Below are 62,666 nucleotides of genomic sequence, written 5' to 3'. Positions count from 1 at the left end.
AAGAAAACAAGATCCTAGAGTGCATGCATTTGCTGTGTCAACGTCGCAAACTAAGGCCAACCTACCAAAGCTACGTACAACTTTGACCCTTTTTCCTAATTTCTGGCACATTGTAAGTTTTTCCACCAACGGAAAATTAGGAGAAATGGCACTTTTCTTTGAATTTCTGTCTGTTTTTTTTTAAAAAATGAGTATAATATATTTTTTTTACTTGTTGTTCTTTGATTAAGACACTTTGTTAAATGTGGAAACAAAAACAAAAAAAAAAGGAAAAATGAGAGAAATTAAGAAGTAAAATCTAACGATCATGTAAAATTGGTATCTTCCAACTCCATAATTGTATACAATTAATAAAGTAAATGAATCTCAACGCATATGAAAATTTTATTTTTTAATAGCGGAATGTGCTCGACTGTATCTAATATTACTTTTAAATATAATTAAGTAGTTCTAGTTAAATACTAATCACAAAAATATTAAGGGAATAAAATTTCCCAAATCATCTGTCTTAAAAATTATGTAAAAGTTAATAAAAAACAATTTTGTTAAAAAATGACACCAACAATTTGTTATTTTTATTTTTATTTTACACCATTTCCACTCTCTCTTGAGATTTGTCTCCTTATTCCCTTTGTTTTTCCTTCTTCTAAGCACTTCATATTTTTTCAAAGAAAGAAAAAAAAAAAAGTGATTATATAAATATTAACAGTCACGTGAATGCATGTGCCACCACATTTGGGTGGGGTGGCTTTGAATCATTGGTGATTTTATAAAATTAAATTAAATTAAAATTTATATTATACTCCTAATATATATATATATTATATTTACAATCTCACCTACCTTTCTTTATCCGTTTCTCTTGTTCCGGTAACTACCCTTCATCCTTTTCCATATGCCACGTAATTATATGCTAAACTTAGTCAAATAATATATTTTTTTTAATAAAAAATTTTCAAGTCTATCCAAATTTTGACTTGTAAAAATAGAAAGAATAAAAAAAAAAAAAAAAATGTTGGAAACCTCCATTCTACTTGGAGTTTGGTATTGGTTCCTCCTCTTCATCTTCATGCTTTACAATATATTGTGCTTTCTAATAAAAAGAAAATTGAAAAAAAAAAAAATTAGGTACAACGAGGTTTAAATTTTAAAGACCAGATCCAAATCATTCTCTCTTAAATTCAGTCATCTAAACACACCATTTATATCTGTGGTATAATAAAAATGGAGGCCATTAATTTGAACGAGAGTTTTGCTGCACATAAGTCGATATATTAACGTACCTCTTATAGTGAGATCCATTATAATTTAAAAAAAATAAAAAATCAAAATATCGATTATTTTTAAAAAATTATATGCATCACTTCTATACCACACACTTCCTTTTATTTTTTTTATATATATTATTTTATTTTTTTATCCCTTAACAAGTATATAGTGTATGGATGATGAGTAGAAGAATTCAATTACTTTAACAGAAAAAAAAAATTAAAACAGGTGTGGTATGCAGTGTAAGTAGCTGGATAGCAAAGCTCATTACTTTTTAGCATAGTTGATATAGAAAGTTTCCACATCAGCGATGTGAGAGGCTTATAAACAATAAAACTTTTAAATAGATTTTCACTTTAATAATCTTCATTTTTTTTTCTTCTTCTTTTTCTCCTTGGAGTCTTAGATCCAAACTTGACATTTCAGTTTAATCCTTAAGATTCAAGAATTCAAATCTATAATCTTGTTTTAGAGCCCAAAATCTCAAACTGAAACTCCAAAAAAGTCAAACCGATCGAGTTCCGGCATGCAACCAAACTTTGACCATCTTGAGCCTAATAATTTGTTATTAGTCTTATAACTATGATTATGTTTGCCAATTTATACACTTCATCCAACTTTGTATTTCTTTAACTTTTTACAATTCAACTGCACACATTCGTTGACAAAAAGGGTAAGCTCGAACTGTTTCACTTGTATTCTTCTCTTCAATTCACATGATTAAACATTAATGCATATAATTTCTCGTACTTTTTTTTAAAATGAATATACGAAATTTACACATTTAAAAATTATACAAATCATTTTCTTCTGTAACCTACATAAAAAAATCGAGTGATGCTAGGCTACTATCCCAACAGTGACCGCCGGACGTGCCGCCTACGCAAAATTCATCTTTTTTATTTTTTTCATTTTTTCTTTTCACATTTTTTAACATTTTTAAAAAATAAAAAAAATATCAATACACTAATAGTCACTTTTTAAAATCAAAATAATTTAAATACATGAGAAGTCAAAATGAAGAGGTAAAATGAGTAGGCATACTAGCATTATTATAAAAAAAATCACTTTTTAATAATAGATCAAACTATTTTTTAAAAAGTTTGCGAGACTAGTACACGTTAAAATTGGAATTAACATTATTATTATTATTACATATATATATATATATATATAATATTTGGCATTAAGTCTGGATAATTAAAATGCAAAAAATTTATATCCATCTCTAGGCATCAGTTGGAATATTGCAATGATGGAGTCTTGAAAATGAATGATTCCAGTTGGACATTTTTAGTAGATAGAGGATGCAGGTTGCAAGATTCATGTCAATGAACTTTTATGGAAATAAAGGACTTATTATCCTTTCTATACTTTCTTTTTATCTTTTCCCTTTTTTGACAATTTATTTGGTAAATATATTAATATATATAATAGAGAGTTTGGTAGGCAAGATAAGGGGTAGTACTGGATTATTTTAATGTAATTAACAGTCAAAATATGCCCAATTTTGTAATCATCAAATAAATATTCTGAGAACTTTTATACAAACAAAATAAAATAGTTGTAATTATCTTTTTTTTTAATTATCTTCAAATAGTAAAAGAAATATATAAAAAATAATATATATATATTAATTTAAAAAACATTTGAGCATGTGAAAGTGGGTAGGTACGTGTTGTTTGACCGATCCCCAATTCACCCTCCGCCACTTTAGCTAATGATTACCTACTGAAAGCCATCAGGTGTGGATATAAAAGTCCTTATTTTAATTTATCTAATTTAATTATTATAATTTTTTAAAATTTTAAGATAAAATATAATAAATAATTTAATTTTTTCAAATTTTAAAATAATAATATTAAAAAAATAATATTTTTATAATATTTTATTTAATTTTCAACTTTTATCTCAATTTATCTCATCTCAACTCAACTTACTATCTAAACCTCATTGAGTTCCAGCCTCATTTATTTTTACAAATGAGATGAAATGATAGTTGAAAATTAAATAAAATGTTGTTAGAATATATTTTTTTAATATTATTTTTATTTTGAGATTTGAAAAAATTAAATTATTTATTTTATTTTGTATGAAAATTTCAAAAAATTATAATGATTAAATAAGATGCTGAGATGAGTTGAGAAGTTTTGAAAAAACAAACGAGACCGTAGAATATTTAGAAAAAACAAATCATATTTAATTTTCTTAAGTCCGTACAATTTTTAAAATTTTTTTTAATATTAATATAATGGAATACGAAAGGTTAAAAGATAAATTAAAGACTGTTTAAAAGCTAAAATTTTAAATAATTTAATTACTCGAACTAATTATAAAGTACTGGGATTCTAATTCCGCACTCATTTTTTTTATTTAAAATCTCTCTCTCTCTCTCTGATTCATTGTCACGTAAAAGCACAGGTAACTGTCTTTCAACTACTACTTCCATTGTGCTGAGGAAAAAAAAAAAACTACTATTTCCATGTCTGTTTTGGTTCCACGTCCCTGAATATGTCATTCATTTATTCCTTATTACAGCTTTTCATTGACCTTCTAGAAGACTTGAACAGCACTCTAGTGCATGCTTTATATATATATATATATATATACACTCTTATTTGTTAAATTTAATTTAGCAGCTGGCATATGTGAATTTACTCCTGTAGTCCTTTTATATTAGTGCATACTGAGTTAGTTTTGATTGTCTTTCTTTTCGTTTTTTTATTTTCTTTACGTAGTAGCTGAGTTTTATAGTCAAAGGTTCAAATACAGAAGCCCATATGATGATATACACGTTTAAAATCTGTTGCTTCTAGCTACAAGTCAAAGCCGGAGGGCCGTCAACAGCTTGCAAGTTGCAACCCATAAACATATAACAAAATAAGAGAATTACAGATTTCCCAGTCTTTGACCCGTTGCATTGAATCTCCAGATATAAACTGGGATTCATGCTGGATTTTTATCAGAAGCTTGAAATTCAAGGATCTTTGATTCTGGGTATGTCACATCCAAGACAGATACATTTTCGCTCCATCATTTTTTTTTTTTTTTTTTGTTACGAAATTTAGTTATATGTTTTTTTCTTGGTTCATCCTCGTCTTTTTGGATTTGGTAGCTGAAATTTCTCCGTTTCTTTCTACAGTTTGTCTTTTGTCTAAGTTTCTGGGTGCTGAACTCTAAAAGCGGGTACCTTTTTGGATTTGTTCTTGCAAAGCTGGTCTTTAATCTTCAGGAATCTGACTCTACAATCGATCAAGTCTCAGCAATTATATTTTTGTTGGTGTGGCAAAGTTGTTCTCTTTAGTGGGTCTGTATGATTTTGGAGAATTTGAGTTAGAGGTGTAAGTTGCAGAAAATGGCTGGTGGGAGAAGAAGGAAGCATCATTTTGGCAGAATCCATGACTCCTCACGTGGGAAGGCTTCAGAAAGAGGGGAACACTCACTGATTGGTAGTCCTGGCTTCTCAAGGATAGTATATAGCAACCACCCTGAATGCATTGAGGCCAGTGCCATCAATTATGGCAGCAATTATGTCAGTACTACCAAATATACGCTTGCCACGTTCTTCCCCAAATCATTGTTTGAGCAATTCAGGCGAGTTGCAAATCTGTATTTTCTCATCTGTGCAATACTGTCTTTCACACCACTGTCTCCATATACGGCTCTTAGTAGTGTTCTTCCTCTTGTTGTGGTGATTGGAGTTACAATGGGAAAAGAGGTGCTTGAAGATTGGAGGCGAAAAAAGCAGGTAAATTTTTTTTTTTGATAAGTAAAGCAGGTAAATTTAGAACATCAATGCTATCTTGGACGCAACTTTCTGTTCTTTACTGCTCCCCTCCCCCCTCTTATATTTCAAAATCCAACAAAATGAATTCATTATATTCAGAACATGGTGAATATGGGATGTTTTGATATTTTTGGTCCTGCAATTTTGGTAATGCCTTTAGAAATAAGCTGTTTAAGAGGTGTTACTTTGGCCGTTATCGAGTACGATTTTGAAAGAACATTTATAAAAATTGTTAAGTCAAGCCTTTTCTTTCATGGAAATTCATTGCCTCTTAACTTGTTATTTGATAATTTAGCTCATACAAAATGGAATTTGGAGACGGTTTCTATTCTTGCTGTCTGTACTTGCTGCAGATCTGATGCCAAAATGTTATAATTTTCTTTTTTGCAATTAATTGTAAAGTATACATTCTGTCTTCACATCAAGGTTTGGAGATGGTCCTAGAAATCCCATCCATTCTCCTCCCTTTTTTAGAATCTTCAGTAACATGATTTTGTTATGATATTTGTGGTCCATAATCTAGTCTACAAAATTTAAATCAGGATATTGAGATGAACAACAGAAAGGTTCAAGTGCATCATGGCGATGGCATATTTGATAACGCTAAGTGGATGGATTTGAAAGTTGGAGATATAGTGAAGGTGCAAAAGGATGAATTTTTTCCTGCTGATCTCATCTTGCTTTCTTCAAGTTATGAGGAAGCAATTTGCTATGTTGAGACCATGAACCTCGATGGAGAAACCAATTTGAAACTGAAACAAGCCTTAGATGCAACTTCAAACTTTCATGAAGACTTGAGCTTCCAAAATTTCAAGGCTATAATAAAATGCGAAGACCCAAATGCAAATTTGTACTCTTTTGTAGGTGGTTTGCAGCTTGAGGAAGAACAGTATCCTCTTACACCTCAGCAGCTTCTGCTTAGGGACTCAAAACTTCGAAACACAGATTTTATTTATGGGGTGGTTATCTTTACAGGTCACGATACAAAGGTTATGCAAAATTCAACAGCTCCTCCTTCCAAGAGAAGCAAAATTGAGAAAAGGATGGATAAGATTGTCTACTTCTTGTTTTTTGTCCTAGTGGTGATGTCCTTTATTGGGTCGATTTTCTTTGGGATTTCAACTAGAGAGGACCTCGAAAATGGAAGGATGACAAGATGGTACCTTAGACCAGATGACACTACAATATACTATGACCCAAAGAGAGCACCAGTTGCAGCAATTTTGCACTTTTTGACTGCCCTTATGTTATATAGTTATTTGATTCCTATCTCCTTATATGTTTCAATAGAAATAGTCAAAGTTCTTCAAACTGTCTTTATCAATCAAGATCTGCACATGTACTATGAGGAAGCCGACAAGCCAGCACATGCACGTACCTCAAATTTGAATGAAGAACTTGGCCAAGTTGACACTATATTTTCTGATAAGACTGGAACTCTGACATGCAACTCAATGGAATTCATCAAGTGTTCTGTGGCTGGGACTGCTTATGGGCGTGGAGTTACAGAAGTTGAGAGAGCTCTGTCTGGTAGTAAAGGGTTACCTTTAGCTCAAGAGGTGACAGATGAAGAGGGCCGGGTTGAGGATTCCAGTGAAGAAAGGACATCCATTAAAGGGTATAACTTTGTTGATGAAAGAGTCACAAATGGCAATTGGGTCAATGAACCTCGTGCAGATGTAATTCAGAAATTTTTAAGGCTACTCGCCATCTGCCATACTGCCATACCTGATGTTGATGAAGAAACAGGAAGAATTTCTTATGAGGCCGAATCACCAGATGAGGCTGCTTTTGTGATCGCAGCAAGAGAACTGGGGTTTGAATTTTATGAGAGGACTCAAACAAGCATCTCACTTCATGAATTTGATCCCATCTCTGGCACGAAAGTTGAAAGGTCAGTCTCTTTCACCTTGACGTCATCTGGTGTTCGCATTGTATGCTAGTCTTAAATCACTTTGTCCTAAGTTTCTAGGGCACAGATTTTGGTTCACCCATTCAGTTTCTGCTATTAGCAGGGTGATATGCCTCATCTTTTCTGCTCAAGTTAGTAATGCAATTTTTGAGAGATATATGGCTTAAAGAGCATATTTCATTTTCACAGATCTTATGAACTTTTGAATATCCTGGAGTTTAGCAGCTCAAGAAAGCGAATGTCTGTGATTGTAAGAAACAAGGATGGAAAGCTACTACTACTTTGTAAAGGTGCTGACAGGTTTGTAAAAATAAACACCACTTGAACAGTCTTTAAATAATTTAGATTACATTATTGATCTAACAAACACTGTTATAAAGAGCGATCAATCCTGCTAGCTTGCAAGAGGTATCTCAATGCTGTGATTCTTGCATGTAAGTTGTGCCTTTGTAACTTGCAGAATAGGCTCTCTCTTTTTAACAGTGGCATAGATGCTAAACTACAACACCCCCACCCAACCCCACCCCGCCAAAAAAAAAAAAAAAAAAAAAAAAAAAAAAGGACAGACTAGCGGAAACCTCTCTTCATCCCTTCACTCAAACAGGGAAGCAGTTAATGGAAACAGTGTGAAGTTAATTTCATTTTAGTTGGTGCTTCTTTCCAAAAACTTCAATATATTGTAATACTTTAATTTACTTCCTGAGCAGTGTCATTTTTGAAAGACTTGCAAAGAATGGAAGTGAATTTGAAGAGAAGACTAAAGAGCACATTAATGAGTATGCTGATGCTGGTTTGAGGACACTGGTACTTGCATACCGTGAACTGGATGAAGAAGAATACAAGGAGTTCAACAGGGAACTTACTGAGGCCAAGAACTCAGTGAGTGCAGATCGTGAGGAAATGATCGAGGAAGTGGGAGAAAAGATTGAGAGGGATTTGATTCTTCTCGGTGCTACTGCTGTTGAAGACAAACTTCAAAATGGGGTATGTTTAAAACATTAAAGCAATGAAGAGACTTGAAACCAGTGGAATTAAATCATCCCTACATAGTGCTAAGAAGTCAAGATATTCACTTAGTTAAAACTCCTAAGCTCATTTTTCAAATCCTAAAAATTACTAAATATGTGCTTTGAAATAAAATATTTTCATGAACTCATTACAATTGCTATTTTCAATGAAACAAGTTAATTCAGTTTCGAAATATGTTCAGGTGTTCATGCATTGACATTGAACTTTTCTTTCTTTGTTCTGGATAGGTTCCTGAATGCATTGACAAGCTTGCACAGGCTGGAATCAAGATATGGGTTTTGACTGGAGATAAAATGGAGACTGCAATCAATATTGGGTATGATTGGTTAATGACTTTGAGTTTCAGTAGATGCTGACTCCAATAAGCAAACATTTTATGAATTTATGTTAATTTTTTTTTTGTTCTTTTATTTTGCAGCTTTGCCTGTAGTTTGCTTAGACAAGGAATGAGGCAAATTGTAATCAGCTCAGAGACACCAGAAATCAAAGCACTGGAGAAAGCTGGGGACAGCTCTGCTGTTGCTACGGTAAACCCCGTCTATATTCTACTGTCTTTTTCTTTCTCTCTTTTTTGAGTAATCACTTCACCCTTGAAACTACCTCCTTTTTGAATAAGATTTCCTTTCTAAAAAAAACTACCTCCTGTTTTACAATATGGACCTGAACTGTAAAAACTTGCAATGTGTACCCTAAGCTACCAAAAGGTTGTAATGTGCATCCTTTATCTTAACAGCCAGATTTTAAATGAGGTTGTATGTTACAACTTCATGGTAACTTCGCGTTCATATTCCAACTTTTAGTTTGAAGTGCACATTGTGAAAAGGGTGGTAATTTCAGATTGCAAGTGTACTTTACCTTTTTTTATAATTAAGTTTTTTATGTTAATAAATAATTAACTAAAAAGGGATAGCCTACGACAATAATGAATGTCTAAGAATGTAGTAGTTATGGAATGATAGTTAAAGCTGCATTATTTAGTGCTTGCCATTATTAACTCCAAGAATGGGCACAAACTACAGATTAGTTGCACGGAGCATCTATCATAAACTCTGTGCTTCTAGGTGGAATGAACTTGTTTCCCAGGAAACCTTCTTCATAAATGGCGTATCTTTAATCATTCTCAGAAAACCTATTTCTTTTGAGCATATTATATAATCTAAAAATGCAGAAATACATATGCAAAGTGTTCTGATATCTGAGAAGTAGGTCCAATGAATTCATGATCTTTCAGTGGAATTTCTTGTATCAATTTACTTTGAGAAATGTTTGGTTCACAGATAGATCTCACAAAAATAAAGTTCACAAACTGATGTGACTTGTTGTGGTCCATCAGATTGCAAAGCTCTAAAGTAGATCTAACATATCACATCTAGCCAGATTAGTTTGTGAGCTTTACTTTTGTGAGACCTCTTTGTAAATCTAGCGCTTTTCATTTCTTTTGATAACTGATAAAAAGGAAAAACAAAATGAAGTATGGGAATCTTATGGAAAATTGATTTGGAGCAGTCATTGTAAGATGCTGAATTTTATTTTCTTATCAATTCTAAAAAAGATCAGATAGCGATACTTCTCTAGCACTGAAAACAAAAGAGTCTATTATATCATTCTTGATACTCAATATCCATGCTCATATGCCAAATTACTAGATTTGGTTCTTAGGTTTTTTAAACTTCCAGCAAATTTCAACACTACGGTCTGTTCAAGCATGTCTAATCCCCGCAACCAAGGAACTAAAAGCTCCTATTCCTAAAAGCTCCTATGAAACCGGGATACTTATACTGGTGCTTGCCTGAAATCGATACAGAATGTTCAGAAACAGTAGCTGAAAACAGTGTCTGAAACACCATCTTTGTACATCCAAAATCAGTTCTCAACTGAATTCTTGCTTCATAGTTAACAAACCTTGCATATAAATATAGGAAGTTGTAATCTATTTGCATATTTAAAATCCCTGTATGACTAGTACTTTTGAATTGATTGGATCTTGCTGATTCTTAGGAATTTAAGGCAAAAGTTCTACACCAGATTAGTGGGGGACTGGAACTGCTTGCCACGTCAAGTGAAAACTCAGAAGCATTGGCTTTGATCATTGATGGGAAGTCACTCACCTGTGCTTTAGATGATGATGTCAAGGACATGTTTTTAGAGCTTGCCCTTGGCTGTGCATCGGTTATCTGCTGTCGTTCTTCTCCCAAACAAAAAGCACTTGTAAGTCTTCATTCTTTTTATTGTTTTTAGTATTTTCATACCAGATGTGTGCAGTGGTGGAACCAAAATTTTGGGTAAGGGGGCAAGATTATAAGATGAGTTAAAATAATTTGATGAAAAATATTAAAGAATATAAACAATGAAATAAATAAACAATTTAACAAAGTTTAATTATCATTTAAAACATCTAAATGCAACTTTAGTATGTTTTCTTACCCATAGCGTTAACATATTTGCTAAATCTATCTTGACAAGAGCTCATACAGGATTTGATTAAGGCTCATTATAGTCATTAATCTCCATAATCTTGGGCAATTACAATTATGTATTTCAAATAAAATATATATGAAAGAAATTATACATTTATCAACAAACTATTGAAAGCAACAATCTAGGTAGAAAAGTATACATGAATAATTTTTTACAGTGGTAAATTGGAAAATAAATCAGTAGAAAAATCTGATTACATATATCGAAACCTTCTGGAAAGAAGAAAACTATTTGTAGAAAGGCAAAGCTTGTGACTTTCAGAACAGACTCTATTTTCAAGGGGAGGGTGTGCTTGTTGCCAGGTGAGAAGGGGAAAAGGGTTTTCTCTTAAGTGAAAGAAGGGGCTGAGAGCATGTGTTAGACATGGAAGGAAGGACGAAAAATGTGATGGGGAGAGAGATAGATGTGTCACAGTGTAAGGGTGATTCAACATGTATCAAAGTGTGGGGTACTTCCTTTCAGATGAAAATGGTTGATGTTTGTGCATTAGGTAACATGTGTTTTATAATATTTTTATTTAGTAGCGTGAATTTATTACAACTTATAAGTCAGTGATGCTTGCAAGGGAAAAACTTTGGTAAGGTGTTTTTTCATCAGTTGTAAAGGGATGGGCTGTTTTATTTCTTCCCCGGATGGGCAAGGGCTGCAACCATTAACCCAAGCAATCTAAATGTAGAAAAAGAAAAAAATTTAGAAAATCCATTTATCCCAACCATATCTTGTTCATTTTCTAATTCTAAAAATAATGAAAGTAAAAATATTGTTAAAAATTAAATGAAAAAGTCTATCCCTTTTCTTAAGTGGGTTGGGGGGTCATTTACCCCTTTCTTGTCTCTCCACTATTGGTTTTATGTTTGTGCACCCATCACGTACTCTCTTTATATATACATTTCTTTCTACACAAGCCCAGATATGTGTGTGTGTGTGTGTGTGTATCATGTTTTATATGGGTTAATTCCTCCCTCTCCCGCAATAAACTACCACCCTATTGTCATACTGAACTTTGATTCAATACAATTCAGAAACACGTGACTAGAGTGTGCCACGTGTGAGAGTAGTAGTACATGCATTTGATTTCTACTGAGTAAAAGTTTAGGTTGGGGGGGGGGGGGGGGGGTTCCAAGTGACAATAAATGATAGGTTGTGGGTCAAATTGTATCAAGTCAAAGTTGGGGTGTGAGTGACAATGGGGTGGCATATACTTGACTTCTGCTATGGTTTATGCAAGAAAGTGTAACCAAAATATTAGTCCACCCAAATGAGTTAAGAATCACGGCTCATAAACATTTACCATGATATCCCACAGGCTAATTAATAGTCTGCCCATCATTTTTAGTGTTTTGGTTTTCCTCATTCATCTGACAAAAGAGGAGTCAATGATGAAAAAACTTTTGTACAACTCTTCTTATAAGGACCTTGTTTCTTATTCTAGATCTACAGATCTATATATGCAATAGCAGAAAAATATTCCTGTAGTTTCAGGTTTCTAGCATTGTTCAGTGAAATTTAGTCTGACAATTGGTGCTACTTGGTAATGCAGGTTACTAGACTGGTCAAAATTAGAACAGGCAGCACGACTCTGGCAATTGGTGATGGAGCAAATGATGTTGGAATGCTTCAAGAAGCAGATATTGGAATTGGTATCAGTGGCGTTGAGGGAATGCAGGTAAATGCAGAATAACTTGCCCAAAGGTTTCTGTTTGTATTTTGTTAGGTTCATCTGGAAATTAATTTCACTTCAATGCATTTTCAGTTGCTCTCTTTTACTAATACTTGCAAAATTTCAGGCCGTCATGTCAAGTGACATTGCAATTGCTCAGTTCCGATATTTGGAGCGCTTGCTTCTTGTGCATGGACATTGGTGTTACAGAAGAATCTCATCAATGGTATTATCTTGGAAATGGCAGATGATATGCTTTTAAATTTTAGCTCTATGTTATTAATCTCCAATACAATTCAAAACTTTTTCAAATGGGAGTGAGCCCAGATCTGTAATCTTGGCACCACCATGAACTTCGCACTTGGTTTTAAATGAAACAGAGACATAGAATTGAAAAGCTTGAAGATTTCATTTTCAAGGGAATTTTTTGGGGTCCAGCTCTCCTCCCATTCAAATGTTTCTCTCAAATTGAAAGAAATCCATAGGTAAATATGTTGCCATGTCGTTCACGGAAGCACTCATTTAACCAGAGAACTTCATTGCATTTTATTGTATTAGAAGGTTTGGGACTAAGAAGGAAGATGAGATTTCCGGTGTTAGAGAAGGATTGAAGAAAAAAAAATCGAACTTATTTTTCCACCAACAGTCTCCTGGTTCTAATCTTTCTCTTCATTCTCTTTTTCTACTTTAGAACCCCTGAAAATACTCACTGAGACCCCCTCTCTACAACCCTTAGCTCCAATTTTCTTGCCTTCAATTTTTTTCCTTTCTTCCTTGTCTGCAAATTCCTCTAAGAAAACCAGACGTCACCTCTCTTAAAAAACTCCCACTTTCTTCCATTTTCTTCTATTCTCTGTTATCCTTCTAAAATTCCACCTCAAAATCCCCTCCCTGGAACCTTCAACTCTGCCATCTCTCTACTTTCCAATCTCTCTTTTGGTCTCTGATGGTTTTCGTATTTCATCTTTCTTCTCTGCTCCCATTGGTATTTAACAGGAGACAGACACTAAGAATGGGTGGAGCTGTTGTGTAATGGGTCTGCAATTGACTTCTCTGTCTCTCCAGATGATCGATGTGGCAGCATATTACCTTTATTTTATGCCCTGTAACACTAACATTAACTCAAACAAATTGATGGCTAATTGGCAATTGTTTCTCTGTTTGGCAGATATGCTATTTCTTTTACAAGAACATTGCTTTTGGCTTCACTCTCTTCTTTTTTGAGGCATATGCATCATTCTCGGGCCAAACTGTATACAATGACTGGTATCTGTCACTATATAATGTCTTCTTCACATCACTTCCTGTGATAGCCTTGGGAGTGTTTGACCAGGATGTCTCCTCACGGCTTTGTCTCAAGGTAAATCCAATGTAGAGGTGCTTTTCTTATGTCATTTTGAATTGATACAAATGTATAGACACATAATGGAAGATTTGAAATTTCTTCAAAAATTAGAATCCTAGTAGTAAAGGGCATTGGGATGATATCTCCTTTCTAATCCTTGCAGTTCCCTCTGTTGTACCAAGAAGGTGTACAAAACGTCCTATTTAGCTGGTCTCGAATCCTTGGCTGGGCATTTAATGGGGTGCTGAGTGCTACTTTGATCTTCTTCTTTTGTATCCGCGCAATGGAGCATCAAGCCTTCCGTAAAGGTGGTGAAGTTGTTGGATTGGAAATCCTTGGAACGACTATGTACACATGCGTCGTGTGGGTGGTGAACTGTCAGATGGCACTATCCATCAGCTATTTCACATATATACAACATATCTTAATTTGGGGTGGCTCTATATTCTGGTATTTATTCCTTTTGGCGTATGGAGCAATGGACCCCAACATATCAACAACTGCCTACAAGGTCTTTATTGAAGCCTGTGCACCAGCCCCCCTTTACTGGCTCCTCACACTGTTTGTGCTACTCTCTTCTCTCGTCCCATATATCACTTATGCTGCCATCCAACTGCGGTTTTTCCCCATGTATCATCAGATGATACAGTGGATAAGAACAGATGGGCAATCAGATGACCCTGAATACTGTCATATGGTGCGGCAGAGATCGTTAAGGACAACAACGGTAGGGTATACAGCCCGTATCGAGGCAACATCCAAACGCTTTCAAGAGAAGCCTGAGGGCCATTGATGAGGTATTTTTGTGAAGGTTCTTAGCAAAGATAGGTGTAGACTTGTTGCGAAGACGGATTTCTTTTCAATGTATATAACTAAACGTGAGATGGGTCTTTAAGTTGCATTACTTGACAGGAAACGAGTCATAGGTGATATTTAAGTGAAGTCATGCACACATGTCCACAAGTTTTTTGGTTAGGACAATTTTCTATTTCTTTAAGCTCAGAAACTTAAATTTACGATGTTTTGGGAGCTTTCAGACTATATGTAATCTTATGTCATTCCTGTATCATGCAATAGATGGATCACAATACAGAAAACTAAGGCCTTGTTTGGTTATAAGACTCAGCTGAGATCAATTCAGTTCAGTCTAATTTTAAGCTGAGTCTAACATCTAAACACCAAAATCTCAAATTACTAAATTCATCTCAATTTAAAACCTCCTTACACGTAGGATTTACAACTTTTTTCAACTCAACATAGTTTTATACGTGGGACTCACAACTTTTTTCAATTTCTTATAAATAGTATTAAATTCATCTTAACATTCAAACACATCTAAACTCATTTTAGATGGATTCCACATAACTGACTCCATATACTCAATTCATTACTATTCATAAAGAACTCAGCTCAGCTCAACATCTAAACGCAGCTTTAAGTAAGGAAAGACACTATTATTATTGATTCAAATAATAGTGCATTTGCCACTTTCCTTGATGAACTTTCACTACCAGATGTTTAATAGTGAAAGCTGAGGTAGGGATTTTACAAAAGCTGTTCATCTTGCCTTGTCATTTCTCTTTAGAAAAATGCTATCTTTTGCAAATGTCATTTTGCGTTGCACACACTAGGACCATATCTAGTATTATTCTTTTCAAAATCTAAACACTTTTTCTTAGGCACTGGAGAGTTCTTGGCTGAACCTTGGGCGTCTAGATTTCTTCATTCTTTGGTTTTGCAAGTGATCATGGACGGAAGAGGTTTAACAGGCTCAAGAAGTACCAGCAACAATATTCTTGATACCTGCTTCCCTGCAACTTTTTTGTGTCCAAGTGGTTTTTTTTTTTTTAAGAAAGTGTTGTGGTTTCTTGGAACCAGTAACATTGGGCCATGGACAGTACAAATCTGAAGGACGTTTCTAATCCCATCTCAAATCTTTGTCACTGATCAAGCCGTTGAATATTACTTTTGGAGCATGCCAAGTCTGTGGGAATGGTTCAGCATAATTGGTTAGGTGTAAAAAAGGATCAGCCATTTGGATGTTGATTTGTGTTAGTATTTTTTTAATAAGGAAATGATATTTGCAGTTATAGGATTGCAAGTCTCACACATTTCTTTTTTTAAAAATGGATAAATCTGGAACTCAAATGAAAGAAAATATTTTTTTAAAAATTTTTCTACTCTTCATCCTCACATATCACACTTATTTTTATTTTTTATTCTTTTTAAACTAAATGAGTTATTCTTTTCATCATCTATATACTACACATTTGATAAGAGAAAAAAAATTAAAAATTAAAAAATTATGTATGGTGTGTGGTGTGCAAAGAAGATGAGTAAAATTTTTTTTATTTTAATAGTAAACTCTATTCTTTTTAAAGAGAGTAGGCGGAGCTCATGTTATATTTTATAACATTCTTTTCAATATCCAATAACGGTGGAATTTGAAATTCATTTAGACGTTAAGATTGGGCATTAAGATGGATTTACTGTTGGTCATTGATGCTTGTTAAGTTGTTTCAGTTTTTTTTTTTTTTTTTTAATTATGTTTGATGATCCGAGAGTAGGGCTTGTTTGGATACATAAATCATTTCACCTCATCTCATCTCATCATTATAACTTTTTCAAATTTTCACACAAAATATAATAAACAATTCAACTTTTTCAAATTCCAAAACAATAATAATATTTTAATAATATTTTATTTAACTCATCTAAAATCATCTTATCTCATCTCACTATCCAAATCAAACGTACTTCTTTAGTCTACGGACTTTATTTTTTCTTTTTAGAATATGTACGTTTTAGGTCCTCTAGCTATTAAATACTTATAATAGCTAGAATATATACGGTCTTTTTTCCCTTTGAGGAAATTGAGAAGATCCCGATTGCAAAAATTTTTCAGTATACAAAAGGGAAAAAATGCAACATCTGAAAAAAGTAAATAAAAAAACCAAGATTTTCTCCATATCAAAGGGAAACACGGCACTTGGGTAACATGTCTCAGACTCAAACCTTGAATTTATTTTCATTGGAATCTGAAGCCAATGTGGTAGGGCCAATACTACCACCAGATGAAAAATGAGGATCATGCGTTGGAATTACATGGGCCTTGCCCATCCCCGTGCAATTAGAAGCTTAAGGGAAAATATCAGGTCTCTAAAACCTGATATCGTCTTCCTATCGGAGACAATTTTGAATGTTGTGAATACTATTACTATTGTGAATAGATTAGGTTTCAACTTGTATGTAAATATCCCTCCAGGCAGTAAATGGGGTGGACTTTTGTGTATGTGGAAAAATGGCATGGATGTAGAACCTGTTTATATGAATAGTAATGTAATGACTATGTTTGTGTACTCGAATCCTGTTCATTCCCCGTGGCTGTTAAATCTTGTTTATTGTCCTGCGAATTATAGTAAAAAATGGATTTTTGGAACAATCTTGAGAGAATTACTAATAGTTTTAATGGTCCTATCCTTAGTATTGGTGATTTTAATGATGTCCTTAACCAGTCTGAAAAATAAGGAGGTCGACCATTTGCTTGCTCTTCTAACTTAAATGGACTTAGAGCCTACATGAAAACAAATGGGATGGTTGATATTGGTTTTCATGGACCAAAATACACTTGGACCAACAACAGGCAAGGTTTTGGAAACATTAGAGAAAGGCTTGATAAAGGGATTGCTAATTCTTCTTGGCTTAACCTGTTTCCAATGCTACCCTTCAACACCTCTCCATTAGCTCTTCTGATCATTCTCCAATTATTTTGGACACCATAGGAAGCAATCATCATAGATATCCCTTCAAATTTGAAGAATTTTGGATAAGGGACCCAACCTGTCAGATGGTGATACAAAGAGCTTGAAATACCTCTCATGTTGGAACACCTGGTTTTATTTTATCCAAAAAACTGAAAGAGGTAAAAAAAGCTTTAAAAACTTGGAATAAAAATCACTTTGGAAACATCCAGAATTCCATAAAAATTTTGAAACAAACTCTTTCAAACATTCAAAGCAATGATCTTACCTCTCAAGACATGGAATTTGAAGCTGAAATCAAGGCACTCCTTGATGAATAGCTTAAAAGGGAGGAAATCCTTTGGAAACAAAAGTCAAGAGTTCAATGGTTGACAACGACTGTTTTCAACACAAAATTCTTTCACTTGTCCACAACAATCAAGAGGAGCAAATTCCATTGAGAGTTTAAAGCTGAATCATAATCACTGGACAACTGATCAAAATGTCATTCAAAACACCTTTCTGGATAATTTCAAATGCATATACACTTCTTCCAATCCCAATCCAAACATGGACTTAGAAGGTTTGTTCTCTGAAAAAAATCTCAAACATGGAAAATAACTTTCTTCGTGAAATTCCTACTGATGATGAAATCATTAGTGCCATTAAACAAATACCTTCAACGAAAGCTCCTGGCCCTGATGGTTTCACTGGCTTGTTTTACAAGCAGTATTGGGACATCATAAAAACTGACTTCATATTGCCCTCATTCCAAAAACAAATTGTCCGAACACTGTTCATCAATACAGACCAATCAGCCTCTCAAATGTTTGCTACAAAATTGTAGCAAAGATCCTTGCAAATAGGCTAAAGAAGATTCTTCCAAGAATTATCTCTCCTCATCAAACAACGTTTGTCCCGAGTAGAGTCATCCAAGAAAATACCATTCTTGCCCAAGAGATCTTTTATCATCTTAAAAGGAAAAAAGGGAGGGAGGGTATTATGGCAGTTAAGATAGACATGGAAAAGGCCTTTGATATGATGGAATGGAATTTCATTTTGAACATTATGATTGTCTTAGGCTTCAGCAGGATTTGGATTAACTGGATTAAAGAGTGCATTACCACTGTTTCATATTCAATAATTATCAATGGGAACCCCTGTGGATATTTCCATCCTTCCCGAGGACTTAGGCAAGGAGACCCTCTTTCTCCTTTTCTTTTCATCTTAGGTACAGAAGTTTTAACGAGACTCATTACTAGGGACGAAAATTTGGGGCTTCTAAAAGGAGTAAAAATTTGCAGAAATAGCCTGCCAATTTCTCACTTGCTTTTTGTTGATGATCTCATTATTTTTTGTAAAGCCACTCAACAAAATGCTCAAATGTTCAAAAACTGTTTGGAAAAATACTCTTCTTGGTCGGGCCAAAAAACCATTCCAACAAATCAACCATTCAATTCAGCAAGAATACCCATCTTCAAAAGAAAATAGAGGTTAAGAATCTCTTCGGTTATTCAAATGACTCTTCAAAACTAAAATACCTGGGACTTCCTCTCTCTTTTAAAGCTTCAAAAAAATCCATTTTGAAGATCAACAATAAAGAATTTTTGAAAAACTAGCAGGGTGGAAGGAAAAAGTTCTCTCTCAAGCCAGTAGAATAACTTTAATTCGATCTATTGCTAGCTCAATCCCTTCTTATGTCATGTCCACTCTCTTGATCCCAAAATCAGTCACAAAAAAAATTGACAAAGCCTTCTCAAAGTTCTGGTGGGGATTCCCAATTGAAAAATAAAAAAATTTCACACCCAAATCTTGGAAGTCAATATGCAAACCCAAATTCATTGGAGGTCTTGGTTTAAGATTGACTTCAAATTTCAATAAAGCCCTCTTGTGTAAAATTGGTTGGAACATTTCAAATGAAAGCAATGTCACTTGGAAAACTGTCTTGTCTGGAAAATACTTAGAAAACTCAAATTTCTTTGACATTCTTCCAAAAGCTTCAGATTCTTGGATCTGGAAATGCATTTTAAAGCAAAGTGATTTCTTGAAATAGAGTGTGTTATCAAATCAATAATGGCATAAGCACAAAGGTGTGGTCTGATCCATGGATCCTAACTCAGCTAAATTTCAAGCCAATTCCAAAGAACAGCTCCATCACCTTAGATAGGAACCTAGTTATCTCTGAACTTACAATGGAAGAACCTAGAAGATGGAACATCCTACTGTTACAAGCCCTTTTCCATCCTGATACTGTGACTGAAATTCTGAAAATTCCTCTAGCTCAAACAGATTTTCACAAACAGGAGGATAAACTCAAACGGATGCATCATTCTTCTGGAAAATTCACAGTGAAATCTGCCTATGCTGCCATCACTATGAATTCCAATCCACCACAAGTTCAAACAAACATCTGGAAAAATCTTTGGAAGATAAAAATTCAAGACAGTTTAAATTGTTTTGCTGGAAAATTCTGAATAACATAATTCCAACAAAATCCTTGGTAAAAGGGTTTGCACCACTAACAGAGGAGGAAGCTCAGTGTCCCATATGGAACAATGAGGAAGAGACCCAAGCTCATTTGTTCTTTACTTGTCCTTTTACCAGAATTCTTTGGAGGCAATCACATTGGCCCTTAGATATTACATGTTTTGCTAATCATGAAATTTGTGATTGGATTGAATGCATCATTTCCCCTCAAAGAAAAGTTGAACATTTTGGATAGAGAGGAGCAAGACTTTCAAATATTTGCTATCAATGCTATGGACATTATTTGGTTTTTAAGAAATAAAATTGTTCATGAGTCTCTAATTTCAAATCTTGATAATTTTATTTCTAGCACTTTGAGAACTTATAAGGAACACTGTAATGCGTGGGACATTAAAAAAGTAAATGACAGCCATGACTGGAGAGCTACACCAAACGGGCATTACACTCTATTCTTTGATGTAGCAGTTAGACAAACAGGTAGCACAGCAGCAGCGCTATGCAGATCAGATGAGGGCTACCCAATTTTCGTCATAACAAAGCATATTGATAATCATAACCCAAATCTAGGAGAAGCCACTGCGATGAACATTGGATTAGAGGAGGCTAGACGTAGCAATATAAAAAAACTAGTCATTGCAGGGGATTCACTAGTGGTTCTGCAAGGGGCAAATCATCCTAAAAAAGTAGCCGATTGGACCATCCAGCTTGTAGTCAATGACATCAAATCTTTGCTAAACTCTTTCGACAGCTGGCACACTAGAAAGATACATTGAGATCAGAATCGATGCGCGCATTCCATTGCGCAGTGAGCAGCTTCCAAGAATTTATATGGATGCGCATGCATACCCATTTCTTTTATTCCACCTTGTATGTTGGATTTCCATATCGGAAAAGACCCTCCTTTTAGTTTACACTAGTTGATGATGTACAGTTTAATTTAGTTTTTGTAGTTGTAAGAATGGTTTTAATTATGAATCAATCTATCTTGTTGAGAAAAAAAAAAAAGAAATAGGAAAAAGCCATGGTGGGTGGTAAAGTCTACGGAATTATTTCAAACGTGAGGTGCTTCAGCTTCTTTGTATTCTCAGTTCTAATCTCCGTTTGCATGAATGGTGGTAGTCTGCCTATTTTTACCTATGAGATAAGTTTATAAAAAAGAAAAAGCAAAGTGCTTAGATATTCTTGACAAGAGATGTGTTTTTTCTGGTAGAACTTGGTCTCAATCATTTGTATAAAGTTGGTTTGAACTATACGACGATTAGTTAGGCTGCTGTATCCTTGAGGAGACGAGTCAAGAGGAAGCATGCTGATTCATTTGAAATTTTGTCTACCGCAGACGGCTTATATCTTTAAAGATAGCGAAATTTTCTTCCCTCAACCTAAAACCAATTTCATTTTAATAGAATTGTTCAAATAGAATTGTTCAAAGGACATGAATTTCTTCATGAGCATAATTTACAGTACTAATTAAATCTCTGTGGCTGTAACCATCTAAAATTAGTCAAACAGAGATGATAAATTCTGATCATATCAACAAGAATGATCATCATCTTGAAAATGAATAATAAATAAATAAATAAATCAGTCAGGAAAAAGCGAGGCCTAGAAAACCAGAAGCAGACTTTGCCATTACAGCAGCAAATTCATGAAAGCTAATGACACCATCGCCATTAACATCAGCTTCCTGGATCATCTCCGTGAGCTCTCTGTACGTTAATGGCTGACCCATTTTGGCCATAGATCCTGCCAGCTCAGCCGCAGTTATGTAGCCATTGCCATCCCTATCGAACGATCGGAAAACCTCCAAAAGCTGCTCCTGATTTATCAGTACTTCTTCGTTCATGTCGGGCAAAATGGCGTTGACCAATTCGTCAAACTCGACGAAGCCATTGCCGTTGGAGTCAATGTTGGCTAAAAGGACGTGGATTTGGTCGCCGGAGGGCTTGAGTCCGATGGACCTAAGGAGTGCAGCAAGCTCTAGGATGGTCAAGCTGCCGTCTGAGTCCATGTCAAATCTTGCGAAGATGTCCTTCAATTGCTTGAGTTGATCATGATCATGATCATCCACCTTGAGTGAAGCCATTTTTGTAATGCAAACATAAAAAATAATAAATAATAAATAAAAGCATAAAAATGGAGACGAATGATCAGATCAAGAGATGAGAATGAATGTATGGGTGGTGGAGGAGGAGAAGGTGGTGCATGCTGTTTTATGAGTTGTTATGGGTGTGAGGTTTGGATTTTGTTTCCGAGTCATATTAGGAAGCACCACGACCATATTTTGACAATCATTAAAAAAAATAATAAATGATTTTTTTTTAAGAATTTTAATTTTTTTTAGTACGAGTAGTACTACGTGTACTTATATTTTTACTTATACACTTTTACTTACAAGACTTATTCTATTAGTTTTCTTATGAAATTTTTAAAATTTCATGATTTTTAATATATTAATAACTGACATGTGGAGAATTAATTTTTTTGTGAATTTTTCTTAAATACATTTAACATTTTCCTTTTCCTTTTTAGTATATATAAGTTTGGTTAAAAATAGGAAAGTTGGTTTTTATAATCGATGGTTATTAAATATAATTTCCTTGATAATATATATATATATATATATATATATATATATAATTGCCAAGAAAGGTATTAATTATTATTCTCTTATTTATCATCCTCTCGTCTGATCTCAAAGAAAATAAATTAATCTAATTATCATCATTTAATAGATTATATATAACATTATTTATACATACAATGATTAAAAAGATGATCAATAATATTTTTTTTTAATTGACAAAAATAAAGGCTCATTAATAAAATCACGGGATGCGTCCTCTTGTGTAAAAAAAGAATTGCCAAATGAGGTGTTAAGCATAATTTTCATGGACAATGAGCGGTGGCTCTAATATGTGTTTTTTTGTGTTTTTTTCTAAATTATTTTTTATATAGATTTTTTTAATATTTTTAAATATTTTAAAAAAATAAAATAAATTTAGAAGTCATTAAAAAACACTTTTTTAATCAGAAAGTAAAAGACAAATTATTAAAAAATACTTACTTAATAATTTTTTATTTTACTTTATGATTCTGAAAGTATTTTTTAATAATTTTTTTATTTTTTTTAAAATATTTAAAATTACTAAAAAATTCTATATAAAAAAATTTAAAAAAGTACATACTAGAACCAGCCAGAGCACATCGATGACTCTAGCATTATTCAATTTTCTTTATTTGTATGTGAAGCAGCCAGCAAGGGTGTCGGTGCATGTATTTTGTCGCTTTCATGCAAAGACACGTGATAAGATTCTATGGGCTGTTCATGTTTTTCTTCGTGCTTTCATGGAAGCTTGCTATTACCTTTTCGATCTAAAAGAAAAATAATATTTATAGTTTTAAAATATAAAAATATTAAGTAAATTTTTTATTTTATTTCTCAATTTGATTGTTTATGTGTTTTAATTTTTAATTTTAATTTTTCTTAACCATCAAGAAAGTGACTAGTATTATTAAATGTGTATTTTTTAAAAATATTTAAAAAATATTTAAAAGAAAAATGGAGAAAAATTAGAAATATACTAGGAGCATGCCCAACGATACATACTGGGCGGCCCCGCCTAGCATTTTTCGGGTGCTACTTCTCAATCCCATAATTTTGCTCCATCAAAGTTACCACTAGTGCAATTGCATCCTTTTTTTTTTTCTTTTAAATATTTTTTAAAAATTTTAAAAAATAAAAAATATGCAATTTACTAGTAGTCACTTTCCTTAGCTATTAATAAAAAAAAAATATAAAAATAAAATACACAAACAGTCAAAGTGAGGTGGCAAAACTAATAAGTAGACTCGACACGTGAAATATTTAACTAATGAGTTAAATATAGAGTTAGAGTTTAAACTCAGATCTTTGCTATGATAACATGTGAAATCATCAATTGTCTTAAAAATTTAAAATAATAAAAAAATGTAGGGTTTTATTATTTATTATATCCTTAACAATAAGGCATTTGAAATTCAGAATCATGAGAGCTGAGGGTTTAATTTCAATCAACATTCTGGCAAATGAAGAAGAAAAAATCTATTCATTATTATTTTTTTCATTATCCTCTCACCATCCCATGATGTGACATTAGATGTTAGATTCACAAATAAAATATAATAAATAGTATTTAATCATCTAATGCTACATCATAAAATTATGAGAAGATGATAAAAATCAGGATGATAAATAGCATTCCTCATACATTATTCAATTCCTTTTATTGCAAAACAATCAAGGTAATAAATGGTCTTGCTTTTATATAACGGAAACGCTTCTGAACGGTGTTTTGTATAAAGTGGCTTTATCGGAGACCAATAAAAAGCTGCCACGTAAACCTTCCTCAATTCTCACTTTGGAGACGCATAGCAGGGGATTACATCTTCTCATTCCCACTCAAAGTTCTCTCTCTCCCGAAATCCTCCCGCTGTCACTCGAAGCACTCTCTCTTCTTCGATCTGGAAATCCAAATCCCTAATCTCTCTCACTCCTTCCCTCTATCTCTCCTTCGATCTTCAAGAAAGCAAACTGAGGCCAAAAAGCAAACAGTGGCCAAGAAAATATAACCATGTGACCTGCAATTTCTAATATCTGTCATGGAAGACATCCCCTTGCTCTCGCCGTTCAGTCCCGCTCCCACGTCCTTTCGGTCTTTACCTTATATTTTTTCTCTCTCCTTTTCTTTTTTCAACAAGCAATCCAAACACATTTTCAGTTTTTCACTACCTTTTTATTTTTTAAAAGTAAAAAAACAAAAACAAAGAGGAATTTTCTTTATTAGAGGTATGCTGCATCTATATCTATATTTGTGTCCACTTTGCCCTTTTGTTTTAGCCTTTGCGTGTTTGGTTCTATCCGCGTGAGTCGTTTTCATTGATCTTTAATTTGTTTTTGTCAAAAAAATAATAATAATGGTATAGGAGTCACAGAGTCGATCTTGTTTTAGGCCAGGAAGCAAATATTCCATGCAAGATTAAATGTATTATTTTCTGCTTTGTTGTTGATATGTTTATGGTTGTGTCTTGTCTTTCCATATTGAAGTGTATCTTCTGCTTGCACTATCCCTAGTCATTAGAACTCATGATTTTTTGTCACAGTAAATTGAGATTTTTGAAGTCCATATGGTGGATCAAAGGTGCTCCTTCGAATTTGGGATGGTCTACTTTCTAGTAAGTTTGGTGTTGAGTTCAAGACTCTGGATGTTCTAGTTGCATGCCGTTTGTTTTTTATTCATTTAAATTTTGCGCTCCTTAAGCACTCTGATTTATCATAGGCTGCCTTCAACACTTGAAGAATCACTAGAGTTTTTTTATGCATTTGCAGTTTTCTCGACTCAGCACTCACATGTGTAGAGAACAACTGCATACTCACATGGTCTCCATCTTTCGGATCGAGAGACAGAGAAAGTGAGCGAGGTAGTGTGAGGGTTTGGATTTTCTCGAGAGGCTCAGGAGAAAGAGAGAGTTAGAGAGCAAAAAGAGAGAGAGACAGAGAGAGTGAGAGAGTTATTCTCTGTTTATGCGGTCAACATTTCACTCATGATCTCCTGACGTGGCAAGCTGGCATTGGTCTTTGATATATAAGTTTGATAGGAGACACCGGTTATAAGTTATTCTTTTTATATAAAAAGCTTGTAAATTAAGAAGTAATCCATCCAGAAGTACTCCATCCATATTGAATGGGCATGCATGGCTCCATCATGCCAAAGAATAATACACATTGAAAAAAAGTAAAATTAATACTGTCAGCCAGGTTCCATTCATACATACAGCTCATGTGGGGCTGGATCCATCTCCAAACAGTCAGCAAAGGGTCCCACCTAAATTTTTAATTTTTCTCAACTCATGCGGCTAAATAACAAAATTTACAAAATTTCTATATCCAATCAGTTTGCGTATTCTTGCAATACGCAATCCATTGTGGTTGGTTACGTTATTTTTTAATATAAAATAATTAATTTGACTAATTATTTATAAAATATATAAAAATAATTGTATATTACAGAATTCATTAAATAATGCAGACTCCAAAATCTTCAATTATGTTATAGCCTTTTTTTGACCAGCTTTTTTTTTTATAAAAATATACTATTTATCACGTCAAATTTTGTTAATTTATAAATTTATTTTTATAAAATTTATGCAAAGTTAATTAAAACATTTCTCATTAAATAAACATTAATTGGTGGTATCTTTTTTTCTTTGTTCTTCTCTTTATGATTTACGAAATCTCTTTTGAGAGTGACATGCATGCATGCATACATATGCAAAAATATATTCAAATATATGAATCAAGGTACAAATTAAACAAAACCAAAAAGTCTGATCTTACAACTCCCTTAAAAAAAAAAAATTAAATAATAAAAAAAAAGGGAATGTTACAGCAGCTTGAATATGAAATTATTTCCACGCATGCAGATTGCATAAACCCACCATCAATAATCAAGCCTATAGGGGAGGTAATTGATTCTCACCATCTTTAACGTTGACACCATTTTTCTCTTTGCCAAATCCCATAATCTTTGCTCCAATTTCAACATCGCCGGATATACACCGCGGCCTGCACTTCCGCTTCACCCACCCAAAGAAATCTCTGTCTCCGATACTCTCCATGGGAGAAGCTGCCCTTTTTGTACACCTCTTTCCCAGCAAGCACGAAATAATAGCAAGAACTGTTAGAACTGACATCACTACAAAGAATGGGCCAAGAGACCCAGAAGAATGCCAAGCACTGCTACTGCTGCTGCTGCTTGATGCAACTTCAGGAGTCATCAGGGTTTCCCCAGCTGGCTGTTGCTGCTCAGGCAGTGATGCTGATGTTGTTGCCATTCTCGTGCTGAGTTGAAGTAGAAACAGCTCTGTTTGATGGAAATACATTCATATATATATATATATATATATATATATATATATATATATATTGAGAAGTACTTCTCTGTGATAAAGTGGTTTTTGCTTCTTTACCATGTCCATAAGTGCATGAATGCATGAGTGGAAGACAACATGTAAAGCAAGGGCTATATATTAAGGGAGAGACTTTTTATCCGTTTTTGCTTTTGAGATGGTTTGCATGCTTGCAATTGCATGGCCTTTGACAGAAAGTGGTCTTTCCCTTTGTTAAGAAAAATAAAAGAAGAGTGAGATTCCTTTGTTAAAGTGAATTCCACGTGAAAGTTTGGTCCTTGTTTCTTTCTTAATACCTCTTTCCCCATAAGTTAAGCTTTAAAAAGGAAAAAGAAACATTTGCCATTGTAAGTTATCAAGATCAGAAACAAGTCATGATCAGGCTGAGCGCATACCTCCCTAAATAATTACAACTAAGGCTAATCTCTAGGCCGAATACTGAGTGGTAAGAGTTTTGATCTTAGGAGTATGGTCGCTCTAACGGAAGAAATTCATGAACCTAATTCATCTTATAAAATCGGTTCTACAAGAGAGGATTAATCATTCTTTATAATCATATCCAAAACCTTCCACAAGCAATATGTTAAACTCATAAATTTCTTCATGACTAACATTCGAATCATCTTGAGTGTAAATAAATTTTAGGAATGATCGCAAATTTTTTATTGAATTAACTGATGTTCATTTGTGGGAATTATCAAAATTAGTTGAAACTCGAAACTTTATTCTGATATATCCAATGCCAATAAAAAAATTTTAAAACTTTCAGGCTGCAAAAATTAGGTAAGTAACGATATAATGTAAATTAAGATTAACTTAGCTACTTAAGTGCAACTAATTAATGACGTTTTGTTATCCTTAGTATAAACTTGGAATCAGATCATCGTGTAAAAGAAAGGCAGGCTGCTTGACGACAGATGCTCACAAAGGGCTGGTTTGGTTATACAAAATCAAAATATCTCATATAATCTCATATCATATAATCATTATAATTTTATTAAATTCACCCACAAATATAATAAACAATTCAACTTTTTCAAATTTTAAAATAAAAATAATATTATATTAATATTTTATTTAATTTTCAATGAAATATATTATTTTATCTCATCTCATTTAAACTGCGTAACCAATCGAGACCTAAAACTTGGTATATCTCTAGCCATGTACACTATTTATTTGATCCAAAAAGGATCTACCCACTAAAAGGTTGGGCCTAGTGATCTCTCTTGGATAGACAATTGCTTGATTGTTTTCTCAAAGTTAACGATTTTTTTATAAGCAAATATGGGTCTACGCTACAAAGTTCTATATAGCTAGGGCTCTAATAAGCTATGTACGTGAGAGATTATAGGAAATTAAAGTGTTATGTATTATGTTGCATATAAAAATCACCATCTTAATAGGCCCAACTAAGGGCCCAAGGCATGTTGTAAGCCCATATTAATAGAAGAAGGAAAACAGAAAGGAAAAGACAAAAGGCCTGAATTTCAGTTGTGAAATGACATAATTAATATAAGAGTGGTGATACTCTACCACTTGCACGTGCCTATTTTGTGTGTCATCTAGTATAAATTATATATATTTTTTAAATATGTTTTAAACATTTTAAAAAATAAAAAAATATATAAATATACTAATAGTCACTTCCTTAACTATTAAAAAATAAATGAATGAACTATTAAAATGAGAAAACAAATTAAAGAAGTATAGTAACATTATTCTTAATATAAAGCTGACTCAAGGATTAACTGAGGCTTCATTTGGATATGGGAACAGACCCTAAGGAAGTGGTATAAAGTAATGAGACGGTTGTAGAAAAGGAAAATGCACGACGAAGGCATGGGTACTTCACACACCAAGATCTCATCTCCTTCAACCTCTCATTCATTCCACCTTCATTACAATTGAATTAACCCGCCAAGGTGTGATTATATTATAAGAGCTTGTAAAATCATTAAATATAGTGTATTTCTCCCCCCAAAAACCCATGAACCTAGACCTTAGTACTCGACTACATAAATCTTTAGGAAAAAGCTACTATGTCCACCAAACTTGACCGTTTGGTAAAAAATAAATTTTTTTAATTTTTTTTATTTAATGATTAAGGAAGTAATTTTAAGTGTATTGATGTATTTTTTTTATCTTTTAAAAATATTTAAATATATTAAAAAAATATAAATAGAAAAATAAAAAAAAATTATAAAAGTAACTAGTGGAATGAGCGGTGCTACTCAGACAGCAGAGTAGCACTGCTCAAATCTTTATACATGTCTTCCTCTTTTTTTTTTTTTTTTTATACACTTTTTATTGTGGATCAATAGTTAAGTAAAATTAAATGACCTTATTTCAACTTTTAAAATGTAAAAAAAAAAAAAAAAAAAAAAAAAATAAGACGGTGGACTAACCATTAGAGCTATTTAATACCATATACATCAAAATAATTCTAGTTAATATTGTAACTATCACCTTTTTGAATAATGACTCCATAATAGATTTGTTAAACTTATAGGGGTGCTACCCGCCCTACCACCCATCCCACACCCCATCCCTGTTTGGGTGGAGTGACCAAATCGACCCCTGCACCCTGTTCTCAATTGGGTGGGGTGATTGTCCGCATCTGCTTGTGTTGGTGGTGGATTGATGCCATCACCATTCGGCCACATCAACTGAAAATAAAATTTTCATAAAAAATTCAACAAAATTGCATATACATAAAAAAAATCGCAACCACCCAATAAATTGCACAGACCTCCAAATCTGTGCACAGACCGACAAGCCACAGCTACAACCATGGGTCAAAAAACTTATAGACTCATGATCAGAGTCGTGAGTCTTTAATTTATAGATCTTTGGTGGCAACCATTGTCTTAACATCGTATATTGTAGTTTGACCATGACCCATGACAACAGAGAAAGAAACTAGGCTAAGAGAAGGGAGGAGAGGAAGATGAGAAGAGAAATGAGAGAGAAGAGAGGATGGTAAACTATGAGGCCAGAAAGGCGTGAAAGGAAGGGAGAGAAGAAAAGAGGAGAGAGGAAGGGAGAGGGGAGAGGAAGGGAGGACAGCGAGGAGAATGAGAGAAATGAGAGAGAGAGAGAGAGATTACCCTATTTATAGTTAGGGATTTTTTTTATTATATATGATATATATATATATATAGATGGAAAAGTCTTCTTGTAAACTACTTCGCGCATCAAACTGCCTACCGATGTTAAATGTAAGGCATCCGTTTAATGAAACAGTGTAAATTGAAGACAAAAATGATTTTTGTGAGATAGAGGACATTCTTTTTCTCTCAAAATTTTTTTTCTTTTATTTTTTTCAATAAAAAAAGCTATGTGAGTGTTGGTACGCAGTTTGATGTGTCAAACTGCTTTATATAGATATATAAATGGGCGAGCGGGTGGGCAAGTAAAACTCAAGCGGGGGCAGCGCCCTACTCAGCACCTACCCCTGTCTTATTTATCGGGTGGGCGCCTTCCCGTCCACTTGCCCGATGCTGGCGGACTGGGTATGGGTACCCATCCCGCATCCTTATTAAATTCTCACTCTTAATTCTCATTTAATTTACTTTAATAATTGATCGATAATGGGATTAATTGTGTTATTAACTCTAAGAGCTCGAACGAGCCCTATTTATGCACAAGCTTATGCCATTACCCAAATATATCAAACATGAGAATATTAAAATCTGGTTTACATTTGGAAAATAGAAAAGAATAACATTATTTACACTATTTATTTTGGGACCCATTATATTCATAGAAAAGTTAAAGTGCAAATATTTTTATGTAAACTAATGTGACAGTCCCTACATTAGTAATGTAGTTGGTATGTTAATAAAAGGATTTGTAAATAAATTTATTCAAAAAAATTATTAGATGCGACAAAATCGATTGTAAAAATTAAATGAGTAGATCTTGTTCATTTGTTTTTTTAAGACAATCCATCTAATAATTTTTCACAATATAAGTCTAACTCAAAATATTACAAATAAGTACAAGTCTAACTCAAAATATTACAAATAAGAGTAATGCTTGGTACATTGTTAGAATATGCAACATTTGTGCCGTTCCTTTAAATAGTGTGGCCACTCATGAAAAAGTGAATATTTTTGTATGAGGTGTGGCCTACATTTTTTCAAATAGATTATGCGGAACTTGGATCCCATAAAACTTTAAAATCATTTCCCATTACTCTTGCAATAACTCACAAACACACTTGATAGACATTTGTAGGGAAATTTCAGGCTAGATAAAAGTGTTCTTTTTTTCTTTGGACAAAATATAATACAATACAAGCAAAAATAACTAGATTCACAGTGGTTTAAAAATAAAGTTCGGGTCAAGGGAGCTGGATGAATGGCATGGGGATGCTACCAATAATACTATTGGAAGCTGCCCATTTTGCAATATTGTGCGCAACATAATTGTCATTTCTATAAATTTTTCTAGCTGTCAATTCTTTTGAATTGTTGATGATCATCATGAGATCCTTGATTATAGGAGCAATCTTCCAATCTAAGGTGATTTGTTGGATGTTTTTCACAAAACTAATGACAATCTCATTAGAGTGTTTGTCCCAAAAGTTGGTGTTTGACAAAGAAATTGGAAATTCTTTGATTGTGCACCCTTGATCCCTATTTAGAGACCACAAACACTAGTTGGAAAGGGCAAAATCTATTTGACTCAATCAAACAGTTGCATATCTGGACATTTCCTGAACCAACACCTCATTGGGAAACATCATTAAGGGGAGGATGCAAATTCAATGGGGTGCACCGTTTGGTGTGGTTACCCCCGTGAGACAACATTTCCCACTTGAACACACAACAAATGTGACTTATATAGTTGAGTATTTTTATCTTGGTATTAATATAAATTTTTCACAACTCAACTCCTATTTGCAACTCCTACAGATCGGCATCAGAGCATGACAAATATTTACGTGCACACACTTTTGTCATTATCTTATCTTACCACACCATTTATTATATGTTCTTCCACTAATCACATATTAGGGGTGACTTCTGTTCAATATATCCTTAGCGAACGATATCAATTATCTGTGACTAAATAAATATTCTTGTCACAATTGATGACTTACATTGAATACATAAAACATATATCGATTTGCATAGAACTTTTATTTAAGTATTTCCTCTAAAGGCCATTCTTAAGGCTTTCTTTAATTACCTTATCAGTTACTTTACAAATAACTAACCATTTATTTAGGTAATTCCTCATAACTTCATTTATCTAGGCATTCCCAAAATTTTCTAGGTTATGTATGTTAATCATATGATTACTTTACTCAGGTATTTTCAGCCTAATTTTAGCCACATATTCTCTGAATTTCTTCAAAAACAATCTCTTTGTCATTGAATACATTCCCAACTCAATTAAGGAAACAAAATTAATTTTAACCTTACATCTTTCCACTATATCTAAAATATAGTGATAATGCACATCAATATGTTTTCCTTTAGAACTCTGTGCTCTACTTTTTATTAATGAGATGACAGACTAGTTATCTCAAAACACATTGTCTAGTTCAATGGATGTATCCAAATTTAAGATTTTTCATCCAATATGTCCATTTGTAGATTTTTCATCATTTACATCACTTCTAAAATCAGCTTCACTATAGCCAATCAATTCTAGATCACTTATTCCAAAGTACAATTTCATATTTTTGGTACCTTATAAATATCTTAATATACGTTTTACTGCTTGTCAATGCTCCTTATTTGGATTAGATTGATGTTTACTTACCAAACCTACTGCATAACGAATATCGAGTCTCGTACTTGTCAATGCATACATGAGACTTTCCACAGCTTGAGCATAGGAAATTTTAAACATCTCATTTGTTTCTTGTTTAAAAAAAGTATGCACTTTACAAACAAGTATACTTCAAGATTTACAATTTTTCATAACAAATCTTCTAAACAATTTGTCTAAATATTTTTCTTGATCTAAATATAAAATTTTTGCATTCCTATCTCTTGAAATTCTTATATCAAGAACATTGATCATCTCACTCATGTTTTTCATTTCAAATTTAGATTTTGAAACTTCTTTTGTTTTACACATCATATCCAAAAAATTACTCACCAACAATATATCATATATATATATATATATATATAATGATAATACTGTTATTTTACTGTCATTTTTTCATATATATATATATATGCAGTAATCTAGTGAACTTGTTTTATATCTAATTTCCAAAATTGTTTTGGTGAAATTTCAAGTATCATTGTATTGAAAATTGCTTAAGTCCATACATGATGTCTTTAATTTGTAGACTTTTTCTTCATATCTTTCAATTTGGAATCCCTCATGTTGAATCATAAAGATATCCTATTTTAATTTACTATTAAGAAAAACTATTTTTACATCTTTACATCTAATTGATGTAAATCTAAATTCATTTTTACAACTATAGACATGATTATCTATGGATGTAAATTTCGCCACAAGCGAATATATATCCACAAAGTCTACACCTAGTTGTTGAGTGAATCCATTAAATTTTGCCACAAGCGAATATGTATCCACAAAGTCTACACCTAGTTGTTGAGTGAATCCATTAAATTTTGCCACAAGCGAATATGTATCCATAAAGTCTACACCTAGTTGTTGAGTGAATCCATTGGCTATTAATCTTGCTTTATATCTTTCCAAACTTTCACTAGCATTAAACTTCTTTTTAAGAACTCACTTGCAACTAATAATTTTTCTACCATTTGGAAGTTTTGTTAACTCCCTCAATTCATGTTTCATGGCTCCAAGCCATTTATCTGGATCAACACAATTGATTATTTCAGAACAAGTTTCAGGATCATTTTTTAAATATTCAATGCTAATATTAAAAGCATAATGATCTCGAAATAATACTGATGGCCGTTTGTTTCTTTTACTCCCATTGTCTCCAGCATCAATTCTTGAGGATTGGTTTTGATCAGGCTTTCTTTTATTTCCATTACTCTGTTTCCAGTAACGTCAGAATTTTTATTGTCAAATTTTATAGAAATTTGTTGATTTTCATGATCATTCAACAAATCTATTTGATCAACTAGAGTAATTAAGTTTGTATTTTCTAAGAAAATAACATCCATATTTTCGATCAATCCTCTATCAGAATGATATAATTGATAAACAATTATGATTTCTACATACCTAATAAACCTACATTTCTAAGTTTTACTTTTTAATTTATTTCTTAGTTACATTGGGATAAGCATTTGTGCCTTACAACCACACATTTTGAGTTTTATTAAGTCTGATTTATGGCCCGTCTATCTCTAGTAAAGTGCAATATATTTTGCTTTGGTTTCAACTCTATTTAATATGTACACTACAGTCGGCAATACTTTCTCTCAAATATGTGTTGGTAGATCAGCATATGACATCGTTAATCTTGTTATATTTAATAAATTTTTATTTCATCTTTCTACAATTCCATTTTGTTAAGGTTTATATGGTACAATATAAATATGTTTTAAACTATTTAATTTATAGAAATCATTCGAAACTTTAAATTCACTTCCTCTATCACTTTTAGATTTTTAACTAGGTTATCCAACTGGGTTTCTACAACTATTTTGTATTCTTTAAATTTCTCGATTGCTTTATATTTATGTCTAAGTAAAGCCTATATTTTGAATAGTAATGATTGAAAGTAAAAAATACTCTATTTTTCCATAGATTTTATTAAATATATTATTAAATAAAAATTTTCAAATATCATTGACAATCTTTCCGACACCACAGCATTACAAATACAAACATATAAAAAATAAAAAAGCGGATTTTGTTTTGATATTCTTTTTCTTGACTTCACCGACAGACATAAAAGAAATTATAATAATAATAATAAAAATTAACGTAACGGCACTACACACTCGGCCCTTTGACCATTGCATGTGACATGTCAGTCCTTGGTTTTCACTTTCCTTAATTAACGATTAGAATCCGCGTAACTATATCTACTTTTTAGGAAAGTTGAGAGCTTTTTTCGGATCGAGCTTTTAAATAGGAAAGACTTGGAAATTTTTTACCCTTTTTTATTTTTTATTTTATCGAAGTCTAAGGTCGTGTTTATTTTTATAAACTATACATTCTCATCTAATTATTATAAATTTTTTAAACTTCTATATAAAATATAATAAATAATTTAATTTTTTCAAATCATAAAATAAAGATAATATAAAAAATTATATTCTAACAATATTTTATTAAACTTTTAACTTTTATTTCATCTACTATATAAACAAACGAGATCTAAGATTTAAAGCGAAAAAATAGATACATCTCGTCAAATTTATGAAAAATTCAATTTATAAAAATATAATATTATTTAAAGGCCTTTATAACTCCATGTGAATAATACATCTAGTAAAGTACTTCACATTATATAATTTGATATGAAATAGAAATTTTAAAATTTAAAACTTACTAATTAAATTTTACAAATAATGTGGACAACGGTATACTCTACCTATCGACTTGAAAATAAAATAACTCAAAATTTATTGAACATTAAAGAAGTAGAATTCACTTCATTTGTCGATATCTCTACCACTTTAAACTTGGTTAATAACTCTTAAGGATTCAAATCCAACAAGAAAAAGTATGGCCCTAAAATATTTATTTCTCATTCAATGATGTTTGAAATAATTAACAATAATAAATATTATAGAATTTATTTTATATGTTTATCTCCTATTTGAAGCTTTAAAATTTTGACAAAAAAAGAAAAAATATATATATCGTAGTTTGAAATTATTATTTAATAATTAATTATATATAAGGTGTGGAATGAAAAATAAATAAATAAATAATGTAAGTAGAAAATATTTTTTTGACATATGTTGCTGATTGTATGGATCTCTCCATATGTATTCAAGTTGGGAAATGATACACTTCCTGCTGAGGGCTACCGCGGGTAGCTCCCGCTCTCATTTTTTTTTAATATTTTATTTTACTTAGTGATTAAAAAATATGTTTTTTAATAATATTGTGATTTTTTATTTTTTTAAAAAATATTTAAAAGTGTTAAAAAATACATATATGAAAAAGTAATAAAAAAAAAAAATCTTAAGACTAACGGTAGCTCCTATCGGGAGTTAGAAGCGGTGGCTGAGCCATCCATTCAAGTTTAATCATTAGTAATATTATATTAATTTCATATTAAATTGTCTTATTATTTAATGTGATGTAATTTGAGAGATTTTCTAAAATAGTGAAATAAAGATGACTTAAGCTGAGAGACGTTAATTAAATATAATTAAAAATGGTTGATCCAAAGAAAAAATATAGTAGAGAGATTCTTTTTTACAACTTTATTGACGTACCAAGCATATCATTACGGTAGTATTTCATATCAATTAACATAAAAATATTAATAATTTTTACTTTTTATTGGTATGTAGCATAATTTATCTATCACATTGTTTAATATAAAAAATATATATTTTTAATTTTTTTATAATTGAAGTGAATTTATTTAGTTTGAGAAAACTTAGTGCTTGTTTGGATAAGTAAATAATTCTCAGAATTTTCAAAATCTCGTAATTTAATTTTCAAATATTACTCAAACATAAAATATGTTTCAATATTAGATTTTCTACATTTTCATCTACTCATCATCCAATATAACTTTTACAAATTTTAAAATAAAACACAAAAATTAATAAAATTTTTACAAACCCAATAAAATATGTTCATTCAAACTATTTCAATATTATTTACAAAATTATAAGATTCTCCAAATAGATTATTAATTTAATTTTTGAAATAGTTTGAATCATTCCCTTAATATTAGATGATTAATTTAAATATATTTTCTTGAATAATATTATATATAAATTCAAAACATATAAATGAGTAATACTAGATATAGTTGTAGAGTGCACAACACTACGTAATTTTTTAGAAAAAAAATGTGGTCTACTATTAAGAAATTAAAAAATGTTAGAGTTACGGCTGCGTTTGGATGTTGAACTGAGTTGAGTTGAGTTAAGTTGAGATGATAAAATATTGATAGAATATTATTTTTTAATATTATTATTATTTTAAAATTTGAAAAAGTTGAATTTTTTATTATATTTTGTATTGAAATTTGAAAAAATTGTAATGATGAGTTGAGATGGATTTATGAACCATACGAAGATGAATGTTGGATCTCAATAATATTTTTTTGTTTAGTGATTAAGGAAGTGTTTTTTAGTAATTTTGTGAATTTTTTTTTAAATTTTTTTTAAGAATATAAAAAAAATGAATGAAAAAAAATCAAAAGCATTGCTCTAAAAAATTATTTTTTTCTATATAAATTTCGTATTTATTTATGTTTTTTAAAATTGTGCGACAGTTAGACCGTCGTTACGTGAAATATATTTCTCTTTTGTTTTTGTTTTATTCAAAGGATTTTTTTTTTTTTTTTGGGGTGAAATTCTCCTCGTGACGCTCGACTGAACGGAGTTGGAGTGTGAAGAACTGAAGATCGTAATTTCGCAATACGTAATACAACAAAAAAGGCAACCTCAAAAAGTCACTCTGTGTCACTCTCTTTGCAAAGCGCAGAGAGAGAGAGAGAGAGAGAGAGAGACGTACGGTAACGATGACTCCTAAGATTCCTGGTTTCAACTCACTTGCTCTCTCTATATGTAGATGCGATTTAGGATTTTTGCTAAAGGGGCGACTCAGCTCTTTGCCTTTTTACTCTTCATGGGATCTCTTTGGTGTGTTCAGATCTGTGCTGTTTGACCCCATTGCTCGTTAGTACTGTTCTCTGTTTGTTTATTTTGTTGGTGTGTTTTGTGGTATCGAGGTTTCACGTTTGATCCAGCTGTTAGTTTCTGCTTTCAAGTCTTTGTTTTTTGTTATGTTTTGTTCTTTGTCGTCAAGAAAATACAGGCAAAATAGTATTTTTTTTTTCTCTGTTGTAGATTTTTCATTTGTGTTTATTTTGTCAGTGTCGGGCTGAAGTCACTGGAGGCAGCGGTTCATCGACCTCTTCCTGAGAATTTGTTGTGACATTAACACAAAACATGAATCGGTCGATAAACCTCTGCATCCAGCGCTCACCCTCTCTCTCATTTTTTACATTTATTTCTTTATTTTCATAGTATTCTCTGTTTGGTTGCTGAGAAATTGAAGGAAACCAAAATAAAACTAATATCTTGTTTATACTGATCGGTATGAAAAGGTGTGGGGATGGGTCTTTATTTAATTCCGCCTTTGTTCTGGTTCGTGTATTTCCGTTACATGGAAATAGAAAGAGCACAGAGCTATATAGACTATAAAATTTAATCCTCTTCCGTTTGTACTGCTTTCTTAGCAACGAAATGATGAGAGACATTTATAATAATTGCATGCCTTAAAGAACATATGAGTGGAGCTATATCTGTTATTGATTGGCACCGGTTATCCGGAAACAACATCCCGACTAATCCCGAACAGCATCCCGACTAATCTCGGAGTGCACAGGCTGTCGGCAAGTAGAACTATATCGAACTATATCTATCAAATCGATGTGGGTATTGTCAGAACAGAATCATAATCATGCTTTGATTGTTTTAGCCGTTGTTTTTTATTCCACATTCTATTTCTACTTACCGAGTTATCTGTTTTACTCCAGCTATGATCAGATATTCGAATTGATTTTTTTTTTTTTTTGGATTGTAATTTTGCAAGAATTGGGATTTATAGACGGATGTATTCGTAGATGCCTCTTTTTTTTTAGTTTTTTTATTTTTTATATACCCTTTTTTGCAATTTAGAACATTTTATGCTGTGTGGTGATATATTTTTAAGTAATCTGCAGGTTTTGAGATGAATGATTTATGGGAAATCGGCCAGTTTTGTGGCCTTTCAAGATGAGTGTGTTTGTATGTGGCAACATCCTAAGATATGGTGGTAACAAACTATTTTTGTCATGAGAAGGGTTGATATTAAGATGATGAGGATGAGCATGATCAAACTGCTTTTGACCTCACAATTTTATTATGATGAATACTGTGATATGATATGAAGAAACGAAAAAATAACTATGTTGTTTGATAAACATGACAAGTTTTTTCTAGGACTTTTGATGCTTGTTTGTTTCAATTGTTGCGCGATATTTTGTTCCTCAGCAAGTTCGACTTATTTTCGAGCTTGATTGTAGTTTAATGCTTGCTGTTATTGAAACTTCACTTACTTTTTTGTTTTTCTTTTAAACTTTAAAATCCTCAAATAATGTTCTCTGCTATTAATTTGCAGTGAGATTTAAATTTTCAGGTACCTCCTTACCATTTAGCAAGAGAAGTCTTTCTTTTTGTTCTGTTTGTGCTCTATCTTGTGTGGAGTAACTTCTGGATAGCTTTAAATTCTAAGCCAGTTCTTCATGAAATTCTTAAGATGGAAAACAATAGCTATTCTTTTTTTCTTTTTTTTTTTTTATCATATTCTTTCTGTTTAGTTTACTATGCATTAGACTTTAGTAATTTCTTGTTCTTCAAATTTTCATTCTACTGTTAGGATTAGCTTTGAGGTTTTAAGTGTTCTCTTGATTATATTCTGTGATCAATCATTCCGATGTTTTCGGCTCGTTGTAAGTGAATGAAGAGGATTGGAAAGTACAGCTTGAAGATCAAGATCTCCTGAAACTCTTACAGAATTGTTTTGGTTACTAGATTAATTTGTTTTTAATTTCCAGAACTAGTGGTTTTCTTTTCTTTTCTTTTCTTTTCTTTTTCCCCAAATGAGAATAATTGGAATTGATTCTATGCCAACTACATGTCATTTTGCTTGAGCAGGTGGTCGTAAAGTTATAACTTGTTTCTACCTCTGATAATGGAAAAAGAGTATCTTTGAAAGGAAGTTCTGAAGTGGCAGACATGGTATTGTTGTAATGTCTATGAAAATGAGGGAAAATCAACAGTTTTGAGTGCAAGTTGCCAGAGTATCGTCCAGGTACTTTGTTGGGTTCCTAGAGCAGCAGAAAAAAAAAAGAAAAAGCATTTTCTTGTGCTGTGGATATTCCCATTATTTGGTTCTTTGAGCTTATGAAGAACTTGACATGCTGACCTAATTATTCTCTTCACTCCAATGGAAGATTTTCATGCTGACTATTTCCTCTTTTTTTTTTTTTTTTTTCTTGTTCAGTCAAAAGGGTTTACCTTTTCTATTGTTATCGTTATAAGTTTTTATTTTGGGATTTTGCAATATATCAGTCATTATTTATTTCTATACTTCATATTTGATAGTTTAGTTTTATTTCATAAGATATAAGATATAAGATATGATATAGTAAATAGTGACTGACTAGAAGAATTATTCTGTGTTCGCATCTCTTAAGTAGAAAACAAATAAATGTCTTATACAAGGAATACTTGTTCTTATTCCCATTCTTATCCTTTCCATTAATAGGCGACAGTACGTACGGTGTTTTCACTGTAAGTAAAAGCAAAAACTTTAAGATATTCAAGTCTAGATAGTGATATTACTACCATTTATAAATTAAAGCTTAAAGTGTAAATTCTCTACAAATAATTTACACTTTAAGCTCGATGACTGTTTATAGCATAAAAAAATCTAACTCAACAGAGTCCAAAAAAAGAAGGTATATATTAAGAGCCTATAAGCGATTTGGCACATCAAATCGTGTATTAACACTGACATGATTTTTTTTATTGAAAAGAAAAATTTTGAAAATAGAAGAAAGGTATCTGTCTCATAAGAATTATTTTTATTTTCAATTTATACCATTTTATTAAACAAATGCATTATATGTCAGCATTTAGTACGCGAACTTGTTTGCATGAAGTGATGCAATTTGTGCAATTTTCTGAGTAACCAAACAGATATTAACAGTTTCAAAGTTTGCCCAAATAGTTGAGGACAAGTTCCATTACTAGGGTGCCCATGAATCTCCCAACCAAGGAATTGTGACAGACCAATAATTGTGGAGATAATGAAAATGACATTGAAATCATGATGATAGCTAGCTGTAGGAAATGTTGCATGAATGCGTGGGCTAATGTGTACCAAAGAAAATGACCAATATATATTGACATTGAAATGTGATGGCAATGGCACATCTTGTCATGTATAGAGGAGGAAGATGGAGATAAGGGAGCACTAATTACCTTCACCTACACCCAATATTAATGCTTTTTATGCATTCCCTTCTCTCTCTCTCTCTCGGTCAAAAGCTACTTCTTAGGTAGCTTCTATAAAGTGTATACCGACAAAGTGTATCGATCAGTATTTTTTTAATATTTGTATATTGAAATCATTTTGTATTGATCCTCGGTGGATGTAGCATTGTCAAATGCTTGTAGCTAGCACATCCATAGATGAAGTTGGAGCCTAGATACAACTATACCTATAAAGATTTTCTTAACAAGTTTTTTTTTTTTTTTTTGTGTGTTTGTATCCCCATTAGTGTGTTTGTGTGTATGTATTTTTTTTTTTTTAAACTCTAAGGTTCCGTTTGTTTTCGTAAATGAAACGAGATAAATTGAGATTAAAATTAAAATTTAAATAAAATATTATTAAAATAATTTTTTAATATATTTTTTTTTATTCTAAAATTTGAAAAAGTTAAATTATTTATTTTATTTTATATAAAAATTTAAAAAATTTATAATAATTACATAAGATAAGTATTGTTTATGTAGATGAATAAGAAAGTTTGATTAGTAGTTGTATGCTGCCTCCGGTCCATACGGCCCTATGGGTTTCACCAAGAAAAAACATATATAACCTCTTACTATTTACACAATTTCTATACATTATTTTTTTTAATTTTTATTATTATTTTTTCTTTTATCAAAAATTTAATATATGAATAATGAATAGAAAAATTAAATTAGTTTAAAAAGAATAAACTAAAACAAAAATTAAAAATTAAAAATTAAAAATTTAAAAATTTAAAAAAATATGATATGTGAAGGTTGGTGAAATTGCGTAGCATAGTCTTTCACCAATGGGTCTCTGACTCTCCATCCGTCCTTGCGTTTCCACTCTATGATGCTGGAGTCATGTGCCATTGTCAGGATAGCATATGGTTCATGCAACGCCTTTTTTTTTTTTTTTTAAGAGAATTTATTTATGAGAAATGATTTGTAAAAATTTTTAATAGATAAGTTTTATATAAGTTTTTGTAAAAAAGTATATTTTACCTAAAAAAAAGTGTAAAAAAATTATTTTTTATTAGTGAGATATACTTTTTTATAAATGGCTTGTATGAAACTTGTCTATTTGAAGTTTGTATTCTTTATTTATCAGGTAGCACTATGGCCACCAATGATGGCTCCCGAGAGATTTTATTTTTTTTATTAGTGCATTTCTTGTTTTTTTTTTCATATATTTTTTTTAATCTCCTTTAATTTTTTTTAAAAAATTACAACATCATTAAAAAAAATACTTTCTTAATCACTAAGTAAAAAAAAATTAAAAATTAAAAATTTTCTTATTTATAAATCTTATTTTTTACACCTCTAATGCGATACCCCATATGATATAGATAAGGATGGGTGGTGTATGAGATCTCACATTGTTTGAGAAGGAGAAATTCTTGCTCTTTATAAGGTTCTAATAGAGTTCTAATTGTATCATTAACTAGTTTTTTTGAAGTATAAGCTATGTGATTTGAACCTTCCATTGAGACGTTACATCTAACATATCGTTGTTATGAAAGTTTTCAACACTAGTTATGCTAAAAATGATTGGTGTTTCGATTTTTCTAAAAATTATAATGAGCCATACTAAAAGCAGTATGTTAACACATCAACTTATATGTAGCAAAACAATTTTTCAATAGTTTTATATTATTTCAGATAACATTTTCTATTCTTAAAGTTGTTCTTAGCATGGAATAGACATCTTCCTAACAGCTAAGAGCAATCAGATTCAATGTTCCCTTCTTACTACAGTTTTAAATATTCATTGATGTCGTAGTAGACATCGCAAACGGAAAACATATCACGATCTTGAAGGTGATCAGACTATGACAGCTCATTTCATACTTTTTTTTTAATATTTTATTTTAATTTATTTTGAATAATTATCCAATAAAATAATTTTCCTAAAAAAAGTGGTAGCCTAAATAAGTTAAGTTTTATTAGGCAAAATTTAAAGATTAAACTATTTGCATAGCCACGTACAAAATTCATAGTCATGCTACGTACACAAACTGTAACATAAAATCACGCAGGAATAATGCATGAATAACATAATTCTTTATTTAAAAAAATGATTTCTATATTTACAATTTTATGCAGATAACAATATGTATTGACGTGTCAATTATTAAAATTATAAAAATTTTAAAATTTAAAGTTTATATTAAAAATGCAAAAATAATAAAATGAGATCGTTACTCAATATGTATAATATTATATTTAAAATTATACGTACACGAAGCATTACTCTTTTCATTTACCTCGGTGTATGATGTTATGTTTCGGTGTATGATGTTATGTTTCAACATGCACTTGGTCATTTTTCAAATTCAAAATAGGAAAAATTACCATAACACCACGTGGGATTTGATGTTGTTAATTATAGAATACTATTCATAGAGTCCAAAAACTAAGATCTCGATTATTTTTAGAAAACATCTTATCTTATCTCACCTCATCATTATAATTTTTTAAAATCTTCACACAAAATAAAATAAACAATTCCACTTTTTCAAATTATAAAACAAAAATAATATTAAAAAATATATTTTAAAAATATTTTATTCAACTTTTTAATTTTAATCTCGACTCATCTCATCTTATCTTTGAAAATAAACGAGTCCTAAAAGAATAATGTTAGTTTATTCTCTCATTTTATCTTTTCATTTTGACTGCTTATATATTTAATTTTTTTTATTTATTGATTAAAGAAGTAATTATTAATATATTAGTATATATTTTTTATTTTTAAAAAATATTTAAAAATAGAAAAAAATAAAATAAAAAAGATAAATTTTATCTCGACAGCACACCGAACTATTACTGCCGAGCGGTAGCCTAAGCAGTACTCTTAACTAAAAACCCATCTTTTAGAGTGATATCAAATCAGTCGTTTTATCCACCTTTTCAACAGAAACCATTAGGCAGATCTCCCACACATTATCTAAACCGGGTTGAGAGAGAGAGAGATGATGGATGAGAGGTGGAGAGCGAGAGACAGGTGGAGGGCGAGATAGAGAGACCGAGAGAGAGGTGGAGGGCTTGGCTGGCTCAGAGGTGCTCAGGGAGGAGTCACGGTGGTCAGGGGAGGTGCTCTATGGAGGTAGAACGGACGCAAGCTGGCAATAGGGCCGTCGGTGGCCCCGAGCCCGAACTCATGTGAAACCCATTTTATGAGTTGTTTGTGTGTGTGCGACGGAGAGGGAGAGGGAGGTTCGTGGTGGTTGGGACTGCAAGAGGTGGTCGTTGGTGTGAGGTGGTGGAGGTGCGGTGGCCTGGGTGGTTGCGTACGGCGGCGCAAGTGAAGAGAAATGTGGCTCCCCGACTCCCACGTACAAATAAACACGGGAATCGTGACGTCGGGATGATGACAACACGGGTCACGCATCCCAACTATAGTGCCAAGTGTGTGCAATATGCAAAAGTGCACAGTAAAAATCGCAGCGGATAATCTAAATAAGTCAGCTAAGTACCAGAATTTTAAATATAAATATTCAAAACAAATTATCCTTAAAAAGTTATACAGTCATCCCAAATATATTACAAAGGCAATACATAAATAATTGATAAAAACGAATCTTGATAAATAGGAGCAATCCCAGATCACTTCGCCAACGGAGCCAAGCTAAGGCTCATCATCCTTATCTGCATCAAAATCTGCGATACCATAAAATGGTACCATAGGTAAGTATAAACTAAACAACTCTCGGGATAAAAACATATTAATGCAACCAACATGCATTCATATGACAAAATACATTTAGCCATAAAATACCATTTTTTCCTGAAAAATGATTATTTCCAATACACGCCAAAATCCCATTTTGGCCAAAAAATATAGTTCGTCATTTTTTCAAAAAATGATTCACTCAAAACAAACCATTTATCGGACACTGTAGGCGGGAATAGCAGGCAGGACTCTACTATCGTCCCTGCTTACCACTATCCCTGCCGTGTGTACCGTAAGCAGGAATCACAGGCGGGACACAACCACCATCCCTGCTCACCACCATCCCTACCGCGTGCATTGTAGGCAGGAATCACAGGCGGGACTCTACCACCATCCCTGCTTACCACCATCTCTACAGTTCCTTTCCACACAATAAATATTTATCACACATAATAAATACTAATCAGAGCACTGTAGGCGGGACTCACAGGCGGGACTATAGTACCATCCCTGCTTATCACCATTCTTACCGCGTGCACCGTAGGCGGGAATCACAGGTGGGACACAACCACCATAGCTGCTTACTACCATCCCTATTGTGTGCACCGTAGGCGGGAATCGCATGCGAGACTCTACCACCATCTCTGCTTACCACCATTCCTACAGTCTCTTTTCCTTTTTCTCAAACCAGTCAATCCAGTCGTTTTAAACACACTCAGAATCATTTCACATGAAAACCCAGTTTTTAATAAACACATGAACATGAATGTATGTACACGAAAACCCAGTTTTATTTACAAACATGATTATGCGTGCAATATGCCATGTACATTAACAACGCCATAACAATAACCAACAATGCAAACCAAACACACAACAACTCCGTCCACAATCCATCCGACCCCCGAACTCCTCGAATTCAGTCCGGCATAACCAACAAGTTCACAGATAAAATGAGTTAGTGCAAAAATACATTTAAATCACGAAAGTTCTTTGGGAAAATGCTTACAATACTATATTATAGTTTTTGAAGGATCACGGAGGTGCAAAAGGTGGCGACACAGCAACGTAACAGTGCAAAATGTACTGTGGCCGTGGGTCTCAAATACTCATTTTTGAATAGAGACAAACTAAGATCCAAAATTGATAGGGTAGGGCTTAGAGAGGTCGGTGAAGCCAATGGTAGTGGTGGTTTGCCGTGGGTGGCGGCGCAAATGATGGTTTTATGCCAAAGATGTCCAAATCGGAAAAGGAGATAGATAGGCTTTACGGGTGACGGATCAGAGTTGGGGTTGGGTCCATTGGGTTGCTAGGAGGTCGAGGATGAAGTGGTGAAGAGATAGTGGCCGGTGGAGGGGCGCGGACGAAGAGAACGCCGTGGCTTTGGATGGTTCGTGGAGGCTAACAACGGCGCGATAGGAGTTGAGACTGGAGGGAGGTGGTCGCCGGCCGGTGGGGAAGCGAATGGGCTAGGCGTTGAGGGCCACGGCGGCGCGGCGGCGGCGGGCTAGGATATGGACGAAAACGCACGGGGAGAGAGAGGGAGTGGTGTCGCACGGGAGAAGGCAGAGAAAGAAAGAAAAAAAGAAAGAAAGGAAATAAAAGAAAAGAAGAAAGAGGAAAGAGAAAAATGGAAGGAAAGAAATGAGGTCCAATCCTCACATCTTGGGTCACAAAAATGATCCAACGCCCAAAAGCGTAAGTAATGCTCTCTCAAGTCTACTCCCATAGGCAATTCCATCATACTCGCATTAGACTTCCAATGGCATTTCACGTCCAATATTCCTAGGGTGGCTATGTTATCCAAAATCTCATTTCCTCAAGAACCTTAATACAACATCCAATAAATTTCAATGATTAATAGCTCCATACAATAATATGTGCTAACCTCAATCAACTCCTATACTACAACTTCTAAACCTCCATAGAATTCTACATTTGGTAACCTAATGACCACTTCCAAAGTTAACCATCAATAACAAATTTTGCACAACCAAATGATTAATCTCCATCTACAAGCATCATCTAAAAAAAAAAAAAAATCAAGTCACCACTAATTCCTCAAGATCAGCACAAAATCCGAACTCCTAACTATAACCACAAATTTCACGCTTCTACTGCGCACTCTAATAATTCGCCACATGCATAAAATTTATATCCTCATAAAAAGACACCATCGAGTACAAGGTGACTCTATACCTACTAACCAGAAAACTCTTACCACCTTACATTCTTAATAACATCTAATCTAGCAGTGACTAAACTTACTACGAACTATCATTGACTTCACCAAAACGTTATCGAAACCTTCTCAGTAACTCACCAACCTACTTCTACTCCTATGAGCTAGTATCAGTACGACTAGTTCTTTCAATAGCACATCACTACTAAACCTCAAGGCAAGTCATACTGCTCAAATTATCAATCCACCAAAAGCCAATGCAAATCACCCAAGGATCCTAGTGCTTTTATTAACTCACCTACTTGATTATGTTATCCACCGTTGATGCCTAAACTTCAACTCCTAAAATCTTATCATACACCTTACATGACGACCCATCAATCTCTCTTCAATTTAAATAACAATGTCCTTAATTCAACCAACTGGATGCTTAATCTCCAAAGAAAGTATAACCTCAAAATTAAAATTCTTAAGTAACCTCAAGTCACAATTAATTCATGTAGATAATCACAATAATTATTGCCAACCATCATTCCATTGAGTAACCCACTTCGACTGCACACTCCGATCGACTCATAAAAAAAAAACTTAAAGCCAAAATCACTTGAGTTTAATACTATTGTATTTATTCATCTTCAACACCTACCCAAGACACTTCTTCCAAGTAAAAAATGAGACAAGGACCCCTGTACTCTCTGAAATACATACACACTCACTACTACTACGCATCGATCTCATGCACCCTTAGCTAGAACCAATAATCCTCCAAACGTGCAAGTAATTCGTCACTACCATTTCCATCATCTGGACCTATATCCTCGAAATCAACAAGAATCATTTCCTATGTTCGCACCATCTATTATCCTTAAAATTGATATGGATTAAATCTTCAACCTGTCACTAACCTCGAGCTAAAAACAATCATTTTCTGAACTAGATCAACATCTTCAATTCTCAGAACATACACAAACTAGATCATTACCTTCCATCTCCCAAAGAAGTTCTCTCTTAAAAATTCTTATATCAGTAACTCAACTCTGATCAATCCCAATTTAATGGTTACCAACTAATCAATTGATAGAATAGACCAAGCTAGCGTACCAAGTCTACAACACTAAGAACTCAAATCCTATTATAATTCAACCCTCAACTCTGCAATTCTAAAACCTTAAACCAGATAAGAATCATTTCCCGAAATCCTCAAGATCGATGACCTTAATTTTAAAACATTCACCTTATAAAACTTGTAAATTCTAAAACCCCAAGTATTATCAAATTGCTTATCAAGGTTGGCAAGATCGAAAACTTCTAATCTAAGTAATCCCTTAATTGCTTGTTGAACCTACCACCTTAAATCCCATAAACTTATTTCCTAAAAACTATAGAGCCACAAACATTAGATAAACTTCTCATAAATCTAACCTTGAAGCTTGTTGAACTTACAACCTCCTATTCTAAAACCCCCTGTCATATCTCCACAAAATCTAAAACCTCAATTATCCTATTCTCCAAAGAGATCACCCAGACCATGCCGTTCCCTTCAAGTCTCGATATTAAAAACAAACTAATCGCCAAGAGTTCAGGCCTACTACACTAAATGTTCAAGCCTAACAATAACATTTTCAATTACATCATCTTCCTGACATAGCATAACCTTAACCTCACTTTCAACTCAAGCAAATTAAAATACAACTGTAGCAAAATAATTAAAATACTACAATACAACAAAAATAAAATAGAATAAAACCAACAATAAAATATCATAAGAAAAAATGAAGAAAACAATGAAGCAGTACACAATAAAATATTAGAGACAACTAAAATGGCCTACCATAAAATAACATAGTTAAACAAAATAAAGTAACATAAAATAAAATAAATAAACAAACAAAGTAACACAATAAAATAAAATAAATAAAGCAATTAAAATAATATACTTTAAATTAAATAATTTAACTTACAACTTTAAAAATAAAAATTTTTAGTACTTCACCTAAGAGACATGTGGGTTTACCCAGAGCCGAACTGCTCTAATACCACCTGTGGCACCCTGACTCCCACGTACAAAAAAATACAGGAATCGTGACATCGGGATGATGAAAACACAGGTCACGCATCCCAACGATAGTGCCAAGCGTGTGCAACATGCAAAAGTACAATGTAAAAATCGTAGCTGATAATCTAAATAAGTCAACTAAGTATCAGAATTTTAAATACAAATATTCAAAACAAATTATCCTTAAAAAGTTATACAGTCATCCCAAATATATTACAAAGGCAATATATAAATAATTGATAAAAACGAATCTCGATAAACAAGAGCAATCCCAGATCACTCCGCCAACGGAGCCAAGCTAAGGTTCATCATCCTCATCTGCATCAAAATCTGCGATACCATAAAATGGTACCATAGGTAAGTATAAATTAAACAACTCTCGAGATAAAAACATATTAATGCAATCAACATGCATTCATATGACAAAATACACTTAGCCATAAAATACCATTTTTTCCTGAAAAATGATTATTTCCAACATATGCCAAAATCCCATTTTGGCCCAAAAATATAGTCTGTCATTTTCTCAGAAAATGATTCACACAAAACAAACCATTTATCGGACACTGTAGGCGGGAATCGCAAGTGGGACTCTACCACCCTCCCTGCTTACCACCATCCCTACCGCGTGTACCGTAGGCGAGAATCATAGGCGGGACTCTACCATCATCCCTGCTTACCACCATCCCTATAGTTCCTTTCCACACAATGAATACTAATCAGAGCACTGTAGGCGGGACTCACAGGCGAGACTATACCACCATCCCTACCGCGTGCACCGTAGGCAGGAATCACAGGCGGGACACAACCACCATCCCTACTTACCACCATCCCTATCGCGTGCACCGTAGGCTGAAATCGCAAACGGGACTCTACCACCTTCCCTGCTTACCACCATCCCTATAGTCTCTTTTCCTTTTTCTCAAACCAGTCAATCCAGTCTTTTCAAACACACTCAGAATCATTTCACATGAAAATCCAATTTTTAAATGAATACATGGATACCCAGTTTTCAATAAACACATGAACATGAATGTATGTACACGAAAACTCAGTTTCATTTACAAACATGATCATGCGTGCAATATGCCATGTACATGAACAACGCCATAACAATAACCAACAATGCAAACCAAACATACAACAACTCCATCCACAATCCATCCGACCCCTGAACTCCTTGGACTCAGTCCGGCATAACCAACCAGTTCACAGATAAAATGAGTTAGTGTAAAAATACATTTAAATCACGAAAGTTCTTTGGGAAAATACTTACAATGCTATATTATAATTTTCGAATGATCACGAAGGTGCAAAAGGTGGCGACACAACAACGTAATAGTGCAAAATGCAATGTGGCCGTGGGTCTCAAATATCCATTTTTGAATGGAGACAAACTATGATCCGAAATTCATAGGGTAGGGCTTAGAGAGGTTGTTGAAGCCAATGGTGGTGGTGGTTTGCCGTGGGTGACGGCGCAAATGGTGGTTTTAGGCCAAATATGTCCAAATCGAAAATGGAGATAGATAGGCTTCACCGGTGACGGATCGGAGCTGGGGTTGGGTCCATTGGGTTGCTAGGAGGTCGATGATGAAGTGGTAAAGAGATGGTGGCTGGTGGTGGCGCGATGGCGGCGCCCGAACGAAGAGAACGCCGCGGCTCTGGACGGTTCGTGGAAGCTAACGGCGGCGCGATAGGAGCTGAGATTGGAGGGAGGTGATCGCCGGCCGGTGGGGAAGCGAATGAGCTAAGCGGTGAGGGCCACGGAGGCGCGGCGGCGGCGGGCTGGGAGAGGGACGAAAACGCACGGGGAGAGAGAGGGAGTGATGTCGCGCGGGAGAAGGCAAAGAAAGAAAGAAAAAAAAGAAAGAAAGGAAAAAAAAAAAGAAAAGAAGAAAGAGGAAAGAGAAAAATAGAGGGAAAGAAATGAGGTCCAATCCTCACATCTTGGGTCATAAAAATGATCCAACGGAAAAGATTTTAAAACCGCAAGTCAATTAAAATAATTTAAACGTAATGATACAATGAAAATAAAATAATTTAATCCAACAATCAATTAATTTAAAAGAAGAACAATTTAAATGCATAATAATAATGAATATTAAGAAAACATCCTAAATTAATTTTTTTTTTACAATTTAAATATCATAAAATAAAACATTTAAAAATAACCGATATATTTAAAACAAGAGAATAAATTTTTAAATTAATAAAAATAATTATTCAATAAAAATACACTAAAATACGGGATGTTACAAGAAATGGGTGAAACCCATTTCGGTTGGGTTACTGAAGGGGAGGGAGAGAGCTGCGCGTGGAGGAGATCAGTGGTAGCTGGCTTGGTCGCTAGTGTGAGGGGAGTCGCCGGTGGTGGCGGTGAGGCTGGGCGTCGCACGATGGCTCCTGGCTGGGTTGGAGGAGAATTGGGCATAGGGAGAATCGGGCTAGAGGAGAGAGAGAGAAAGTGAGGAAGGAGGAAAAAAAGTGATTTCTTGGTCGGGCATGCAGCCACGTAGAATATGCAATGTGTATATAATTACAGCGACTACTCTATAGTACTACCCTTTCACCCATGGGCCACTCCATACTTCGTTGCGTTTCCACTCTTGATGCAGGAGTCATGTGCCACTGTCAGGAGGGCATATGGTTCACGCACCACCTTTTTTTTATTTGAAGAGAATTTATATATGAGAAATGTTTTGGTCAAACTTTAAATAGATTAATCTAATACAAGTTCTTGTAAAAAAAATACTTTACTTAAAAATATGTTTAAAAAATTATTTTTTATTAGTGAGATCTATTTTTTTACAAATTTTTTTTATAAAATTTATCTATTTAAGATTTGTACATAGCATTACTCTTTATTTATAGGGTAGCACTACAACCACTTATGATGGCTCTTGATATATTTTTTCAATTAGTACATTTCTAGGTTTTTTTTTTCCATATATATATTTTTAATCTCTTTTAATATTAAAAAAAAGTTATAATAGATCCTACTATAAATAATATATTAACACATCGACATATATATATAGCAAAACTCTTTTTCAATAGTTTTATATTATTTCAGATAACATTTTCTATTCTTAAAGTTGTTCTTAGCATGGAATAGACATCTTCCTAACAACTAAGAGCAATCAGATTCAACGTTCCCTTCTTACTACAGTTTTAAACATTCATTGTTGTAGTAGACATCGCAAAACGGAAAACAAATCATCTTGAAGGTGAGGCTATGACAGGCTCATTTCTTACCCTTTTTTTTTTTTTTTAATTTTATTATTTTAATTTTTATTTATCTTGAATATTTATCCAATAAAATAATTTTCCTAAAAAAAGTGGTAGCGCGGGCTGCTTTGGTGAGTGAGATAAGATGAGAATTTTGTGAATAATAGTAAGATAATTTGTGAATAGTAGTGAGATAGTTTGAGTTGAGCATTTTTTAAGTTTTAAGAAATGAGAGAGAAAAAATTGAATAAAAAATATTATAAAATTAAAATATTGTAAGAATATAGTTTTATAATATTATTTTTGTTGGAGATTTGAAAAAATTGGAATTGTTTTTTTTATTTATTTAAAATTTTGGAAAACTGTTAATGATTATTTTGAAAAAATTGTAATGATTAGTTTGAAAATTTTGTATTTAAATTATGTTTAGAAATAAAATAAGATAGTTTATTCTTTAATTTTGGCTAATAAAACTTAACTTATTTATTTAAAGAGTCTTGCTACACGCATAAACTTGTAACATAAAATCATGCACATATAATATTGCATGAATAACACAATTTTTTTTATTTTAAAAATGATTTTTATATTTAAAATTTTATGCATATAACAATATGTACTAACGTGTCAGTTATTGAAATTGAAAAAATTATAAATTTTAAAATTTATATTAAAAATACAAAATTAATAAAATGAGATCGTTATTCAATATGTATAATATTGTGCAATTATACGTAAATATAACACTGCTCTTCTTATTTACCTCCGTGCACGATGTTATATTGCAACATGTGCACTTGTCAGTTTTCAAAGCCAAAATAGGCAAAATTACCATAACACCACGTGGGATTTGGTGTTGCTAATAATAGAATACCATTCATAGAGTCCAAAAATTAAAAGAATAATATTAATATGTTTTCTTATTTTGGCCATTTAATTTAATTTTTTTTATTATTCATTGTAAAAGTGATATTTTTTTATTTTTAAAAAATATTTAAAAATGCTAAAAAAATAAAAAAATAAACTTTATCTAAACGGCACACTTAACGATCGCTGTTTAGCGGAAGCCTAAGCAGTACTCTAACTAAAAATCCATCTTTAGAGTGATATCAAATCAGTCGTTTTATCCACCTTTTCAACAGAAACCATTAGGCAGATGTCCAAAGTCATGGTTCCCACAATGTGAACACATGTCCCAAGGAGAGAGGTTTAATTGATGATAAAGAAGACGATTTAGTGGGGGATCTTAATAAAAAAGGAAAGGCTGATAATTAAGTGGAGAAGTACAGTGAGGATGATCAAATGGCGGTCACCAAGAGCTATGAAAATTTTATGTTGAAACTGTTGGAGATTTGAAAACTCTTCAACAGTTCAAAATCTTCACTGGTTAGTAAAGAAGGAGAAACTTGAGTTAGTTTTCATTGTGGAAACTAAAATTAAAACATGTAGATGAGATATTTTGAAAAGAAAATTAAAGTTTGAGGGTTGTTTTGTGGTGGAGCCTCGTGGTATTAGTAGTGGTATAACTTTGCTGTGAAAAATGGAAGTAGGGGTATCAATTCACTCTTATTCTCGAAGTCACATTAATGCAATAATAAAATCAGATGAAGAGTTTGAAGCATGGCATTTATTGGATTTTATGGACACCAAGATGCATGTAAATGGCAACAAACATGGGATTTATTAGACTCTTTAAAACCTAATATTAAATTACCTAGGTTGGTGTGTGGTTACTTCAATGAGATTGTTTCTCAGGATAAAAAATAGGGAGAAGTCTTCAGAATGAAAGTAGTTAATTTTAGGAAAGTATTGAAAGATGGAGAATTGCATGATTTGGGTTGGTATGGTTCAAAATTTACTTAGAGTAATAGTCACAAAGATGGCACATACACTAAGGAAAGGTTGGATAGGGGTGTTGTTAATTCAAGGTGGATCAATCTGTCATGAATGTGAGAGTAGACACCCTAGTTGCAAGGTGTTCTGACCATAGAATTTTATTACTTTCTTATAGTAAGAAGTATAACAAAAGGGATTTTTATAGTAATGAATGCAGCTTAGGTGTTGAGGATGAATGCAAGAAAATTGTGGAGAATGAATAGCAAAAGAGGTCTCTAGACACGAATATGCTCAGAGGGTTTCAAAAGAGGCTATCTAGTTGAAGTACTACATTAAGAAATTGGAGCAGACAACATTGTTCAAATGTAGAGAAGAGAATAAAAGAAAAATATGAGATGTTAAGGCAATTACAAGATAATGAAGGGAAACATAATATAGAGGAAATACAAAAGCATCAAAGGGAGTTAGGGATGTTACTTAGAGAAAATTTAAAGTGGAGGCAAAGGGCTAAACGACATTGGTATAAACTTGGAGATAGGAACACTCAGTTCTTCCATACTTGTGTCATACAAAGAAGAAATAAGAACTTTATTAAAAAGATCCAAGATACAAAAGGCAAAATAGTCACTGAGGAGTCAGATATAGCAAGACCTTTCATGGATTACTTTCAAGCTATTTATTCCTCATCAGAACCTAAAGAAGCAGAGATAGCAAGCTATATTCAATCTATTGATAAAAGGGTCACATATGAGACGAATGTCCGGTTGGAGATGCCTTTTTTTTTTTTTTTTTTTTTCTTTTTTTCTATTGAAGTTTATGAGGCCTTGAAAGACAGGCTCGTGTGTGCTAATCTCAGTGATGGGGCGAGCATTAGTCTCAATCGCATGTACAAATACTAACTGCTATCGCTCATTGGTAAGGGTGAGTGTTAGCCCCTATCGCATGCACGAGTGTTAACCTCGATTGTCGTGCACGAGTGCTAGACTCGAAAGTTGGGGGCCTGAGTGTTTGACTCTAGGAAGGCCTGACTTTTTTGAGACGTTTTCACCAAAAACTAGACTGATCAAACCACATGTGTGAGACTTGCAAACCTGAGCCAAGTGGCTTGGTCTTCAAGGTTTGTTTGTTGAGTGTTCAATTTCAATTGCGGAGGCTAGTTGGGAAAATGGTTGCTCACTGATGCTTGTGTTCTTATTCATTTGAGGAAATTTTGAAGTGCTCAAGTGTGGCTCGGAGATCAGCTCATGAAGATCTGAGGACTTTTATGTGGAAAATCTCAAAAACTAAATTTGGTAGTAGAAGTAAAATTCAAACAGTAAGTTTGGGAGAAGCAAACCCGAGCCATATAGCCATTGCTTCAAAGTTTTGATTGGCGGGGATTTCTCGCCATTGAGTGATTTTTGCCTGATGGATTGTTCGCTATTGAGTGATTTGTGCTGAATTGAGATCATTCTCCATTGATTATTTTTGCTTGACAAGGATTGCTCACCATTGAGTGGCTTTTATTGATCAAGATTGTTCACCATTGATAAGTTTTTATTGATGAAAACTTTTCACTTGCGTATCTTTGTTTTCCTGCTTGTATTGGGGCTCATGGTTGGGTCTAAGGTGCCTGAGTGTTGTTGATTAAGACTGGTGAGCAGAGTGCACCATTTATAAACTTTTCTATCTTCGTGATCTCTTTTGCCCATTCTCTTGGAGTTTTGTAGAGATTTAAGGAGCTTTATGGAAAGAACATCCAAAATCCAAACTTCCTAGAATAAGTAAAATTTAAATGGCAGTTTGAGGGAAGCAAACATGGTCACTTAGCTACTGCTGCAAGCTTAAAGTTGAGCCTGTGATGCTCCTAGTGCTTGCCAGTGATGTTGCCACAATGCTTGTTATTCTAGGTGAGCTTCATTGCTCACCTGTGATGATAGCGGGCTGAGTGCCTACCATGCTCATTGCTCGGGGCTAGCTTTATTGCTTGCCCTTGGTGCTCCATGCGTTGGCAAGCTAAGTTGTTTAGGATGAGTTTTAGTGCTCACCTGTGATATCACAGAACGGGCGAGCTAAGTACTCACTAGGGCTGTTGTTTTGGGTGAGCTTAAATGTTTGCTTAGGATGTGAGCAGGCTGATACCTGGCATGATTGATGCTTTGAATGAGCTTCATTGCTTGCCCATGGTGCTCCATGCACGAGTGGGTTAAGTGTCTACCAAGCTTTTTACTTAGGGGCGTTTGAGTACCCACCACGCTGGTTGCTCAAGGCGAGGTTATGTGCTCACCCTTGATACCCCAGGCACTAGCAAGCCGTGTGCCCGCCATGCTTATTGCTCGGGGCTAGTTTCATTGCTCACCCGTGATGTGGGCAGGTTGAGTACCCACAATGCTTGTTGCTCAGGGCATGCTTTAGTGCTTGCCCATGAGCCATACTTGATTCTCACTATGAGCCACGTTGGGTGGTCAGGGCGAGCTTGAGTTCTCCCCTGTGATGTTCCCAGCTTGAGCGGGCTAAGTGTCCATCAAGCTTGTTGCTTAGGCGAGCTTTAGTGCTGGAACGTAGGCCTTTGTTGCTCAGGGCAAGCTTTAGTGCTCACCCATGAACCATACTTGGTGCTCAGAACAACCTTGATTGCTCGCCCTTGCACGCTATGTGCATGGACGTGCAATGCTTGCGTGTGCAGTGCATTCCTTCCTTGCAAGCACTTAGAGTGCAAAGGTTTCCCACTTTAGTCTTTCCAGTGTGTTTGCCACTTTAAAACTTAAATCATAAGAAATAAACATGTTGTATTTTGAGAAAGTGACAAGGCATTATCTTCGTAGATGTTTTGGTGTGATTCGCTCCTTCTTTTCTTTTCTTTTTTTCTTTTTTTAAAATCTTGAATTCTATTCCTTCTCTCTCTCTATAATCATCCGTTGAGTATGGTGCCTCCTTTATGTAGAACTAGCTTTTATTTGGAGAGCAACAAATTGATAATCCCATAGAAGGCGCTAATGATTGATGCAATTTTTCAGTGGAGCTAGAGAGCAACAGTATGGTTGAATTGCCCACGATGATGCTTTGACATTGATACGATGCTCAGATGCACATTTATGAATTAAATAATAAATAAAACATATGAAACATGAATAAATACACGGTTTGGCATAAAGGCCTATCTCTACATGTGATTGAGAGCGAAGTCCATTATATTTAATGATTTTATAGTTTCTCATAGCCTCACGTTGCTCTCAATACAATAGAAAATATAAGGCTAATGAGAGGTTGAAAAATTTTATCCTTATGGAAATCTAGAGAGAGAGAGAGAGAGAGAGAGTCCCAAGAGAGTATAGAGAAGATATCGATCCAAGAGATCATGTATCTCATTTCTACATTTGTAGTGGCCCCTCCTTTTATAGAGGTCGTTTCTCTTCGCTGGAGTTATTACTTTAGTAGTTGAGTCCTACTTGCTTTATGAAACATCTCCTTATATGTTTTGTTCCTCATATGTACACATCACCATATTAGCAACATATTGTCACTACAAATACAGTTGGCGATGCCTCAATCACTGGCAACTGTGATTGTCTCAACCAGCATTTACAAGGTTGGTTGATTCTCATTGCTCTCACTTCATTTTTGATTGAGTCAATTCTTACACAAGTATCCATTACCTCATGCGCCCTATTTACAACCTGTAAGCTTTTTGCAACCGAACCTACTTGTTATTCTTTGGCCATCAAAGATTCAAATTTCCAACAAGCAATGGCCATGACTTTGATACATTGTTGAAGAACTAGATTGGTTCTCATCCCACCCACTGCTACCACCAATGTCATAAGATGCAAGTGGGTGTCTAAGCTTAAAAACAAAGTTGATGGGTTTGAATTAAGGTTCTCTTGAATAAGAACTTGCAGGTCTCAAGTGAGAGAGTGATAGGTACATAAGGTGAGCTTTACAGTATTTATTGCTGCCCATATAAGTATTTTATGCAGTATGAAACAAGCAATAAATATTGTAAGGCTCACTTTATATGTCTATCTTTCTTCTCCTTAAGTTTGGATAAGATCTTGATGAGATAATTTCCTGTCATTATAAGGCGCGTTTGATGGAAAAATATTTTTATAAACAAGCTATATATTGAATATTCCAAAACTTACAATCCAATTATTAAACCATCTATCGTTCTTTGATTTTGTTGCAAAATGATTTCTTGGCATTGTCATTTATGTGAATAAGTGTTCATGACCCAAACATGGGGCCGGGCTTGAATGTCCCAATTCACAAATCGCATATGATGGCCTAAAACAAGCTCCCTGGCTTAGTTCTCTAGGCTCTCAACCAGACTACTACTTGATCATTTGGGTTTCAAAGTGATACTTGATCTTTTTAGTGTTGGCCAATTCTGGTTTCAAACGAATTGGTAACGTTTGTTATTTGATGGGGATGTCTTTTATGAAGCTACACTATATCAGAGCACACTTAGAGCCTGTTTGGATAGTAAGATGAGTTGAGATGATTTGTGAATAGTAGTGAGATTATTAGTTGAAATTAAATGATATGAAATGAGATGGGAAGCACCTCCGATCCATATCCAAACGGACAAGCTGTTAAGTGAGTTTTGTGCATTCATTGCTAATAAACTCTCCCAGTTTATGCAATCCCCCAAAACACAACATTGGCAAGCTGTTAAGTGAGTTTTGTGCTACATCAAGCAAACAAGCCACTTTGGTCTCTCCTTTCATAATTCCAACTACATCAGTTTGCAAGAATTTTCCAACGCCGATTGGGTTGTGAATAAGGATGATCGTACTACCCCACACAAGATGATTCTACATCTTCCTTGGTGGTAATTATATTATCTTGTGGAGTAGCAAAAATTAAACAATACAGAGTTACGTGGTCCAGTACCGAAGTAGATTAATATAGATCTCGTGTGAACAATATTGCGAGAATCTCCTGGTTGTTTCTTTTACCTAGTCAGCTTTTAATTTCATGTCCTTACTAAACATACGAAAATTTATTTCTAAATGTAGTGCTTTCTCCTAGAACAATCATAAGGGTTAAGATCTATGTATGATAGATAGATGTATAGTTCATACACTTCAGTGGGGAAATTACCAATCTAGTCATAGAAAAGGAGTTAGATTTCTCATGTTCAGTTTTCCACCTTGAGAGATCAGCATGAAGGTAAAGTCGAAGCAATTAGCAATGGAGAGTACTCCAAAATAAGTTTTGCTTAATTACATTAACAAACTATATATGATGATCACCTTTGATTGCTACATGGCTCCCACATCTATTTGCACTTCAAGCGGACATTCTCTATGCGAAAACAACATAGAAAGCATATTTACGAGAACTGTTCATTATTATTATTTTTTTTCATGGCACTTGGCCGCCATTCTTTGACAGCCTATTTGTATGGAGAATGAGATATTCCATTGCTTAAGCCTCTTAATTGGCAATCCTTTCGATCTTCTCCTACTTGACATCGAGCAGAACTGAAAGATGGAGCAACAAAAACTGAAGAATAAACCTTGGAACTACCAACTGAGAGCTGAGAAAGTTTGTTTCTATCATGATGATCATAAATATCACAGATTCCGGATTCAGAGCTTGATGATGAACAAACTATGGTTTCTTCAACAAGCGCATCAAAAGAGCTTGAATCAACTTTATCACCATGAATCTGATTATCTTCCCTTGAAATGATCGATCTTGCATGGTTCTTCATGATTGCATGCTGAAGAAGCCAGAAAAGCCTTGGATTCTTTTCCAATGAGCTGTAACTTTCTTCATGTGTGCTCACAACTCCATGATGACATGGGAAGTTTGTCTTTGCATTTTTTCCTCTTAAAAGCCTGGCGGCGCTGTCATAAGCCAGGGCGGCCTCTTCTGCACTGTCAAAAGTTCCTAACCACAGCCTCAGTTTCTGCAAGGAGTCCTTGATTTCAGCAACCCATCTTCCTGAAGGTCTTTGTCTCACCCCTAGGTACCTTCCTCCGTTGCTTTTTCTTCTTTTTGGAAGCTCCATGCTTCCCTTTTCTTCATTGGCATGGATTCCTTCTATTCTAAGAGATGTTGGGGCATGATTTTGACATGCGTTTTGAGGTTCAGATGGGGTTCCTGAGATCACTAGGCTGATCATGTCCATGACAGAGAGATCAAGCTGTTGTATAGGAAAAAAAATGAGAGAAACCCTAAGATAATAAAAAAACAAAGTAATCAGACCTAAGAATGATGATGGGGCGCCTGATAATGGCAAGTTCAGGGCTCTTTTATTTACAAAACCAATGACATATTTAAATTAAATAAAGATTAGTATGTATCTTGGATGTACACCTTACTGCAGTGGCCTAGGGAAAATTTAAAACTTTCCTTAGTCCTCAAATGTATGGGGAATTAGAAAATGACATTATTCACTGCAGTCTGTAGAGATAGGGATGAATATAGGCATTGCCAACTTTTGGGATTTATCATATGGCTTTGGAATCACTGATTCAGTACTGCTACTTTTTTTAGGAGAATCCTATATATATAGCAGCCAAGGCAACAGCAGAAGAACAAATAATTTGGCAGATTATATTGATACAGCTTTGACGAAAGCACCATGAAAGATTAATGGGTAAAAGTATCCAACTTGATTGTTATGATTCGAGAGTTAAAAACTTAACCAAATTGGTATTCAGCAGTCTTAGAATTTTTGGATTAATGGTTGGATATTTAACAATTGGTATCAAAACAAAGACTAATACACCATGAGTTCAAGTCACGTAAGGACAATCGGTCAGTATCGATAAAGTGGGCCGCCATGGACATTGGATTCAAAAGCGTGGTGTAATAATATGATCATAACTTTTAAATTATTTATTTAAATTATCTTGGAGTTCTTTCCAAAAGTTGCACTTCTTTGTTTGTAAAAGTTCATCTCTTGAAGTAACATTAAATTATTTAAAAGTTATATATATTTTTTCATTGATATATATAATATATATATCAATTATTTGAAAGAATAATGAGAAAATGATGATTAAATGATGGATTGCAATTTTTATTAAGAAAAAGACTTTATCCTTCTTATCTCAGAAGCATAACCAAGCAAATGCAGTAGTGTATTGACAATTAATTAATGTCACAACCTGACAAATGCAGTAGGTGCATAAACTCCAAACCAATGAGGTGGAATAATAAAAAATATGAATTTTATTGTGAATATTTTGAGTATTTTAAGTACTCCTTGTTTATATATATATATATATATATATAATTGCACAGATGGGGGCAAATACATCCAACAGCCTGCAAACAAAACTCACTCCTCAAAAGCCCAAAAACAAATAATAACTCACCCATGCACACGTTTCTTTCTTAACTTATCAGGCTCTCATAACTAAAAAAAAACAAATGCATGACATTTGTCACATTATGGGTGTCTTTGATATTCCCTTAGAACGTGTACCTCTTTCTTTGGCTCTCTTCCATTTCTTAAATTTTGAAACGTGAATTTAAGTGCTGCAAAAAGTCTCAGAAGCACCACCTTTAGCTGTTTTGTTTGATTCTTCATGTCAGTTTTTTACACAATAATTTTTCATCTTAAATTCAGTATACTTTCCCACTTGGTTAGAATTGTTTTGTGGCAAAGAAAATGATTAATTATAAGAAAATTATTTATTTATAGTCAGTTATTTTTTGTGAAAATAATTATTTTCATCAAAATTAGTCTATTTTTATCATAAATAATTATTTTTGTCACAAATAATTCATCACATATGCTCAATTTTTTTTTTTTAGTAGAATGGGTTTTTTTTTTTTTTTTTAAGCAAATGATTTCATTATAATTATCTAAAATAGAGTAGGTGGAGGTTGGGGACCCTAGCTACACTCATCCCAAAACTTTCAAACCTAGGTGCTAAACCATCAAAGACGTGTAAAAAACATAAAATAAGAGTAGATTGGGACTAATGGTCCAATGGAATAGCCCAGGTCCCAAATTTTCTTTGCCAATAGACTACAGTATGATTCAAAAGAAAACTAACTATGAAAGTTGTCTTTGTTGGCAGTTCTTGAAGAAGTGTGCCAAAGGTTTCCATTACAGTTTTGAGAGGTTGCCGTAGATGCGGTTGCACCAATCTTACATCATTTATTACAATTAAAGAAAGTATCTATCTCCTACTCCACAACCTTGGAGAGGAGAGTCGACTTTTAGTTTTAGGAAAAGCAATAAGATAGGCGGGAATGGAGGTTCGACTTGATCACAACTTTTGTTAGACGTCTAAGAAACACATAGGTCTATACTGGTGCGTGGGTCGTGAAAACCCACTCGTTGGCTATGGAGGGGCGTGGATTGTCAGATCTTGAAGATCTGAGACTCAGGAATATGATGGAGCGACACATGTGGTGTTTGAAGCTCCGACGGTGGGCGACGTGTGGGACACACTTGTCCATGTTAGCATTATTTAAATTAATGGACCTACAAAGATTAAGAATTTCATATTGTATAATTGCATAATATAAAGTTTGGATAATGTTTGTAAGGCTCAATAAATATGATCAATAAAGTGACATATATAACTAGGCCAACACATCTCTTGAAGCCCATTATTTTGGTTAGATCTTGAGCATAAAGTGGTACGGGCCCAATTCATGTGTAGATACCCATTAAAGACCTATATAATTCTATTATTTTATGATGGGTAAAACTGAAATTCTGGGTGTTATATAAGGTCATGATTCCCACTCCAGGTTCACTTTCTACTTTACACATCCCATCATTGTAAGTTTTTACTAGAGTGAATATTTGATATGGAAGATCATACCGCTGCGCTCTTTTATCAAATGGCTACAGGTATGCACTATTTATTATATTTCTACATGGGTTTGACAAGCGATTTT

At 33.5% G+C, this 62,666-nt stretch overlaps 4 protein-coding genes and 1 long non-coding RNA gene across 5 annotated transcripts; 2 read left to right on the top strand and 3 right to left on the bottom strand.

The window, feature by feature from the left end:
- The first annotated feature begins 4,066 nt into the window (after positions 1-4,066).
- LOC121242715 (putative phospholipid-transporting ATPase 9) lies at positions 4,067-14,554 on the top strand. Its single transcript, XM_041140651.1, has 12 exons — positions 4,067-4,266; positions 4,412-5,017; positions 5,599-6,950; positions 7,158-7,268; positions 7,676-7,952; positions 8,225-8,313; positions 8,416-8,524; positions 9,996-10,205; positions 12,016-12,141; positions 12,263-12,361; positions 13,304-13,495; positions 13,644-14,554. Exons 2-12 carry the CDS (start codon positions 4,625-4,627, stop codon positions 14,271-14,273), a joined length of 3,588 nt encoding a protein of 1,195 aa, XP_040996585.1. The 5' UTR covers positions 4,067-4,266; positions 4,412-4,624; the 3' UTR covers positions 14,274-14,554.
- Positions 14,555-21,077: 6,523 nt separating this feature from the next.
- LOC121243201 (probable calcium-binding protein CML15) lies at positions 21,078-21,915 on the bottom strand. Its single transcript, XM_041141280.1, has one exon. The coding sequence runs from the start codon at positions 21,788-21,790 to the stop codon at positions 21,293-21,295; it is 498 nt and encodes a 165-aa protein (XP_040997214.1). The 5' UTR covers positions 21,791-21,915; the 3' UTR covers positions 21,078-21,292.
- Positions 21,916-25,925: 4,010 nt separating this feature from the next.
- Positions 25,926-26,687, bottom strand: LOC121243202. The gene has a single exon (XM_041141282.1). It carries the CDS (start codon positions 26,623-26,625, stop codon positions 26,197-26,199), a length of 429 nt encoding a protein of 142 aa, XP_040997216.1. The 5' UTR covers positions 26,626-26,687; the 3' UTR covers positions 25,926-26,196.
- A 10,470-nt stretch (positions 26,688-37,157) lies between these two features.
- Positions 37,158-39,784, top strand: LOC121243553. Its single transcript, XR_005936177.1, has 2 exons — positions 37,158-37,282; positions 39,468-39,784. It is a non-coding gene; the product is annotated as an uncharacterized LOC121243553 (long non-coding RNA).
- A 19,332-nt stretch (positions 39,785-59,116) lies between these two features.
- Positions 59,117-59,928, bottom strand: LOC121242345 (ethylene-responsive transcription factor ERN1-like). Its single transcript, XM_041140221.1, has one exon. The coding sequence runs from the start codon at positions 59,926-59,928 to the stop codon at positions 59,188-59,190; it is 741 nt and encodes a 246-aa protein (XP_040996155.1). The 3' UTR covers positions 59,117-59,187.
- Positions 59,929-62,666: the final 2,738 nt, after the last annotated feature.

This window comes from Juglans microcarpa x Juglans regia, chromosome 8D (genome assembly GCF_004785595.1).
Source record: "Juglans microcarpa x Juglans regia isolate MS1-56 chromosome 8D, Jm3101_v1.0, whole genome shotgun sequence".
Classification (NCBI taxonomy): domain Eukaryota; kingdom Viridiplantae; phylum Streptophyta; class Magnoliopsida; order Fagales; family Juglandaceae; genus Juglans; species Juglans microcarpa x Juglans regia.
This window is presented reverse-complemented; position numbering and strand designations above follow the sequence as displayed.

What these genes read in the sequence shown, in the direction of transcription:
- LOC121242715 (XM_041140651.1), top strand. Translation starts at nt 4,625, where the DNA reads ATGGCTGGTGGGAGAAGAAGGAAGCATCATTTTGGCAGAATCCATGAC. An exon ending in CTTTGTAAAGGTGCTGACAG is followed by an intron (nt 7,269 to 7,675) that starts GTTTGTAAAAAT and finishes CTTCCTGAGCAG; the next exon opens with TGTCATTTTTGAAAGACTTG. An exon ending in ACAGAAGAATCTCATCAATG is followed by an intron (nt 12,362 to 13,303) that starts GTATTATCTTGG and finishes TCTGTTTGGCAG; the next exon opens with ATATGCTATTTCTTTTACAA.
- LOC121243201 (XM_041141280.1), bottom strand. Translation starts at nt 21,790, where the DNA reads ATGGCTTCACTCAAGGTGGATGATCATGATCATGATCAACTCAAGCAA.
- LOC121243202 (XM_041141282.1), bottom strand. Translation starts at nt 26,625, where the DNA reads ATGTATTTCCATCAAACAGAGCTGTTTCTACTTCAACTCAGCACGAGA.
- LOC121242345 (XM_041140221.1), bottom strand. Translation starts at nt 59,928, where the DNA reads ATGGACATGATCAGCCTAGTGATCTCAGGAACCCCATCTGAACCTCAA.